We start from the raw sequence: 55,103 nt of genomic DNA, 5'->3' as shown, positions 1-55,103 counted from the left end.
AATCCAAGTTTATTATTTTAAAAGGCTAACTGATCATTAGAAAACCCTTTTGCATGTTAGCACAGCTGAAAACTGTTGTGGTGATTAAAGAAGCAATAAAACTGGCCTTCTTTATTTCAGAAAGCAGGTTTAGTGAAAACCTTGAGTTAGTTGACTAAGTGTTGATGGAATCTCTGGGTTCACAGTTTCAAAGAGCTAGTTCAGCGTTTCTCTGAGTCAGTTACTATGGCAAAATACTCTGTGAAGCTAAACTGCTCACTAGCAGGTTTTATCCAACTAACCCTGAGTTTTCCTTTCTCTTTAACTGAAACCTGCCATCTGAATGTGTCAGACAGGGCTTGAAGCAGAAATACTCAGCAGAAATCTGTCGGGAGAGAGTGACCAGACCCCGCTTGGATGTTTTATCGTTCCCTAATAATTATCTGTTTGAGCATGACTGTTATTTTGCACAATCGATCATTTATCTGAACAATATTCTCAGCCCTCATATCGTTCTTATGATACATCGTGGACATGCTCTCAGTTGGAAACAAATTCTTTGTGTTCCAGTTTTCTGTATAACATTGGTGACGCTGAGCATATGTTTAAGGCAACCGTCTCTGTTGGGCTATCAGAGATATGACTGTTGCAATGATTTCTGTACACTGTTGTAGTTTTCCCAAATCACAGACCCACAACAACCATCAAAAAATGTGTTCACAGAACTGCAGGTATCAGTCTAAGCAGTAATTAGTTTATTTAGTATGAAGCTTTGAGACTTGAAGCACTAATCAGTTAATACTTTAGGGTTTCCAGGGGTGATTGGCTGCATAGATGACACTTATCACAGCTTTCAGTAAATGAAGGAGATTATATGAATAGGAAGTTTTTCCACAGCATTAATGTGCAGGAAGGCCAACAAAGAATTGTACTTTTTTGAGAAATGTACTTATTTTTTGCTTAGAATATTTCACCTTCTATTTAAATATATGTTGAATGTGGCCACTGAAAGTTGTTTAATTAGTTAGGGGAGGCTAAACAGCATCACAATTGCTTGTACTGATATTGTACTATTTCTGTTTGAAGTATATTTTTGTATTTCATCTTCAGTTGCTGCCAAGTAGGGTAACGTCAGGTTGAGTGGGACACTTAAGCTTATGGGTGGTATGAAGGGTTAATTTTGTAAGCCAGTCACAGCAGTTGTTATTGTGTTGTTGTTGTATGTCTACTGTATACGAAACAGATGATGTGACTGATGAGACATCACAGAAGAGGTCAAATTGTTATTTTTCAAATTGCTTGACTCACAGAACCTCAAGATATGCCACCCGACAAGTGAAAATACATTTTAGAATAATAAGGATGATAATTCTGTCACTTATTATGTAACAATAAAATACTGGCTTTTAAATACATTTATACTATCAGTATATTACAAATGAATAACAATGAGCATGAAACTGAATCAAAATCTTATGAAATATAGTTTTGTCCCACTCAACCTGACAGGCTATTACTAGCAAGCTCAGTGCAGCCATTTCATTAAAACATACACATTTTAAGTTATTATCAAGAATTACAGGTCATGGTCATAAAATTAGAATATCATCAAAAAGTTGATTTATTTCAGTAATTCCATTCAAAAAGTGAAACTTGTATATTATATTCATTCATTACACACAGACTGATATATTTCTGTTTATTTCTTTTAATTATGATGATTATAACTGACTCACTGGCTCACCACCCAAAGGAGGGACCATAAGGGGCCGGTGCGAAGAGGATCGGGCGGCAGTCGAAGGCAGGGGCCTAGACAACCCGATCTCTGGACACGGAAACTAGCTCTAGGGACGTGGAATGTCACCTCGCTGGCGGGGAAGGAGCCTGAGCTAGTGCGTGAGGTTGAGAGGTTCCGATTAGAGGTAGTCGGGATCACCTCTACGCACGGCTTGGGCTCTGGAACCACACTCCTTGAGAGAGGATGGACTCTTCACCACTCTGGAGTTGCCCATGGTGAGAGGCGGCGGGCTGGTGTGGGTTTGCTTATAGCTCCCCAGCTCTGCCGCCATGTGTTGGAGTTTACCCCGGTGAACGAGAGGGTCGTTTCCCTGCGCCTACGGGTCGGGGATAGGTCTCTCACTGTTGTTTGTGCGTACGGGCCGAACGGCAGTGCAGAGTACCCGACCTTCTTGGAGTCTCTGGGAGGGGTGCTGGAAAGTGCTCCGACTGGGGACTCTATTGTTCTACTGGGGGACTTCAACGCCCACGTGGGCAACGACAGTGACACCTGGAGGGGCGTGATTGGGAGGAACGGCCCCCCTGATCTGAACCCGAGTGGTGTTCAGTTATTGGACTTCTGTGCTAGTCACAGTTTGTCCATAACGAACACCATGTTCAAGCATAAGGGTGTCCATCAGTGCACGTGGCACCAGGACACCCTAGGCCGCAGGTCGATGATCGACTTTGTTGTCGTCTCATCTGACCTGCGGCCGTATGTCTTGGACACTCGGGTGAAGAGAGGGGCGGAGCTGTCAACTGATCACCACCTGGTGGTGAGTTGGATCCGATGGCGGGGGAGAAAGCTGGACAGACTCGGCAGGCCCAAGCGTACTGTAAGGGTCTGCTGGGAACGTCTGGCCGAGTCTCCTGTCAGAGAGATCTTTAACTCCCACCTCCGGCAGAGCTTCGACTGGATCCCGAGGGAGGTTGGAGATATTGAGTCCGAGTGGACCATGTTCTCCACCGCCATTGTCGAAGCGGCCGCTCGGAGCTGTGGCCGTAAGGTCTCCGGTGCCTGTCGAGGCGGCAATCCCCGAACCCGGTGGTGGACACCGGAAGTAAGGGATGCCGTCAAGCTGAAGAAGGAGTCCTATCAGGCCTGGTTGGCTTGTGGGACTCCTGACGCAGCTGACGGGTACCGACAGGCCAAGCGGGCTGCAGCCCGGGTGGTTGTGGAGGCAAAAACTCGGGCCTGGGAGGAGTTCGGTGAGGCCATGGAGAAGGACTATCGGCTGGCCTCGAAGAGATTCTGGCAAACCATCCGGCGCCTCAGGAGAGGGAAACAGTGCCCTACCAACGCTGTTTACAGTAGAGGTGGGCAGCTGTTGACCTCAACTGAGGATGTCGTCGGGCGGTGGAAGGAATACTTCGAGGATCTCCTCAATCCCGCCGTCACGTCTTCCATTGAGGAAGCAGAGGATGAGGGCTCAGAGGTGGACTCGTCCATCACCCGGGCTGAAGTCACCGAGGTGGTTAAGAAACTCCTCGGTGGCAAGGCACCGGGGGTGGATGAGATCCGCCCTGAGTACCTCAAGTCTCTGGATGTTGTGGGGCTGTCTTGGCTGACACGCCTGTGCAACATCGCGTGGCAGTCGGGGACAGTGCCTCTGGGATGGCAGACCGGGGTGGTGGTCCCTCTTTATAAGAAGGGGGACCGGAGGGTGTGTTCCAACTATAGGGGGATCACACTTCTCAGCCTCCCCGGGAAAGTCTATGCCAGGGTTCTGGAGAGGAGAATACGGCCGATAGTAGAACCTCGGATTCAGGAGGAACAGTGTGGTTTTCGTCCAGGCCGCGGAACACTGGACCAGCTCTATACCCTCTACAGGGTGATGGAGGGTTCATGGGAGTTTGCCCAACCAGTCCACATGTGTTTTGTGGATTTGGAGAAGGCATTCGACTGTGTCCCTCGTGGCATCCTGTGGAGGGTGCTTCGGGAATATGGGGTCCTGGGTCCTTTGCTAAGGGCTGTCAGGTCCCTGTACGACCGAAGCAGGAGCTTGGTCCGCATTGCCGGCAGTAAGTCAGACTTGTTCCCTGTGCATGTTGGACTCCGGCAGGGCTGCCCTTTGTCACCGTTTCTGTTCGTAATTTTTATGGACAGAATTTCTAGGCGCAGCCAGGGGCCGGAGGGTGTCAGGTTTGGGGACCACACGATTTCGTCTCTGCTCTTTGCGGATGATGTTGTCGTGTTGGCCCCTTCAAGCCAGGACCTTCAGCATGCACTTGGACGGTTTGCAGCCGAGTGTGAAGCGGTGGGGATGAAAATCAGTACCTCCAAATCCGAGGCCATGGTCATCAGTCGGAAAAGGGTGGCTTGCCCACTTCAGGTTGGTGGAGAGTGCCTGCCTCAAGTGGAGGAGTTTAAGTATCTAGGGGTCTTGTTCACGAGTGAGGGAAGGATGGAACGGGAGATTGACAGACGGATCGGTGCAGCTTCTGCAGTAATGCGGTCGATGTATCGGTCTGTCGTGGTGAAGAAAGAGCTGAGCCGTAAGGCGAAGCTCTCGATTTACCGGTCAATCTACGTTCCTACTCTCACCTATGGTCATGAGCTTTGGGTCATGACCGAAAGGACAAGATCCCGGATACAGGCGGCCGAAATGAGCTTTCTCCGCAGGGTGGCTGGGCGATCCCTTAGAGATAGGGTGAGAAGCTCGGTCACCCAGGAGGAGCTCAGAGTAGAGCCGCTGCTCCTCCACATCGAGAGGGGTCAGCTGAGGTGGCTTGGGCATCTGTTTCGGATGCCTCCGGGACGCCTTCCTGGGAAGGTGTTCCGGTCCCGTCCCACCGGGAAGAGACCCCGGGGAAGACCTAGGACACGCTGGAGGGACTATGTCTCCCGGCTGGCCTGGGAACGCCTCGGTGTCCCCCCGGAAGAGCTGGAGGAAGTGTCTGGGGAGAGGGAAGTCTGGGCATCCCTGCTTAGACTGCTGCCCCCGCGACCCGGCCCCGGATTAAGCGGAAGATGATGCGATGCGATGCGATTATAACTGACAACTAATGAAAATCCCAAATTCAGTATCTCAGAAAATTAGAATATTACTTAAGACCAATACAAAAAAAATATTTTTAGAAATGTTGGCCAACTGAAAAGTATGAACATGAAAAGTATGAGCATGTACAGCACTCAATACTTAATTGGGGCTCCTTTTGCCTTAATTACTGCAGCAATGCGGTAAAGGTCCTTAAACCAGGTAGTGGTAGCTTTGGCACTGTGTGCAGGTGCCAAGTCCTGTTGGAAAATGAAATCTGCATCTCCATAAAGTTGGTCAGCAGCAGGAAGCATGAAGTGCTCTAAAACTTCCTGGTATACGGCTGCCTTGACCTTGGACCTCAGAAAACACAGTGGACCAACACCAGCAGATGACATGGCACCCCAAACCATCACTGACTGTGGAAACTTTTAACTGGACTTCAAGCAACATGGATTCTGTGCCTCTCCTCTCTTCCTCCAGACTCTGGGACCTTGATTTCCAAAGGAAATGCAAAATGTACTTTCATCACAGAACATGACTCAACAGCAGTCCAGTCGTTTTTGTCTTTAGCCTAGACGAGATGCTTCTGACGCTGTGTCTTGTTCTAGAGTGGCTTGACACAAGGAATGTGACAGCTGAAACCCATGCTTTGTATATGTCTGTGCGTGGTGGTTCTTGAAGCATTGACTCCAGCTGCAGTCCACTCTTTGTGAATCTCCCCCACATTTTTGAATGGATTTTTTTTCACAATCCTCTCCAGGGTGCGGTTATCCCTATTGCTTGTACACTTATTTCTACCACATCTTTTCCTTCCCTTTGCCTCTCTATTAATGTGCTTGGACACAGCTCGGTGAACAGCCAGCCTCTTTAGCTATGACCTTTTGTGTCTTGCCCTCCTTGTGCAAGGTGTCAATGGTCGTCTTTTGGACAGCTGTCAAGTCAGCAGTCTTCCCCATGATTGTGTTGCCTACAGAACTCGACTGAGAGACCATTTAAAGGCCTTAGCAGGTGTTTTGGGTTAATTAGCTGATTACAATGTGGCACCAGGTGTCTTCAATATTGAACCTTTTCACAATATTCACATTTTCTGAGATACTGAATTTGGGGTTTTCATTAGTTGTCAGTTATAAAATCATCAAAATTAAAAGAAATAAACACTTGAAATATATCAGTCTGTGTGGAATGAATGTATACATTATCTAAGTTTCACTTTTTGAATGGAATTACTGAAATAAATCAACTTTTTGATATTCTAATTTTATGACCAGCACCTGCATGTTTGAATATAAAATTTGAGGTTGGTAATTTCTTGAATGCATTCCACAATTTATAATATTCAATTCTACCCATATTGTTCATATTTCCCATCCTTCACTCTTTAAAATTTCTGCTATTTTTCATATCTATGCATATTATTACTATATTTTTGCATTATATATTTCTTAATTCTTACTACATAGATGTGTGCAATGTTACAAGAAAGTCCCTGTTCAGAATGATGCTGTTTTATTTGGTGCATTTGATAAATGACCTCTGAACTTGATATTACACCCACACACACATTATATAAATGTTTAATGAGTGGAAGACTCGAGATGTGACTTTTCTTTTTTTTCCAGTTAATACTCACACATTGTCTCAGTCAGCACTTTTCTTCCACACTAGCTCACATACTTTTGTTGCTGCATTGCTTTTTTCTTGAATATATACTCATATTCTGCATGTGCATTCATTAATATATCTACTCCACTGGGGAGAAGTACAGAGTCTGAGACCGTTTTCCCCTTTTTGCCATGATGAATCATGTTATCTGCGTTCCATTGATGTGGGCTTTGTATCTCCACGTGCACTTGCAATACTCAGGGTTAATTTAACTCACTGACACTGACTGAACTAAGTTTGACAGCTCAGAGTCAGTCAACCTAGAGTTGTGGTTTCAACTCAGAGTATGTTAACCCCCATCTTTCTGAAATACCCCAATAATCTTTACATTTAGTAAATTGGTCTCCTTTGTGGCGGAAAGTGCAAAGGGTCAACAATATCTCAGCAGCGCCCCCTGGTTGCAGACATAGCCCATGGCTACTGTATATCACTACGGTCAGATTTCTGAAATTGTTCTAAGACTGAAATGAATCCAAGATCAGCACTGCTTTGATGAGACAATATTAAGATTGGCCCTGGTTTTCATTGCAACATAAGGATATCTTCATAGTGCTAAATAAAAGCACATAGTGCAAATATTGTGGGAGGTTTATTTTGAAACGTTCCTCCAAAAGTGTTTCTAACAGGCTCCTACAAATGTGTTGTTCAATTGACATATAGGCAATTTCAATAAAATGACTGGGCACATCAGATTACAATGAGTGAAATACAAAATTACAAAATGGTAGCAATTGAAAAAAACAGAGAAGTAAATCGTCACGCTTTAACTTTAAATCAATATAGTTAAAGCAAAGTTTCAAATGAAACCACTTATCAGTTATGTATAGGGTTTTTGCACAATTATTTAGCACTATGAAAAGAAATTCTGTATTTTAGTTGCAATATACTAGTCAAAATGTGACTGCACTAATTAAAAGTTTTAAGACATGATCTTTACATTTCAAACATTAACATCATATGACACAGTTACAGAACTTCTTGCAAATCTCTGTTAAGGCATAGACAATTTTTTGGTGGACATTGTCAGTGACAAACATGATAACATGAACAAATGACAAAAATTTCACAAATACAGTGAACACTGGGGGTTGGCCAAGTTTAAGACAGTGAACAGGTATGTTTTAAATCGCCCTGCAACTTGGGTGGGAGATTTCACTTTAGGCCCAATGGTCTAAAACAAAGTAACTCAGGTAACAAGCGATGCAAAACAAACTTGCCCATCATCATTACATACATTTTAATTGGTCCTTGGTGCAGTTAGCAACCCTCACATTTAAGGGTTTTGGTAAATGTGTCCCACTGTGTCACATAACACAATTTTTACAGTGAATGAGCATTAACATTGTATCTCAAAGAAACCAAATGTATATGCAAAATTAAGAACTTAAAAGTTTCTTGAACAGTAAAAACATTCAAAAATGACTTTGTTTTTATCCACAACTCTTAAAGTGCAAAGAAATTATTTCACAGGAAATAATATAATACTTTTGAAAATACCATAAACGCAATGCCAAGCAGTTAACTGCATTGCTGTGTCAGTAATGAAACCTGGGATTTGTTCATTAGGGACCAAAATGGAAGATTATAAAATATTTTACCTAATGAACAAGACACTGGTAACATTACATTACAGTTGCTTCATATCAGTGTAACTTTAATGGAGTAACGTAAGTATTATGATTACATACAGCTCCGCAGCATTCGCCACTGTTCACACTTTAGCCAAGCTAATATTAATTCTTCATAAAAATAGTACTATCCCTACAGGCCTCCAATGGCTTATGGATCTGGCAGGCCAATTACTTGACACTAGACTACTCCAGGGCCTGAATTTACAAAACACTTCTAAAGAAAATATCAAACAATCAAAGAAAAAAACTGTCTATCAGATAGTTCATTGGGTGCCAATATTCGTAAGACTTTTCTAACGAACCATTCAGATATATTCCTGTGAAGGTTTGTAAAACAGTGCCCAGTCCTTCTTAATCTGATGCCAATGCAATGTAGTTGGTGAATGACAAGACCACTTAGATGGACAGGTCGGTCTCCATGTCTGACGTGATTCTAGGACTGGCGGGGCCAGTCTCCTCTGGGATACTGCGTGAGGAATCCCCGTTCACACTGGCATGGAGACACGGCACTGCAGGGCCTGTAAGGATAACACCAATGGGATACCATGCTCATGTTTAGTAGAAGCAAACTGGAGAAAAAGTGTTTTGCAACATCTCAGTTATTAACTTTGTCAGTAATAAGCCAGGGTTTTTGTTTTCAGGTCCAATTAACTTTGCTACTAACCACCGGACATACAGATGCAGGTCATAAAATTAGAATATCATCAAAAAGTTGATTTATTTCAGTAATTCCATTCAAAAAGTGAAACTTGTATAATGTATACATTCAATCCACACAGACTGATATATTTCAAGTGTTTATTTCTTTTAATTGTGATGATTATAACTGACAACTAATGAAAAAAACAAATTCAGTATCTCAGAAAATTTGAATATTGTGAAAAGGTTCAATATTGGAATACACCTGGTGCCACACTCTAATCAAGACACAGCTTCAGAAGCATCTAGCCTGGGCTAAAGACAAAAAGGACTGGAATGCTGCTGAGTTTTGTTCTCTGATTTAAGTACATTTTGCATTTCCTTTGGAAATCAAGGTCCCAGAGTCTGGAGGAAGAGAGGAGAGGCACAGAATCCACATTGCTTGAAGTCCAGTGTAAAGTTTCCACAGTCACTGATGGTTTGGGGTGCCATGTCATCTGTTGGTGTTGGTCCACTGTGTTTTCTGAGGTCCAAGCACTTCATGCTTCCTGCTGCTGACCAACTTTATGGAGATGCAGATTTAATTTTCCAACAGGACTTGGCACCTGCACACAGTGCCAAAGCTACCAGTACCTGGTTTAAGGACCATGGTATCCCTGTTCTTAATTGGCCAGCACTCGCCTGACCTTAACCCTATAGAAAATCTATAGGGTATTGTGAAGAGGAAGATGCGATACGCCAGACCCAACAATGCAGAAGAGCTGAAGGCCACTATCAGAGCAACCTGGGCTCTCGTAACACCTGAGCAGTGCCACAGACTGATCTAATCCATGCCACGCCGCATTGCTGCAGTAATTCTGGTAAAAGGAGCCCCAACTAAGTATTGAGTGCTTTTCATTAGTTGTCAGTTATAATAATCATAATTAAAAGAAATAAACATTAGAAATATATCAGTCTGTGTGTAATGAATGAATATCATATACAAGTTTCACTTTTTGAATGGAATTACTGAAATAAATCAACTTTTTGATGATACTCTAATTTTATGACCAGCACCTGCATATCACTAAGTTTACCTTTAACACTAGAACTGCCAGGCCTTTCAGACCAACAGTATCAGCCAGAGCTGAATGCCGTTTCTCGTCATTAGCATACAAATCGTTCCTATAAGCATACACATTCTCCTCCCCAGAATCACCACCCAGCCAGAGGATCAGTTCATCTACTGGGTCGTCATATACAGTACAATAGTTAAAAAAATTATGAATTACAGAATGTGTTTGTATTGAAGGTCTTATCATACGAAAAAAGGTTAAGAAAAGAAAACAAAGAATGATTATTTCTAGGAACACAGGCTATAGTATTTTCATTAGTTTATTAGGCCCTACAAATGTACAAAATAGAAATTACACAATCTATAGGTGACACGAATAAGTTATGGAAAAATTGAGAGGAGTCCATTTCTCCAAATAAATAGGCTATGTGAATCGCAGGTCTTTGCAGGTCTGTTCCAGCGGTTCTCGTGGGGCAATCAAGTTACTTTCAATGCCTATGCATAGCTCTAGTCTCCTAGATTACTGACAAAGTTTGCATATAGGTTACTTGAATAAGTAATTGAAAAACCGATCAAGTTATTAGAAAAGACAAGGTCCATTTCTCCAAATAAATAGGCTACAAAAACAGGACTCCCAGGGGGGTTCTAGTGGGGCTATAGAGTTGTCAAATTGACAAGTTGCCTGTATCGTTTGTATTATGTATCAGTAAAAGACTAATGAATTTAATAATATATACAAATTAATTGTATTTCATTTGTAAGTTCATTCAAATTCAATCAAGACTATCATTTATCTGGGAGTATCGCCCCTTTCATCCACTGACACCATGCATTCAGTCAGGGGTGATTAGCGCCTGCGTAAAATTAGCAGCTGCCTGGGTACCAACGCAAAGTGGTGTGTGTTTGGGCGGATAATGTCGGAAAACTGGGTAAAAAAAACAGGTAAATAGTCTCTAAATAGATTTCCTTTTGTGAGTTGAGAATTCTGACAACGCAACAATCTAATATACGCCTATTTAGGAAAAGCCATCGAAGGAGGAGGGTGTAGCTTTCAAAATGGCAGTTTTATTTTAATTAACTCAAATGCCAACGGGTGTAGGCATTTGTCAGTTCTAGTGTTAAGTGGACCTATGTATGCAAAAATAATAATAATAAACGTTTTACTACTGGTGTGGTTGAGGGGAACTGTGTATTTAGGTGTGAGGGTGTGAGAATCTCTTACGATCCATCTCATTAACAAAGCCGTCACTGTGAGCCTCTGTGTCCGAACAAGTTCGTGTTCGCCTCTGGATGGATCTCTGACCTGATGACATACAATCCTTTGGCAGGAGGCCAGACCTTGAAATGACAAGCAATGCATTTAGAAACATGGCTTTGGATTGGAAGGTTTCCCTACCTAGATACAGATCAAGGTCCAGCTTCCAATGCCTAAACCTTAAACATCAGTAAGCATGTCAGTAAAGATCTGTATTCAAAAAACTATGATTTGCTTCTAAAAGAAAATGTCCCCTAAACTAAGAAGAACACTAATATTGACAAAGACCTTGGTGTGTATTCATGATTTTGGTAAGCAAGAATACCTGTCAAAATTGTAGCTGCCCGGGTGACTAATGGACCGCTTCATCTGCGTATGAAAGAAGAAAATGGACCATGTCAGTACATGGGCCTACAGCCAAGTAGCAAGGTAAATAGCAAAGAATAAGTAACATAAAAAACTAAAACACAATTTGTCTGTATACCTCAATGAATAAAAAGGCAATTGAGCATGTAGATAAAAAAAATAATTAAAAAACAACAAATGATATAAAAAGTATTTACCTGGGACCAACCACAAATAATTAATGTAGCTTGACAAGCATAACAGTTTTAGGGCAACATGGGTGTATGGAGGTAAACAGAAGAGATACAGTGGGGGGAACAAGAACTTGATAAACTGCCAATTTTCAGGTTTTCCCACTAACAAAGCATGTAGAGGTCTGTAATTATTATCATAGGTACACTTCAACTGTGAGAGACGGAATCTAAAACAAAAATCCAGAAAATCAATTTGTATGATTTTTAAATAATGAATTAGCATTTTATTGCATGACATACGTACTTGATCACCTACCAACCAGTAAGAATTCCGGCTCTCACAGACCTGTTAGTTTTTCTTTAAGAAGCCCTCCTGTTCTTCATTCATTACCTGTATTAACTGTTTGAACTCGTTACCTGTATAAAAGACCCCTGTCCACACACTCAATCAAACAGACTCCAACCTCTCCACAATGTCTAAGACCAGAGAGCTGTGTAAAGACATCAGGGATAAAATTGTAAACCTGCACAAGGCTGGGATAGGCTACAGGACAATAGGCAAACAGCTTGCTGGCGCAATTCTTAGAAATGTTCAAGATGACGGTCAATCTCCCTCGGTCTTGGGCTCCATGCAAGATCTCAACTCGTGGGGCATCAATTATCATGAGGAAGGTGAGGGATCAGCCCAGAACGACACAGCAGGACCTGGTCAATGACCTGAAGAGAGCTGGGACCACAGTCTCAAAGAAAACCATTAGTAACACACTATGCCATCATGGATTAAAATCCTGCAGCGCACGCAATGTCCCCCTGCTCAAGCCAGCGCATGTCCAGGCCCATCTGAAGTTTGCCAATGACCATCTGGATGATCCAGAGGAGGAATGGGAAAAGGTCATGTGGTCTGATGAGACAAAAATAGAGCTTTTTGGTCTAAACACCACTTGCCGTGTTTGCAGGAAGAAGAAGGATGGGTACAACCCCAAGAACACCATCCCAACCGTGAAGCATGGAGGTGGAAACATCATTCTTTGGGGGATGCTTTTCTGCAAAGGGGACAGGACTACTGCACCGTATTGAGGGGAGGATGGATGGGGCCACGTACAGTGAGATCTTGGCCAACAACCTCCTTCCCTCAGTAAGAGCATTCAAGAACTACAGGAAACATATGATCTCTGTAATTGCAAACAAAGGTTTCTGTACCAAATATTAAGTTCTGCTTTTCTGATGTATCAAATACTTATGTCATGCAATAAAATGCAAATTAATCACTTAAAAATCATTCAATGCGATTTTCTGGATTTTTGTTTTAGATTCCGTCAAACACAGTTGAAGTGTACCTATGATAAAAATGACAGACTTCTACATGCTTTGTAAGGGGGAAAACCAGCAGTGTATCAAATACTTGTTCTCCCCACTGTAAAAGGACCAGGCTAATGTTCATTATGCACCAAATAGAGTAACACTGACTGGAGCAAAATGGGCATTGACCAATAGATGATGTTGTTGGTGGCAAACTCTTGTAATGAAACCAAAAAGATTATGGTGAAGTTGCCCGTAGACACTGATCTTGAGTCAGTATTGCATTTTGCCCCACTGACAGGACTGAAGGACAGGAATCTGATCCTTGATCTGTAGCTAAGGGAAAACAGGAATTTGGAGCAAAATAGTGCATTGACTTGGCATCCTACCCGGGCCATCTGTACTGGAGACGGAGAAACCGGGGACGTCATCATGTCGTCCGGTGGGTTCACCAACACTGGGTCCGTCTTGAACTTCGAGTTTGCGATCTTCATACATTCTTCCAGTGTTTTGATGAAGGTGTTACATGTGGCACTCAGCAAAGAGGAGGCCTCATTCAGACTCTGCAGTAACAGAAAAAACAAGAATAGGTAAAACAGTAATCTACAATCTACACAATATTAGATAGAATGAATCCCTGATCCGAGAAGGTATTAAATATGGTTTAGCAGGAGCGCGTCAGGTATTCTCAAATAATAAATCACCACAGGCACAGAGAGGAGATGATGGATGAAAAACAGTGTAAACGTTACACTGGATAGCATAAAACATTTGATTCAAGGCACTCATGTGGATTTGAAGTACAACTTTAACATAAAAAGTTAGTTAACTTTAACATTAACTTTAAATCCACATGTAAAAAGTATGTTATTACAGGTATACAATATGCTGATGTTACCTTGAACAAGGCACTCAAACCAAATTGCTCCTGTCAGTCGCTCTGGATAAGAGCAACTGCTTAAACACTTTTGTGTCATTGAGTGGCAAAACATAGCCTTCTTCCTCTGGGGACCACTTGGGTAAAATAAAAAACGAAAGTACATTGCTTTTCTTAAAAAAAATAAAAATCATTTACATTTCTAGGGTATTAACAATATTAACAACACATTGAATTGTTTTATAATAGTAATAACACCAAGAATTATTTGTATTTTTTTAACAATGGTGCCATTTTGCAAACAAGCAAGCTGAAGCCATGCAGGTGTGGTTACCTCTGAATTGGAATCTCCATCCTGGTCCTCATGGTCCACAGACTCCTGTATCGTGTGGACTTGCTGCATTAGCAAATCACAGTAGAGGCGCAGTTCCGACATCTTAGTTTTCAAAGATTCTGTCGTCTCTGTTATTTCTTCCAGTAAACCAAAACAGTAAACATGTCATTGAGACTTTATTGAGAATGTGGTGAGTGTAAATTCTATCATGGTCAATGGTCCAAGATATGATGATCTTGCCCACTGAGTTGTTGGCAACAGAAGATAAAGAGATTGGCTTCACAACTGAAGTAACACATCATTAATAATCTAAAAGATAAAGGCATGTGTAAGGTTAATGACCAATATAAACCCTAAGCTGGGTCTGTACCTTTTTCTTTCTTGGCCCTTGTGTCTGCAAGGCCAGCTTTGGAACTTCCAAGAGCCACAAGCCACATCTGTCGTTCGGCAGCATTGACGGCTTTGACGTAAAAATGCTGCTCTCCTGGTATGATCAGTTCCAGTCTCGTATTGTCTGTCGGATGAACTAACAGGAAAGATACCAACACAGCTCTTAAACACAAAGATAGTTACACTGCAGAAGACTTAATTTGAGGTTCAATAGCAAAAACATCCAGTACTGAAAGTGGAGTAGTTAAAATGTGCAATCAGGAATTCAAAGAACAAAACAGAAGACACCAGACAATGTTTTGATAAGCAGCTGAGGGATGGGATTGGCAAATGTCACATTCAAATTCTTAGGATCAGCTGAACAATGAGGGCCTTTCAGCAACAAATCTTACCTTTGATTTCACAGACGGACATCTTAATACTTCCTTTGCTCCCTTTGCATACATCATCTTGAGAGTCATAGTAAGAAAGGATTCCATCATCTAAAACAAACCAGCGCGGCTGCCACCCTGCAATCATATCCGAACAATATGATTATTTAAAAGACAAGTTCAGTTGAATAGGGTATATAATTAGCTACACTATCTTCCCTGTTCATGTATATGATAAAACTGCTTAGGTACACACTATCACGAACAATAAAATTATTGCAGATAGCCTGCCTGTGCAGAGTTAACATTACAGTTAGCTTACTAGCCTATAGACGAACTACAGTATATCTGAACTAGCTAATGTTAAACCTAGATTAAGTGTTTACTGAGATACAGTAGCTAGCTAGACAAATGACAGCTATACTAACGAGATTTAGCTAGCTAGCTAGCTAAACTATGCACAAGGTTACATTGATATGGACATTAATTAAATAGCGTTACCTGTCATGTAGTTTGTCCACTTGTAGAGAACTCCTTCCATAGCTATTGTGCTTGCAGAAATTACGTTACTACACGACCTACTTACAACTTACCAAAGCTGCTAGCAAGCCATTTAGCTTGCCAACTTCATGATGCTAGCTAGATAAAACCAAACAAAAAATGTATGTTAGTCCTACAGTATATAATGCCATTCCGTGTCAGACAACATACACCTACATTTATCTAATCTTTCTATCTTGTTATTGAATTAGATTTGAATATGCGAATGCAAGTCGTTCGCTTCCTACTGTAGCTACATTATTTACTTCCGTCAACAAGACCAAAGAATGACTTCCAGGTTACAGAATGTTTACATTTTTTTTAGTAGCGTTATACTGGCAACATAACAGATTCCGTAGACTTCCGGTTTTCAGTTGTCTTCAAAATAAAGGTCTGCGGTAAAACGCCATATTAATAATATTAAATAACACTATTTTTGCCGCTTTGCTTAGTGTATTTTGTAAAGATAATAAAAGGAATATCTAAATAATAATAATAAAAAGAAAATAAATAAACATGCTGTTTAAATAGTTCTTCACAAAGGATGAATGATATTCTAAGGTGGAGTTCATTGAGAAATGGAGATTGTGTAAACTATTGTTGCAAAAATGTCATATTTTAAAAAGGAGTTGATTCATTCTTGATAATGTTATTCTTATTAATTTGCTATGGGCTTGCTGAGCGAAATCCAGCAACACTATACTTTCCACTTCCTCCCCCATTGCAACAGATTAGAATATAATGTAAATGGGATACATATTGCGTCATAGAGCAAAAACTATTTCATATGCCACAATTAATGTATTGTAGGAAATTTTAAGAAGAGTCTCTACTAACCAAATAAAATTAGTTTTGCATGGGAACTGTGTGCTACACCCACATCTACATCTTCTTCCGCTTCATCCGGGGCCGGATGAAGCGATTGCAAATACACAGTGCCCCTTGATTTTCCAACAAATTTCGAATCTACTCTTTCCTGACCATTTCCTACATTACACACACTGCGGTGTATAGTTTTTTTCTGTTTGAGACAATATGTATCCCATGAACAGTATATTTTAGAGATTTGCCTAGAGCTGAAGAGGGTGTGGAAAATATTGTGTTGCTGAATATCACACACAGTGCCCATCCAAACCTCCTTTTCTGTGGTTAGTAGAGACTTCTGAAAATGTCCTACAATACATTCACTGTGGCGTATAGAATAGCTTTTGCACTATGATGCAATATGCATCCCATACAGTATATTATGTTTTGCAATGGGGGAGGAGGTGGAAAGTACAGTGTTGCTGGATTTAGCGAAGAGCCCATATAAAACTAATGCATAGCATAGCATAGCATAGCATCATCATCTTACGCTTATCCGGGGCCGGGTCGCGGGGGCAGCAGTCTAAGCAGGGATGCCCAGACTTCCCTCTCCCCAGACACTTCCTCCAGCTCTTCCGGGGGGACACCGAGGCGTTCCCAGGCCAGCCGGGAGACATAGTCCCTCCAGCGTGTCCTAGGTCTTCCCCGGGGTCTCCTCCCGGTGGGACGGGACCAGAACACCTTCCCAGGAAAGCGTTCCGGAGGCATCCGAAACAGATGCCCAAGCCACCTCAGCTGACCCCTCTCGATGTGGAGGAGCAGCGGCTCTACTCTGAGCTCCTCCGGGGTGACCGAGCTTCTCACCCTATCTCTAAGGGATCGCCCAGCCACCCTGCGGAGAAAGCTCATTTCGGCCGCCTGTATCCAGGTATTTTGTCCTTTCGGTCATGACCCAAAGCTCATGACCATAGGTGAGAGTAGGAACGTAGATTGACCGGTAAATCGAGAGCTTCGCCTTGCGGCTCAGCTGTTTCTTCAACACGACAGACCGATACATCGACCGCATTACTGCAGAAGCTGCACCGATCCCTCTGTCAATCTCCCGTTCCATCCTTCCCTCACTCGTGAACAAGACCCCTAGATACTTAAACTTAAACTTGAGGCAGGCACTCTCCACCAACCTGAAGTGGGCAAGCCACCCTTTTACGACTGAGGACCATGGCCTCGGATTTGGAGGTACTGATTCTCATCCCCACCGCTTCACACTCGGCTGCAATCCGTCCCAGTGCATGCTGAAGGTCCTGGTTTGAAGGGGCCAACACGACATCATCCGCAAAGAGCAGAGACGAAATTGTGTGGTCCCCAAATCTGACACCCTCCGGCCCCTGGCTGCGCCTAGAATCTCTGTCCATAAAAATTATGAACAGAACCGGTGACAAAGGGCAGCCCTGCCGAAATCCATCATGCACTGGGAACAAGTCTGACTTACTGCCGGCAATGCGGACCAAGCTCCTGCTTCGGTCGTACAGGGACCTGACAGCCCTTAGCAAAGGACCCAGGAACCCATATTCCCGAAGCACCCTCCACAGGATGCCGTGAGGGACACAGTGCCTTCTCCAAATCCACAAAACAAATGTGGACTGGTTGGGCAAACTCCCATGAACCCTCCAGTACCCCGTAGAGGGTACAGAGCTGGTCCAGTGTTCCACGGCCCGGACGAAAACCACACTGTTCCTCCTGAATCCGAGGTTCTACTATCAGCCGTATTCTCCTCTCCAGTACCCTGGCATAGACTTTCCCTGGGAGGCTGAGAAGTGTGATCCCCCTGTAGTTGGAACACACCCTCCGGTCCCCCTTCTTAAAAAGAGGGACCACCACCCCGGTCTGCCATCCCAGAGGCACTGTCCCCAACCGCCACTGTGCTACACCCAGAAACACAAAATGTTCCACTCCCTCTTCAGCCACCAAGGCAAAACCCTTTAATATACTGTACATGGGATACATATTGCCTCACACAGAAAAAAAACATTCTATACACCGCAATGAATGTATTGTAGGAAATGTTCAACAGAGTCTGTATATTCAAAGTATGCTGGAAAATCAAGGTCCAAGGTCAACATTATATGGAATACATATTGAACGTGTTTTAATACCCAGTTTTAATTTCAATTACTCTTAAGTATGATAAAATATGAATTGTTGTCAATGTTTTGAGAGGTACATTTTCTTAAACAATGAATTAAATAAATGTATATCAGTTTTTATTTTAAAATGTTAATCATTTATGTGACCCGGAAGTGTTTTTTAATGTTGCTCATAAGACACTGATAATTTAGTGGTTTAATGAAGTTCTTCACACGTAGAGTAATGGTGTCAATAGAAATGAAAAAATTTCCAGATGCCAAAAAATAAATCTGGTGTAAACATCTAGCTGCAGAGCAAAATATATTTGTTTAATAATACAGGTTATGAACTGATTAGCCTTACGTGTGCATGCAAATAAAAATAAAACCTCAGATCCATTATGGATGTTAAATGGAAATACCAACTTAAACTTGAATCTACAGTGGATATCAACACATGCTTACTGAAAATGCATTTTGTTCATGTAAAGGCTGACATAATGACATATTTTCAAATTTTATAAGATCAGGTAACACACAATATCTAAGTGAAAAATAAATTGATAAAAAAAAAGAACAATGCCTTTTTGTCCAGGTGTGCACACCTTTTGATTGTATTATGGTCCTAGGTCTGTTTGATTAGGTATTTATCAACCTAGCACACTTGGTTACAGAACTGTTTAAGCTCAGTTAAATTGAGATGAGCTCCTGTACACAGCCCTCTTTAGGTCAGTCCACATATTTTCTATAGATTCTTTAGGTGGTTCAGATGTTGTTATATTGAATGATTCAATTCTTCTTTAAATTTAGTTTTCTGGCAGACAGCATTTGTGTTAATGTCAAAATATCTTGATATTTCGAGCTTCTCATTGTCCCACTGTAGAAAACCAGACCCATATCATGATGATGCCACCACTATGCTTAGCAGTGACAATTATTTTTTAGAATAAGGTCCAAATGGTTCTACCATGGTATCATTACATCATAACAGGTTTTCCCACATGGTTTGGGGAGAATTCATGTGTCTCTGGCTAAATGTAATTGGGCTTGAAGTTTCTTTTTGTGAGAAATAGCTTCCATGTACCACAGTACCCTACAGCTCAGACATGAGAAGTGGTTCTTTCCAGACATTCCTGCAGCTCTATTAGGTTTGTGTAAGGCATCTTTGTAGCCTCCCAGATGAGCTTTCGCCATGCCCAGTCATCAGTTTAGGAGGGATGTCCAGATCTCCTGGTGATGTCCTGGTGGTGTCATCTTGCCCTAGTTTCTTATTGGTGGTCCATGATACATGAAACACCTTTGAAATTCATTCATATTCCACTTCTGATGTGTACATTTCAACAGTATTCCCAAAAATATTTTACTAGCTCCTTGTGGATCAAGGCTATCTCTGCAGCAGGCTAGTAAAAAATCTTCAAGGAAATTCTATAGAAACCGATTATTTTATTGAGGGCTATCATTAGAAACTGATGTCAAGTGACAGCACATTAACTTTGTACAAGATTTGTAATGATTGATTAAATGTGAACACAGTTAAAACCCCTATTATAAAGGGTTTGCACACGAATTCAACTTAGACAGTTTTTATTGATCCATTTGTTGTCACTGAAATATTGTTGGTTACATATTATTAAAAGTGAAAAGGTCTTACATGATTTTTCTTGATTTCAGCCTTTACATAAATGAAAGCTATTATTTCAAAAACGGTGTACAGAGTTGCTTGTAGACGACGTGGGTGTGGCCATCGACCTCCACTGGCCAATCCTGAGCGGCTCACCGCCCTATATAGTCTTTCAGTTTGTGTTTAGTTAGGTTAGCTTACCATCTTTTGGGGGGGGGGGGGGGGGGGGGGGGTTGTCATTCTATTAGTGTTAGTTAGGTTAGACTACCGTTTCTGTGAGTGAAAGAGGCATAATTTGTGTTAGTACTGGTGTTATATGTAAACCTTATCCTCTTATCCTAGATGTCAGGTTCAAAATCACTATTCAGAGATTGTAAGTACTATTCCTCCAATCTAAACCACCCTCAAAAAGCGAATACTATTACGTCCTCTGTTTGTGTGGGAAGGGAAGTTCAGGGTCTTTTTGTATTGTTTCTTTGATTTGACAGACTGCAGGCATTGCCCTACTCCTAACCCTTTAAATTGCTGCCCTCTTTTCCTTGTTTAGCCGTGTTGTCAGTAGCGTCATTAATCTATTGTACAGGTCTCGTTCGGTAAGGGGAGACAAGTCGTGCCATTGTTTTAAAAATTCTGTCTAGAATATGTACAATAAGAGGCAGGATTCTAAACAGAGTATTATTTTGGAAGCACTGAAGTTTTACTTTAGTACACTACATAGTATTACAATAACAATACCTATGTGTAATAGAAAAGACCCACTTATTTTATACTTAACATACTTATAATAAATTATTGGAAATGTTATATTTCAAATAAATTCAAAGATTTTAGGAGTACTGAGATGCTATTTTCAATCATGTATTTTTTTTTACCTGAACATGTGCAATAAAAGGTGTGATAGACTAATTTTACATTTTAATGAAGCAAAACCTAAAATTGTCACAAGAAACCAGTCCTAGCTCAGATGTTTTTTTTTCTGTCTATGGAGGTGGTCCTCCTAAAATTATGTTGGCAGCACCAGGTTGATACACATTATAAATGACTTACTGGATTACAAATGAATTATATCCACTTTGTTGTGTGTCTAAAAACAACTGGAATTAAAAATCCTTACTTACTAGTGCAAAGAAAAATTAGTCATGTAAAAATAACTTTTGTGAAACCCTATGACAATCTTTCATTGGAAAGAATGGGGGGGTTACTTACCCCAAGGAATGGGGAGTCAACTCAGCAAAATGTCACTTTCCAAAAATAACTCTTTTAATGACATAAAAAAATCGTTCACATATATCCATTTTCCTTTATAGTTAGTTACCCAAAAGCATGACCACCTCCATATACATATTCAGCAATTAGACTTTTATCTCGGGGGGCCATCATGTTATCCTACTGGTTGTAGCAATGCTGAGGTACATGACTGCTCAATAGTAGCGGTAGAGTCTTCTCGTTTGCAGAGTTTATTGTACAAACATACAAAACTTAAATTACAAAACATTGGTTTAAATCTATAAACTTAGTTCTCTGAAGGAAAAATATGCCACAAATGGGGACTTGCATATGTCAAGAATGTCCGGGACTACAAATAGAATCACGTACAATCACATAGAGGCACACACATCAGGAGGTCCAAGGGGAAACCAGAGTTACACAGAGGGACACACAGACACATGCATTGGCCAAACCATGGCTCAGATCATAGACAGGATGCAGCCTATGCACATGCACAATGTGCTCACTCCCTCTTCACTCACTCATCCAATATTAACCAACACAAAGCCCAAAATGAATGAAATAGGGAAATGGACTCGTCCAACAAACACTGTCAGGCTCAAGTAGAAGCAACCAAGACAACCAGAAGGACCGTAAAAAAAATGTACGCCCACATTTTCTGGTAGCTGTAAAAGCCCCAAAGGAGAAGATAAAGTCAGCCGAAGCAGATCCCCACCGAATGTAGTTGGTGGGGGTTAGCGAAGGGAATCTATCAGATCCACACTCCAGAAAGCCACTGGAGCTAGCCATAGGAATGGCAAAGGACTCAACTGAGAAGTCAGCCACTTGTTCAATTAGAGAAGCTTGCGTCGGTGACTATTCCAAGCCCAGCCAAGCCTCTATCCCCAAGATGGATAGTTGTTGAGAGCAGGAGGCATGTTAGGAAAACACTTTCATCCCAAAAAAGCTAGTAAAAACTGAAGTATGTGAAGAGCGGTAAATCAATGAATACAGGTGTAGTTAGGTATTTTATAGCACAGGAGGCAGGGCTGTTGGCTGCTACACACCTTTAGGGTCTTATTAGGCTTGATTGTATTTGTATTCAAGGATATTCCTGACACAGGCGTGTCACCTTTTTGGCACTGAAGTGACAGACTGAAAGAGAACCTATCCATGTTAACCTCTAACAAGTACCAGGCGTACATCTTAGCCTCACAGCTTGAGTTGAATCCATTCAAATATTAGGTTGCACAATTGTGACTTGTTAAAACGTGTTTCCAATTCATTGTACAGGGAACACATGTAATGGAAACACGTTTTAACAAGTCACAATTGTGGAACCTAATATTTGATTAGGTTAAAGTCCAATTGAACGGACCTACATTTACAAGCTTGGGAAATTTGATTTGCCTTGTGTGTATAAAGGCGGACTTTAAAAAAATCCATTAGAGAAATCCTGTCCGTTTTTTACTTTTCGCGCCAGCTCCCGTGTCTTCTTCAGTGACAGTTCATGAACAGAGACAACCGTCACGGAGACAACCCATTCATTTTTCAAGGGGCAGGGGCCCTCTGCTCTGCTTATTGTCTCCGCCCCGCAGGAGGTGTGCCCCAAATTGATTAATTTTTGTGGGTCATGTGGTCGGCTATGCGGCGGTAAACAAACCAGAATCGCTTCCGCTCAACCCGCCCGTCATAAAAACATAGCCAGTGAGATGTCTCGCTCTGGGTCACGGGGCAAAAAGTAGACTAGAACTAGGATAAAAAGAACAATGGGGCGTGTTTCTAGTGGTCAGTCTCGATTTCAGTACTGTCTCTGTCTTCCTTCCCTTTGTATACGGTTTGTGCACGTTCCAGTACGGTAAACGCTTCACGGAGGAGTACGAAGAGTCCTATACAGGGAGTTGCGGTCGGTGGTCATAGCCAATTTTATACGGCTAATATTTTTTTAGCTCAACACATCGTAACAAAACATGTCCGTTGGCATTGAGTCGGGATTTTCCAATGACGAGGTGCTGAATAGTCGTTTCCCTCTTCACCGGGCGTGCAGAGATGGAGACGTAGTTGCTTTGTGTTCTCTTCTTCAGTGCACCATAAGCCATGCAGACCTCATCGCGGAAGACTCCTTCTATGGATGGACACCCATTCATTGGGCAGCTCATTTTGGGAAGGTAGCCAGTAGTCTAAAATAAATTGGTATCTAATAAATCCAGTAACGTATTTAGTAGGAATCTATTTTCTTGTGATAATGCTCAAATGAACTGATATTTTATGAAACTAACATTGGCTCCCTGCATACGATATGTGACTTTTATAGCTATAAGGTATTACTGTAAATACACTGAATTGGTCTAGATAACTTTATAATATGTGTAGTTTGCTACATTTATATTAAAACTGCACTTCCATAATTTGTCAGAACACGTATGATGTCATGAGAATGTTCCATATAAGTATATAGCAATAACTAACATTTACTACTGCCAGGTTTTTGTACATCATTTCGTCGTGAAATTAAATATTTTACCCAAAAATCTTCCGTGTTTCACACGCGCGAGCATATGAAGGTACATCATTGTGTATGTTAAAATGTTACGTACCTACAGTATAACGTAAAGCCAGGACCTATCGTCAAAGCTAGTCGCTTGTTTATTTACTATCCGTAGGCTAATGTTCTACTGTTATGGTCAGTATTTAAGTTGTGCCATAGAACGAATGTTAGGCAAAGTAGCTTAACTACAGTAGCCTTGTATTTTTACAAGTTTCAGTAACCATGCTTCGTGGTTTTCTATTGGCTGTATATTAGCCAATAACAAACATCCCGCCAAAAACAGTTGAAAGGTATGGTATACACTCGAACAATTGTATTTATTGTTTACTTTATACATCCATTAAGCCCGTTTCTAGAACAAAATTATATCGTATTTGACAAACGCTAAGACGTATTGCCTAAGACTAAAATACTTGAACATTGTGTTATTTGAGCAGGCCTAGGGATCCCGGATTCCTGATGCAATGTTCCATAAACAAGTTTTACAGACAACACTTTTGCATTGTGTGCAACTTTGCTCTCATTTGCTCCACAGTTGCAAAGATGTGGATAAGTTGGGTGTGACATAAAAATGTAATCTTAGCATGTTATGCTTTCTCTATCTTGTTCCCTTTCAAGTGATAAGCCAATCCTTTATAGTTGAAGTCTTTATTGTATGAGATTGCCTTGGCACAGATATTACTCTTGGATGCACAACAAGCAAAAAGTATTCTTACATGTCAGATTTATGATAGTTACTAAACTACTTTGGGGAGGTGTCAAAAAGCCAAATGTTGACTGCTTTTCTGATCCCTGGGATGAATAGCAGGATGGTTCCTGGACATGCTATTACAAAGTCATGTTTAAAAAATAATGGGGAAAACTGCATCTTCTGCGGAGTAATGTCTGTAGCTGCATGGATGTTGATGACGGTAACTAGTGACGGTGTGTATTGACATTGGCAAGTATCCCTAGGGTTTTGTCTGGAGAAAGTTCCACAGATGTTGTAAAATGGGAGAATGAACAAGGCAGAGAAGGAGGATTTATTAGTGTAATTCCCATTTTTATCTATCAAAGAAAGTTGACTTTAGAGGAAATTTCAGTCAAGTCACACTTCATTATCTACTGCACTTGACCAACCCCTGCTTTACCTGTTTTCAAGTTTATTACAATTTCATCTATGAATCATCTCTGGTCTTTGAGGCTGAGCCATTAAGTTGCAGGTTCTTAAAGACAACATTATTTGATATGGCTTGGTTAATGTCTTTGTTTTCCAGGGAAGCATTAGTCTCCCGCCAAAATAGCTTAGGCTGGATACTGGGTGTGCCCACTCTTCCCACTTAGAAACTAGTCAGAACATGAATCCAGTTAAAGTATTTATAATCATATTTATTTATTTATTCAGGGAGACGCATATGGGCTTAGGAGTTTTGTTTGGTAATTAAGCTACTTTGTGGTTAGTGTAGCCTTGTTAGTGATCCTTACCTCAAACCATCTATTCCTTGCTGTGACCTGGTCTGTGTAGTGATAGTGATATTCTGACTTTTTTATTTTTCTGAACAACTGTGTGCACGTTTTGTCAATCATGAACTAAAGTAAACCAACAGGAGCTCTCCTCTCAGTGGCACTGCTTTGTGATTGGTCTTTTTGAATCCATGTTTCTCTGCAGTTGGAGTGTGTTGTGCGCCTAATGCAGGCGGGCTGTGAGGTAAACACCATGACAACAAGGTTTGCCCAAACGCCTGCACACATCGCGGCTTTTGGAGGCCACCCGGAGTGTGTGCTGTGGCTGCTACAGGCTGGGGCAGACATTAACAGACAGGTGGGTCCAAGTAGAACATCCTAAACATTTTACAGGTTACATGGTTTTCCTTTCTGGTTACATGGCATTGGCACCCATTGCTGGTAAAGACAAGAGGCTACATGAGCTGCAATATTTGCAGGCATATTTCTTTCAGCATTTTCTTCTGGCTCTGTGTAGTGTAGTTGGTATAATGTCACCCTTGTGACAGCAGGGTTGTGAATTTGATTCCCATGTGAGGCCAGTACAAAAAAAGTGTGGTCATGTATGCCCTCATACCCCTTAGGAGTTCAAAAATTAATGTTGGTTTTTTTTTTTGTGATCGGGGCACGAACCGTTTCCATTCATGAATTTGGACAATGCTTATAGCGCAAATTACAGAATGGGACAGAGCTGGATTGTTTGAAATTTGCATACATTAGGCTTGTTCCTTTAAAATATATAGTTTGGTCCGGAAATAATTGGACACAATTGATGTTAAGTTGTTATTTTGCCTGTTTGCAAAAATATATTAGAGTTACAGTTAATGTTTGCTCACATTCAGCGAAGTTGATTGGATGGCACTTCACTTTACAGGTGGACAGTGAGCCAAATTATAATGTGAAAGCAACCCAAGGGTGGCCTTTTATTGTGGCAATGATCATGCTTGATATGCCACACCTGTGTGGTGGATGGATGATCTCGGCAAGAAGTGCTCACTAACACAGATTTAGACAGATTTGTGAACAGTATTTGAGAGAAATAGGCCTTTTGTGTACATAGAGAGTCTTGGATCTTTGAGTTCAGCTCACAGTAAATGGGGGCAAAAACAAAAATGTTTGCGTTTATAATTTTGTTGAGTGTATTTGGCTTTAGTTCATGTTTTATAGTGTGGTGTGTGCCTGTGTGCCTGTGTGTGCGTGTGTGCGTGTGTGTGTGTGTGTGGCTATGTCTTTGTCACATTAGACTGTTTGCCTAATCTTGGAGACTGGCACATGCCTGGCCTCAGAGTCACGACAAAGCTAATTGGCAGGCCGGCAGCCAGGCTGCCACGTCACTCCCAAGGTTCATATTGGGCTGCCTGGTCTCTTTGACTACAGTTCTAAATGAACATAGAGGAAGTGGCCAGGGAAGCTCTGCTCAGAAAATCAGATTAGGAGGTCACCATGGTATAAGTCCTCGCACGTTCTGTCCTCATCCTTCGAATGTTACCGCTGTCATGATTAGAGGTTGCAATGTTTTATGCCAATCAATGTACAGTTGGTTAAAATTGCTACTCAAAGGTGATGTAACTGTTGACATCCAGCAAGGGACACTTGGTTCTAAATTAATTTGATGGACTGTGGGAATTATCAGGCAAGTTCAGCACTGTTCCTCTATAATGGAGAGGGTAAGGGGGCGATTTAAAGGGATATTGTGACGTCGCTGAACAACAGAGGGAGTATCACCACACATCAAACACCTCCCTTGAATCTGTTTACTGACAGTAAAATTCTGCCGCCTGACCTACATTCTGACTGTGCGCAGCACAACAGCACATTAGCCGAAGGGAGGATCTGCTGGCAAGAGCGTCAGTGTGTCAGTTCTCAGAGGGCTCCAGTAGACAGGGTGAGAAGTTGAAGAGGTCAGTGGCATAACCAATGGCCTGTTGTCTCCATTGGTAGAAAACACATCCACCTTTCTCAAATCATTACGTTTGAGGGCCAAATATACCCACTCCTAAATTGGAAAGGCTTGTTATTTGTTCATTGTACTGGAACTAATGCTGCTCATTATATTCTGCATTCCTTTGTTTCATGACAGATCTGCAGTATTGTTTATGTTAAAGTAAACCGTCTAGATGAGGAGCTGGGTTCCAGACTAGGACCAAAACAGTTGCATTTGTAGTGGTTTTATTTTTTAATTGAGTATGGAACCAAAATAATTTCGGATATAAGCTACATTTGTGCAATTGAATATAACTGGGTACTATCAGTGATCACCAGAGTTATTACTATTTATTTTTGCCACACTGGAAGAGGTATTTTCAGTTTTGTGGAAGAGGACGTTAGATGTTTGTGTTTATAGCGGTGCGTCTTGGTTATTTTAGCTGACCAATACGCCCATGCCAATCTGCTGCCCTAGTCGGCCTCTTAATCTTGCTTGATGGGCAAGCCTGCCCTGGCTGTTGTAGTAAATGGTTTCAATTATTAAATAATGGGCCAGTGTCCAAAAATCACTGTCAATGTAACATTAATTCTTGAATGTCTTGATCCAGTGTATGTTGGGCAGAATGTTCTGGCTACAGTGGTCTCGATCACTTTGTATAGTGAGTTATTTTTTCTCTTATTTCAGGACTATGTAGGTGAGACCCCTATCCACAAGGCCGCACGGGCTGGTAGTATGGAGTGTGTCAATGCCCTGTTGATACAGGGTGCTAAACCGGAGTAAGTCCACTACTGCACTGTGCCCATTTACACCTAACTACTAGCTATAGCAAAATGTTTGTTACCACGGCAACACCATTATTGTTGTTAAAGAGGAACTCCACCAGATGGCCTCATCGCTGTATTTGGCCACTTCTGTAAGAGAAAATGTACTTTAGTGAATTTAGCCCCCCCTATATTGCTTGTAGTTCATGTGCCACCACATTTGTGCTCGATTGTGTAGTTAAAAATGTATGTTTTGGTGTTTCCTAACACCATACATGCTTAAACAAATATATTTTATGAACTACATCTGTCATTTGGAACAAAAGCCATGAAGAGGCTGATTTGTCTGGAGTGCTTCATCACCAAATGTTTTTTTTTTATGAGGATTTGGCTGTTTGGTTGGGCCATAAGCCTATCCAAATCCTCTTAGTACACATAAGATGCCTTCTGTCAAAGCTCCTTTCCATATAGAGGTTGATGAGAATGTAATTTGCTTCTGTGTCATTTATTTACACTATTTTTCTCAGGTTGATTTAACATGGAATACAATCCCTCTTGGTTCACTCTGTCGTTACCATATGCCTTCCAATTCATCCACTCTTAATGATGGCCTTGAATTTAAAACTGCTACCCCAACCACCCTCTCCAACTTAAGGCCAAACTATACCAACACTTTACAGTAACGTAAGCCTCAGTTAACCTCACTGTTACCTTCCAGACATGCTTTACAACATGCAAAAGAATCACACCTGAGAAGCTAGGCTTGTTTAAAGCAGCATAGTTTTATGCTGCAAGTCTGTTTCCCTCAACAATAATAGTTACAGTTGCAGAGACTTAGGTGCACAAACATAATTAATTAAAACATAATATTAAATATATTTTAGGCTTGTATATAAAATGTGTACTCCTACAATGTATTCATATTTTTTGATCACTTAAAATGTGCCGTTTCTGGACTCAAGAATAGCATACCGTTGTTACATGAAGACTTTTTTTATCAAAATCTGTCCCAATTTCGTTCTGCAACCAAAAAATACCCCACATAATTTTGGTTTTATTCTAGGTCTGTTTCTGTCCCAGTTGGTATGTTACACAGCTTTTTGAGATTGTTCTTGGTGGAGTTCCTCTTCAATAAGCCTGCTGTTGTGGTGGCTGTTTTACAATGCTTCTGTTGATGTGTCATAGGTATTATATTATTGCTGAGCAATGTTAAAATTAGTTGAATTTAAATTGATATTTTACCCAACAACTGTTTTAGCATTGTGATCATAAATCCACTGAGAGTGCAATCCCCAAAAAGTGTCCATGACTATTTTCAAGGGAGCAGTTAAATACAGAGGGGAAATATTTGAAATAATGCCTCAAAATGTGAGATGTAGCTATCTGCACAATTACTCTTGCAAATTTGACTTCTGAAATGCATACTTATTCAGGATTGCATTATCATTAGACTAATAAAAATTTTTTTTGGGTAACATGTCTCTTTAATGTAATATTCATTTTCCAAAAAGACTGACTGTTTAGTATTTGATAGCAAGACGTGGGTCAAATGCACATTTCTTTTTGGTCTACACAATCGGTATTTCTCCCCATCCATGCTAGCGCAACATAAGCATAGACTCAACCATTTATGGTTGTATACAATTAATTCTGTCAGCTTGATAACAATTATAGTCTGCCGCTTAATTGATTTGACTGCACTTTGTGGCCAGGGTTTCACAGCTTTTAGTCACAATCATTATTTCACTTTAAATGGTTATGTTCTGCCACATTCATAGATATTTTTACTAGGAGTTTTTCACAAAGTTACGATTTAAAATGATAAAATGTGCATTTGGTCAATGTTTCCTTCATCAATGAAAATTGTTAGTGTTTGGTATACTAGAAAGTCATTATTTTAAAGTCTTAGGAGTCTGCATTTGTATATTTAAGGGCGTTATGTATTGCTTATGTTTTTTTTTTTAATGCCTTGCTTTTACAGCTATCAAGATCTATTATTTTATTCCTTGTGTGTGCAATGTTTAGGTAAAACGTGTAGTGATTGTAATAAAGCAAGGGAAGCTCATGTATTGTAGACTTTTATTTTGCAGTCACTCAAGTATATTACAGAATCAGACACTCGTATATCCTCTCACCATTAATACAATAACAGTTAACATGAAAAGGAAGGAATCACAAAAATGTCAATACTAATCAATACTGTTTCTCATAGGCTTACATCGACTCTTAATGTGTCAGTTTTATTTAACTTTAAAGGTTTAATATCTGAAACATATAACACAATTACATATCAATTCCTTACCTCATTTAGTAGTCTATGTACAAGACATGACATGCTTTGCTGTACTATCCATGTCCTTGGACGTATATTCACATTTTCATGCATTTTGCTCAAATCATTTCCAGTTTACATTTTAGTAACTTAGCCGACACTATCCAGAGCAACAATACATTTTTAATCAGTCCATACGTTGAGATATGAAGCATGGTAAATGCTAATATTGGTCACATTAATTGCACGTGATAAATCATTAGCATTTGGAGATATTTCCAGGAAAACTAAAGTAAGCATGAATTGCTGTCATTATTTGTCTTAGTTCCTTAGGCTGCTTACCAGGTTAAGGAAAACCATATGCCATTTTGTAGTTTAGGTGATATATCCCCAAGGTTTCCCAAATCACTCCCCAGGACTCATCAGCAATTTTTCTTAAATTAAACTGTCACACTTTATTCAATGAATAAAATGTTTGGTGACTAGGTAACTTTTAATCAGATGTGCCAGTTTATGGTTAAAATCAAAATGTGAAACATCTGTGGAAGCCTGAGGAGAGGTTGGGGAAACCCTGCTTTAAATCAGTGTGAAATACCTCATCTAGCAATTTACAATATAGCAATTACATAGAGAGATAAGTACTTAACATTCTCGTAGATTTCAAGTCAGGCAAAACCACATTTAATTTCCGTTGCATGGATCTGTACAAATTTTAATCAAAGCCTCTAGTCTTTAGAGAGTTTTATAAGCCAACTGATCAAAGTCACTGGATAAACTGCAGCTTCCATGACCAACAGAATGTTTTTACTTCAGAGATGATATTGACTCCAACTTTGGCACAATAAGAGTTGAGGTTTTAAAATGATATCTTGTGTATCCTTCCTTACCCCACATTAATTACAACTGTAGTGTCTTATGAAAGACCGCAACTTTTGATTTCTCTTGAATCACCCAAATTAAGTTCCTGCCCATAGCCATCATTAAATAATTTTCCTTGTGTTACACAATACTTCTTCACATTCAAAGCCTAGAAATTGCTTGGGGACAGATGTTTATTTCATTTGACATTCTGTGTCCCCAGAAGTAGACTGAAGACCAAAGATATTTCTTCATCTTTTTGGACTCTCAAATTTGTTATTTTTAACTTTGGACAAAACCACATGTTGAATCTACTTTTTGAATTATATCATACTGAACATATTCAACAGTCCTTACATTAAGTAATCCAAATAGACCACTTCCAAAAAAGTTGGGACAGTGTGTAAAATAATAATAAGAGAATGCAATGATGTCAAAATCATTTACGCCTATGTTTAATAAAGAATAGTACAAAGACAACATCAAATATTGAAACTAAGAAATGGTATTGTTTTTGGAAAAATACAAGCCCATTTTGAATTTGATGCCAGCAACATGTTTAAAAAAAATTGGGACAGGGGCATGTTTACCACTGTTGCATCACCTCTTTTAACATTACTCTGGACTGCAGGCACCCTTTTACTACGGAGCCATGCTGTTGTAATACATGCAGAATGTGGTTTGGCATTGTCTTGCTGAAATAAACAAGGCTTTCCCTGAAGCATATGATGCTCCAAAACCTGTATATGTTGTTCAGCATTAATGGTGCCTTCACAGATGTGTAAGTCACCCATGCCATGTGCACTAATGCACCCCCATACAACCACGGATGCTGGCTTTTGAATTGTGCGCTGATAAGAAGCCGGATGGTCCCTCTTCTATTTAGGCCGGAGGACGCGGCATCAATGATTCCCAAAAATAATTGCACATTTATTCGTCAGACCACATGTTAGATTTCCACTAAGCCTCAGTCCATCTTAAATGAGCTTGGGCCCAGAGAAGGCGTCAGCGTTTCTGGATCTTGTTTATATCTTGCATACAGAGATTTCTCTGGATTCTCTGAATCTTTTAATGATATTATGTACCCGCAGATGATGAGATCCCCCAAAACATTGTCTATGCAATCTTTCACAGCTCCCCATTTTTCTCATCCTCTCTGGGATGAAAGACTCATCCTCCCTGGGATGCTCTTTTTATACCCAATCATGTTACTGACCTCTTGCCAATTGACCTAATTATTTGTGTGATATTCCACCAGGTTTAGATTTTTTGCGTTACACAACTTTTCCAGTCTTTTGTTGCCTCTGTCCCAATGTTTTTGAAACGTGCAGCTTGCATCAAATTCAAAGTGTGAATACATTTTTCAAGAAACAATAATGTGAATTTCAACATTTGATATGTTGTCTTTGTATTATTTTCTTAAAAAAATAGGGTTCAAACAATTTGCAGATCATTGCGTTCTGTTTTTATTTACATGTTACGCAGCCTCCCCTACTTTTATCGTAAAGGGGTTGTAAATTATAACTGTCTCAACCATACCTGGAAAATAACTTTCTATCCATATTTGTGTTTAGTCCCACCTTGAGTTTTTGAACTCGCTAATTTATATTGATACTTTTGTGTGTTTTCATTAACTTAAACATTTGAAAACCTGAGACTTGAAAATGTTCTGAAGACAAGCTTTGCTCAGAATTATACCACATTGGATTAATTAAAATATGGTCAATTTCTGCAATGACTTGGAACTTGGAAACAACTGGCTTATTTTCATCTGCCCTGCAAAGCAAATTCCTGTCTAGCAAGGAAACATTACTTGGAAGAATGCTGTATCAATTTCAACCCACAATCTTGGATACCAGCCTGAGCCATCCCTGAAGCTTTCAGGCTAATGAAATAGGGGCTTTCCTTTTTATCAAACTTCAGACCATATGTTATTTACATTGTTTCTGTACATACCTCTTAAGCAAATCATGCTTGTAGCTTGCTAAAATGGACATTCATATGACACAGACATATGTCATACAGACTGCAACGCTCTTATCTTATCATTTAAAGTTTTGAAGACTACTTTCAGAATGTCAAACGTGAAGGGTGTACAAAGAATACAATCTGAATGTGTTTTGGGTTTGACTTAATTCCCAAAGATGCTTTTGGGCACAGGTGTTAAACCAGTTCAGCGGAGGTCCTATGGTATGTTTGTTTAGATTTTTCCTTTCAAACCAGGTGAAGGTAGAGCCTAACTAATTATTGACCTAATTAATCAATGAAGTACAAGGTAAAAGCAAAAACCTGCAGACACTCAACTCTCTGTGGAACTCATTTGACACCTGTGTCTATTAGGGATTCACAGACGGCGCTACTGGGACACAGGCTAAGCTGAGCAAAGGTTACCAGCGGTTTGGAAACTTTGTCTTAGATATGTCTTAGGATGAAAATAGGTTGTCTCTTGGATTCTTTGGTATGCCTTTCACACTGATGCCAACTTCTCCTCAGGTCTCTACATTATTCCATATTCTTGCATGTACTCTTCAGAGATCAACTTGTATACATGCCAATGCCTTGATCACCAGGCGGCAGGTAGCCTGGCGTGGATGGAGCGTTGGACCAGTGACCAAAGGGTCACCAGAAAATGTGTTTTATCAACAGTTTTTACTTTTGTCTTTTTGTTTTCTACCATCTGATTCTCCTGGACAAGGAGCAGTTGTTTTATTTTGTAATTTCTCAATGTATTAATGCTTCAAGCATCACTATTACCCGATTTATACTAAACCTTTCACTTTCAGAAATGAAATAATTACTAATTAATTTAAAGATGATTCAAGAGAAATCAAAAGCATAGTTTTTAATTTATACATACACAGTGACTGCTTTATAAAAATGTATAATTCATGAGCTTTCAGTTTCCAGAATTTGGTGCAACATTTAGTCAAGGGATTTAAATAGAAATAGATATCTTAGGACAGCAGTTTCCCAGTAACAGTTTGTAGGTTGCTTATTAATCACAGGATTATAATAATTCCTTAATGTCTCCATGTATGTGTAGGATTGATTTACTGTTTTACATGTTGCAATATATATGTATATGGTTTAGATATGTATTGAAATAATTTCCTAAATGGCCATCTCTAAGAATTGAATGCAAAAGAAATTGTACTGTCACAAAACAAATCCCCTACACATTTCGATGTTTTGCAGCTATTGAATTTGAGCTTGAATTTCTCAAGTAATCCCAGAAAGGGGGAGCATTCCAAATAGGCACTGCAGAATCTGCCACAAGTGCGTCAGCGAACATCTTACAGTTGTGGCATTGAGTGTTGTCACTATCGCTTGGTTTCTACACACTGGCAATCTGTCGAGGTATTTCTTGCAGTGATTGGTTTTTATGCTAGGAGAGCAGTCATGATAGTCATGTCTAGACCTGCATGCTTTGCTTATACCTAACTGTTAATCAGATACATGCTAAATAACCATAAGATTATTGGCCAATGTCTGGGCCCATTGTTTTTTAAAAAGCTATATATGTGTGTGTATCTGAATTTTGGCTTTTGGCTAGGGTTAAATGCATAGTAATATATAGTATATGATGGGATTTCCCATTCAACTCGATTATTTGTCTGTTCATTGTCTATTTTAATGCATTTATTCTTATCCATTTGGCCAAAATCAGATCTGATTACTAGGGAAAATTGTACCTTGGATTTTACAAACCAGAAAATAGTGCAGACTACTGTCCCATTAAATCATTAGTATGCATTTAGTCATATTTCAGGGTGAGGAGAAAGCCAGGTTAAAAAAAAGTGTGTAATGTTTTTTATGACATTAGAAGCAAAGCATTTCAGGATGAAAAAAACCCCCAAAAAACAAAAAAAATGAAATGTTTCCTAAAACAAGATCTTTTGTTATTTCTAGCTATATGTGAATGTTTAGAACCCTATTAAACTCCTATTACATTTTGTCATCACATTTAAAACTTGTTACAAGTCTTACTCTCAATGCCAGATGAAAATTAGGCTTAATTTGTACTGTCTTAACAGGGTATAAATGATTACAATAAAAATTACATTTTTCTACAGGAACCAGTGCTCGAAAAGCACTTTTAAATTTGATAAATTATGCTAAAGTGTTACCAGAGTAGCCACTGGCTTACAATTTGAGGCTAAATGCACCAGGCCCTAGTTCATTTTCCAATATTATATACAGACTCACTCTATTAAAAGCAAATACTGTTTGCTGCTGTTAGGGTTTTAAAGGTGGATGTTAGCAGTTTAAGGCCAACAGCACTAGGCCTATTCATTCCACACAGAGAAAGTTAGTTACAACATTCCCCATTCCACTAATCACAAACTTCCATTTGAGACCGGCTTTGCTTTACACTGGTTGGGTTTGGGTGTTAGGCAGGTTGCCTGGTATTGAGAGAGACTGTCCCTTGGGTGACTCTAGAATAAAAATGTATAGACAGTTTATTTGTTATTTCCATTGGATCATTTTTGAAAACATTTCATTTTTAAGTAGGGGATAGCTGAGAAATACTGGGGGAATAGATGTATTTGAAAATAAATCTGTTAATTTATGATTATGTACTATGTATGTATATGTATCTATTTTGCATTTTGCTGCTTAGTTTAGTATACATTGTTTAAGTTTGTTACAAAAGATATGGGGAATAAGATATCAGTTTTTCCTATATTTTATTTGTCTGAATTCATAAATGATCAATCTATTTGTAATTACAAAGTTAATGTCACATAAGTCGTGTAGGGCCTATTGCTAGGACCATTGACCAGCGAACTAAAACAAGGGTAGCATCTTGTCAAACCATCAGTACGCACCAAAATGATCCACACATTTTAGCTCTATTTCTATCGTCATTGGCCACTGACTTTGCCTAAAGCCCTATACGGACAGGATTTGTTGTACTTCAGAAGATCGGGTAATGAAATTATGTGCACAAGCAACACACCACTTCTGTAGTTTTTGCCCAGTCTGACTCTACAATGTCAAGAATATTTAAATGCCTGGGGGGTTATTATTCATGACATGGTCCAATATCCAACTTTTTACTTCTGAAGGATACTGAATTTAACAAGGGTTGCACACAGTTTGGATAAAAACATTTCAGCACAGGTGAATTTTCTGTTTTTTCATCAGCTCTCCCAGTTCATTCAGTGGTAACAGTGTTCCATGTGAACTTCCACGTATATTGCACAAGTTGGTGATGCAACCAAATTTGTTTAAGGCTATTTAGACTCTAATCTCTTTGACATTGATATTACTTGCTATAAATAGCAGTCCTGTGCATTTGAGTGTTGCTGGTATTTTAATGTTCCATACATTTACTATATTAGCAGAAGCAGTATCATGGCAGTATCATGTTCCCACTTGAGGTAATGTTCTATCCACTGAAACTATGTTTCCGTTGGCACTGGAAGTTTGGTTGGTCTTTTTGGCCTAGCTTGAAATGCGTTTTCTCTGCCTCCAGAAATGTTAGCTTCATTCCTAGCTTGCTTATCATGACATTAGCTTGCTAGCTCACTACACAACATAGATGTCAGCTTATGTAGCATGTAGCTAGCTAACTACTTTTACTAACTGGCTAACTTTAGTCAAAATCCCTGCTAGCAATTAAACATTTTATAGCCTGACTCTTTAACTGGGTAGGCTGCACCTAATTTTTGTATTTTATGTATAAAATTATTACAATGCTTTTTATTTATACAGTAGCTATGGTAAACATTTTATATAAAGTAAAAACAAATATTTCACCGCTCATAACTATAGACAAATGATGGTCTTGGTCTGCATATTTATAAAAAATTCACCATTAAGTGCAGTGATTCACCAAGAGAAAGTTGTAATGTTTATATTCTATGACATTATTTAGAACATTTTAATGTTCAGTGCTATAAATCCACCTAGGATCATCAAATAAAGAGGAAACCAATTTTGTTGCATTTGCAACCTTGCGAGCAGGTTGCGAGGTTCACAGACAGAGGAAAACCATCTTTTTTGTGCGTAGGTCAGATCATTTTACTTGTAATTCTCTAGACAAATATGTTATCAGTTTTCAGGTACTGTACTGCAGTTGAAAACAGTGGCATAGCCATTTGAAGCAGACAACAAGACATTTCGCTAAGTAATGTTGCACCATTCATAAAATGCTGTGAACACAATTTTTTATTACGTACACTTATTTTATCGTGTAATTAAAATTATATCTGAAAATCTTCATGCAGGAGTGTCAAAATAATGTTGCATACCGTCTTTAATGAGACCGAATTAGCTTTCATTGTGGTGATTATTAGTCAGTGTGGTAGAACTGAGATCTAGGACTCGAGTCTTATTGGTGGCTAGGTGAAAAACTGCCTATGCATTGTAGGATTTTAAACAGTGTGTGGACAGTTCTATAACATGACCAGGCTGGGTTGTATTTACGTATACTTTTTTTCTGCTGAACAGACATTTTCAGTTGCTAAATAGATATGCTGTTGGGCATATTACATTTTAGTTTAGCAAAATAAATTAAATCCTCTGGTAAAGTAACTTAACCACTGCCAGAAGCCTGTATGTCAGCATTTGTTTGCACGAAAAATAAAGGGAAATATATAGTGAGCAATTTATTGACTAAATTCCTCTTGCCATTACACTATTAGAAAGTGTGAACAATTGTAATTATAGACCCAGCGATTTAGCCTTGAGCACAATGACCAGGACTTGAAATCCAGAACTCAAACTTTGGTTGTAGAGACTTGTGACTCATCTCGTGACTTGATATTTGTTTTCAAGACTTGGACTCAAGCACAGGGAACTTCGGACTCGACTAACTTGAATTACGATGACTCAACTACATTTGTTATTAACTAAACACAGTCAAACAGTGTTAAAGTGTATCAGTTATAACTTTAACAGAATTTGATTTGGATTCCATTTGAAACTCATTTGATTTTTCATTTACAGTGTCAGTTAACAGTTTGGACACGCACGCAATGGTTGTAACCAAATATCTCAAATTTGGACTCATCGGACTGTACAACAAATTTCCACCGGTCTAATGTCTGTTTCTTGTCTTTCTTGGCCCAAGGATGTCTCTTAATTGGTGTCCTTAAGTAGTGGTTCTTTGCAGTAGTTCGACCATAAAGGATTCTTGCAGTCTCCTCTGAACAGTTCATGTGTCTGTTACTTGAAATCTGTGAAGCATTTATTTGGGCTGCGTTATAAGGTGCAGTTAATTGCCAATTTCTAAGGCTGGTACATCTAAGAAAATTATCCCCTGCAGTCGTTTTCCTTTGGCAGTCCTCATGATAGCCAGTTTCATCATAGCACTTGATGTTTTTTGTGACTGCATTTAAAGAAACTGTCAAGGTAGTTGATTTAATTGACTTACCTTCATGTTTAAAAATGTTGTTCTCTTTGCTTATTTGAGCTGTTGCCATAATATGGACTACTATAGTACAGACAATGATGGTCTTCTGTATATGCATTCCAAGTGACTTACTCATGAAGCTGGTTGAGAGAATGCAAAGAGTGTCCAAAGCTGTCATCAAGGCAAAGGGAGGTGGCTACTTTGAAAAATCTACAATATGAAATGTATTTTGATCTGTTTAACTCAGTTATGATGTATTTAGCATTATTCTACAATGTGAAAAATAGTAAAAACCCTTGATTGAGTAGATGTGTCCAAACTTTATACATTTTTCATGTCAGAGCTGTTCAACTCAGGGTCCTGGTGGGCCAAACCTTTGCTGGTTTTGATACTCCCCTAATCAGGGACAAATGAAGTCCTTAGAGGACAGTCCCTTGGACTGGACTTGAATAGCCCTGGTCTGTATTTCTTTTTTACATTCTAGTCCTTTAGCAAATACTTATACAGATTGACTTGCATTTGTTGTGGTAAGGTTGTATATAATGTGTTTTACTCAAACTGAAGATGTTCGAAACTCCTGGGTATGACCCAGTGGCCCACTGGGCTTGCATTAATCAGTTTACTACAGTATCTCACAAAAGTGAGTACACCCCTCACATTTTTGTAAATATTTGATGTGACAGTACTGAAGAAATGACACTTTGCTACAATGTAAGATAGTAAAGGAGTGTACAGCTTGTATAACAGTGTAAATTTGCTGTCCCCTCAAAATAACACAACACACAGCCATTAATGTCTAAACCACTGGCAACAAAAGTGAGTACACCCCTATGTGAAAATGTCAAAATTGGGCCCTAAGTGTCAATATTTTGTGTGGCCACCATTATTTCCTTGCACTGCCTTAACCCTCTTGGACCTTGCGCTCCTCCACCTTCCATTTGAGGATGCCCCATAGATGCTCAATAGGGTTTAGGACATGCTTGGCTAGTCCATCACCATCATCTTTAGCAAGGCAGTGGTCGTCTTGGTGGTGTGTTTGGGGTCGTTATCATGTTGGAATACTGCCCTGCGGCCCAGTCTCCGAAGGGAGGGATCATGCTCTGCTTCAGTATGTCACAGTACATGTTGGCATTCATGGTTCCCTCAATGAAAAGTAGCTCTCCAGTACCGGCAGCACTCGTGCAGCCCCAGACCCTGACACTCCCACCACCATGCTTGACTGTAGGCAAGAGACACTTGTCTTTGTACTCCTCACCTGGTTGCCGCCAAACACGGTTGACACCATCTCAACCAATTAAGTTTATATTGGTCCCATCAGACCACAGGACATGGTTTCAGTAATCCATGTCCTTAGTCTGCTTGTCTTCAGCAAACTGTTTGCAGGCTTTCTTGTGCATCATCTTTAGAAGAGGCTAACTTCTGGGATGACAGCCACGCAGACCCATTTGATGCAGTGTGCGGCGTATGGTCTGAGCACTGACAGACTGACCCTTCAACCTCTGCAGCAATGCTGGCAGCACTCATATGTGCACTCATATGTTCATATTTCCCAAAAACAACCTCTGTATATGACGCTGAGCACGTGCACTCAACTTCTTTGTTCTGAGTGGAACCTGTCCTGTTAAACCGCTGTGTGGTCTTGGCCACCGTGCTGCAGCTCAGTTTCAGAGTCTTGACAATCTTCTTATAGTCTAGGCCATCTTTATGTAGAGCAACAATTATTTTTTTCAGATCCTCAGAGAGTTCTTTGCCATGAGGTGCCATGTTGAACTTCCAGTGACCAAACTTAACATACCTGCTCCCCATTCACACCTGAGACCTTGTAACACTACGAGTCACATGACACCAGGGAGGGAAAATGGCTAATTGGGCCCAATTTGGAAATTTTCACTTAGGGGTTTACAAAGTTTTGTTGCCAGTAGTTCAGACATTAGTGGCTGTGTGTTGTACAAGCTGTACAATCACTAATTTACATTGTAGCAAAGTGTCATTTCTTAAGTATTGTCACATGAAAAGATATAATCAAATATTTGCAAAAATGTGAGGGGTGTACTCACTTTTGTGAGATAATGTATGTGCTATTCGTGCTCCACGTCAGGTTGTCTGCACTTGGTGGCATGTAGCGTCTTGGAATTGTAATCAGGTTAAAGTCAGAAAGCTCCATTTGATTGATATGAGTTTTGGAGAGTCACAGCTCACAACTGACTTCACTTCAGGAGAAAGGTATCCCCCAACAGTGGGTATGTTACTGGTCTTGAATTTCTGACCTTGAATGTTCTGTAAGGGTAATACTTTTAAAACAGATGTTAATAAGGACTGAATCCACAACCGACTACTGAACATTGGTATTGCCATCATAGTGGAACTGAGCAAATATCTGGAGGGTGGTGGTTTCTAAACCAGAGGACCATCACGAGCCAAATGTTGGTGCTGAAAGAAGGCATTCATTCAGAACATGGCTGTTATAGGTTACTGTTCAAATGCTCCTGTAAATATTTCCCAGTGTTGCGCTCAGATGTTGTAGGTATCATGATTCCAGTGTCCCTTCCTCATCGGGAATGACTTTTGTGACATACCCTAAGGTCTCCAGCTTTTAAATATACTGATTGTCAATTTCTGCCCATCTTGGGTTCTTTGACAACAGATGCACAGTGCCTTCACTGCTTGTGGATCAGAATATAGTGGTAGGCTCTTGGAGGATGTGTAGCGGTGTTGCATAAATGTATCTTTGGAGTGAATCCACAATGATCTTTTAGAATGAGATTCAAGGCCCACTGGTTTTGTATAAATCATGTGACGTTTATATTTTCATACAGTCTCAGACTTGCCACCCTGCACAGTCAACCCAACCTGGGTATGGATGGCAAGAGTCCGTCTTGATACAGCTGGAATACTTAATACATCTGGATCACCATCCAACACAAGGCAGTAAGCAGCAGCAGTGAGAATAATGGAACATTCATTGCAGCCACAAAGATTGGCATACTGTGTTTATCTTTATATCTAATTTATGACAATGCAGGACAACTCTTGATTACCTCTCTCAATACTGGTCTTTGTCGGTTAGGTTGGTCAGTGTATGTGGGGGACCCTGTCTCTGCTTTGTCACAGCTGACCATTTGAACACTGTTGTGCTTTTAAAGTATAATTTCCTGTAGCAGTAAGGTGTAACTCTTTGCTGGGTTTAATAATTTTTGATCCTGGAGGTCTGGGAGTTTTTCTACCTAGACCTCCAGCAGTAGCCTTAAGATCCACATCCTTGGTCTTTCCCTTGAGAGCTGCTGTAAATCAAGACATGAGCCTAGGTAATTCTATTTGCCTTCAGATTTAGAACAATATCATTTAAACTTGGGGTTGTTCTTGTTTGGTTGTTGCTTACCTTCGGGAAAGTTGCAGTGTCTACGTTGCTCCAAACAACATCATGAATTGCGCCTGGTGTATCTTAGGCTTGTGGCATGCCTGTGTGCTGCCCTTATCCGTCCCAGCCTGTGGAACTACAATCGCCGTCTGAGCACATCCACCCTTGTTAGGCGAGTCACATTTTTGCATGGGCTCAAGTCTGACATGGGCATCCTTGCTTTCCCCTGATTACGGAAAAGTTATGTTTTAGGTTTTTCAGAAACAGATGCCTCACAGGTTCTCCACTTGCAAAACATCAGTCACAATGTCAACAACGAAAAGGCGACTCCGGGAAGCTGCCCCCCCACCTCTCACCATTGCTAAGTGTAAGGCCTGGGGGAACTGTTTAGATCTTGAAACTGCGATTTGCTCTTGCATCCTCTCTGGCAGAAATGGAGGTTGTGCTTCCTGCTGTAAGCCCCTCTTCTTCAAGATGTTAAAACAGTTCACAGGGTCAGACTCAACCCTTTGTTCTTGCTCTGGATTATCATTCACAATTGTGCTGAGTTTCTTTCTTAAATTGGAACCTTCTCTTGGCTTCGTCTTCCTAGCTGTCAGGCTATTGTTTTACCTCTTATCCTTGCTTTGTTTGGGTGTCCCAGCAGCAACAATGCTTGTCAGCTTGAGTGTCTTTACATCTGGCATCGGCCCTCATCTTAGGAGCTCCATGGTCTTCCTTAGAGCAGCAGCTTGTGAGTCACCCAAGGCCTCCAATGGAACTAATCTGTTCTTCCTTTGTGAGGCGTCTTCTAGAAAATTGTGAAATGATATGCCTTTAGGGCCTCCAAAGGCTCGAAAGGAGTTGTTCTTCATTCATGAATGTTCTGGCAAAAACACCTGTATTTCTTGTAATTGCTTCAGGTAATGCAAGTGTTTGTGCTATCTGTGATCGTTTTGTTTTGTCTATTTTGTGTAATTTCTTAATCTTTGCACCTGAAATACGTAAACATGTATATGCAGGGCCCAGCTGTAGAGATGTTGGCCTCAGTCTGTGTTTTCTTGTTGAAATAAAGGTATAATAATAAAATAATCACCCTCCATATCCGTCTCAAAAGGACCATTTTATGGCAGGATGTTTTCTTCGTTTATACAGAGTGAGGTTGGTGGTACTAGGTTCAGTTTAGACAGGTTTGTGCTTTTTTTCCATTTCATATCCATTATTATTTTTTTTTTTACTTCGCTAAAAATAATAAGCAGAAAAAAAGAAATATATATATATATATATATAGTATAAACATAGTATTATTTGCACTGAAATTTTTCATGAACAGAATATGATTATAATGTTTCATACATCAACCATTATTTGATCAACCCATTTTCAAGGTAGTCAGTGAAGTCATGATCCTCAGTTCTTAAACTGTAGTCCTTTCCAAACCATGTGACTACATAGTCCCAATGCATATCTACACATTTCTATAAATTAAATATATGGCAACTTCTACCATCAATAAACAACAGTGAACGGTTCACTTAGATTAGAGTCAAACGGTTAAAATGCAGTTTGACTCTAATCTAATTGAAATACAAATGCTGAAAATGTTTTGGGCTACTCACATTAGTTATTGGATGCACAGTTTACAGAAATTAAAGGACAAAAGGCTGGACTTCATAACTGCAAGAATTGTTTGGAATTGAACTAAAAGACAAAGGATATCAGGTATTTAAGAAGTAACATGCACTTTATTAAATGGTTTCTCATATTAATATTTTTGTGAAGCCTGCTTAACCATTCCAGGAAGTGTAGAACAGGAAATCTCTTCAAGGGCTTTGTTCATTTATGAATTCAGACCAGGATTAGTGCACACTACAGTAAGAGATGGTCAAAGTTGAAGGTGAGCATGCTACATTTCTAATGTGACAATTCTCAGGCTGTTCATATACAGGCAACCCAAATCTGATCATTTGTGCAGGTATTTGCAAAATCTCTTTCAAACAGTTAGAATTGCCAACACAGTCCATTTCTTGCACATGATCCATTCAGGATTCAGGAATACATGCTACAGTTCCTTAACTTCACCTTGCCTTTTGGGACTCAAGGAGTTGTACAATCAACCTTACAGTTACTGGCCAAACGCTTTAACCACTTGGCTATATGTTGCCCCCATCAAGTCTTTTTAGCTTATAAAAATTCTAAGCCTAATCAGTGCCTGAAATATCTTTTGGGATCATGGCTTTTATACCAATTCAAATTCAGGCATGTTCATACTTATTTATACTGACAATTCATACCTACTTGAACATACTCCTGTCCATATCTAAGAAGCTTTAAAATCTTTGCTTCTCCTTAATGCCTGTATTGAAGGGAGAAATGTTTTCACTTTCTTGATGAATCCCACTCAGCAAATTATCTTCTGTCATCCACAAGAGGATTTTGAAACTTTAGCTGGTAGTTCAGTCACCTAGCACCAACAGGACGTGGCATTGCATTATATTTTGAAGACTCTGCTTATAAGGATATTCTCACGATTTACCTTAATTCTTCAAGTTCTTAAAGTTCATGAGTGATCTAACTACAGCAATCATCTGCTTGAGAAGTTTTCAAAGCAGAGATGCCAAATCATTGAATTCTTCCAGACCACTAAAATAGTCTGTCTTCATGGTGTGACTTGGAGTGAAGGGATTACTTTGTAATCCAGAAGATATGGATGCAGAATTCCTTGATATGATAAAGAAATGAATGGATTCGGGAGAATTGAAGATTGCAGCAAGCCTTCCTCATGGGCATCCAGGCCAAACCATTCTGTTTCGTTGCACTCTGCTTATCGAACCATGATACAAAATTAACATAGTTATTTCAACTCAAGGTTTCACCATGTTTTTACATTTTGGGACTCTATTGTCTAACCTGAACTACAAACATACTTGACTTAGTACTCTACTGAACTAATCAAACACCAAATTATAACACCCTGATTATGTTTTATGCCACCAGTATATGAACGTTAATCATCTCTTACTGCAGTTGGCCTCTACATTTCTTCCTCTTGATTTTTTTTGTTCTTTCAGAATATATTTGGGTCAGTTTAAGTGTGATAGTCAGTGGGGGAGATGATATGTAAGATGATATCAGAAGTAGAGCAGACTGCATAGAACAGTGTGAATTATCTTGTGCTTGCTTTAGCATGCAGCCACTGCTAACTTCGGCCCTCTCTCACTGTGCAGCTTAAGGAACGCTAATGGTCTGACGGCAGCAGACCTGGCTCACACACAGGGCTTCCAAGAGTGTGCCCAGCTGCTCTCCAATGCGCAAAACCACCTCAACCAGCTCAACGGTTTCCATACCAACAGTGTGTTAAATGGCACCCACTCCCTCAGTCAAAGCCGGAGTCTACTCAATGGGCTGGCCAATAGAAAGCGGCTATTGGAAGGCACAGAGCCCAATCACATTAAGAAGGCCAGAACAGAAGGTAAGGGCCTTTTTAGTTTGTTGCACCGCCTGTGAAATGTTCAAATGTACAGGTTTCAGTTTTCCCACATGGCATTTCCAAAATAATCAGTTATGACTCTGTTATGAATCTGTTCTAGATTCTTTAGTAATGCAGCTCCCTGTCCATCATCCCTCAGGTGTTGACTTGCCTGCTTGGATGCAGCCAGGCTGTGAGAATGAGCTGGAAAGCATGCACATGGACTCCGCAGCCCTGGATGCCGTCTCAGGTGGGACTGGGCCCGTAATTTGCGGGCCCATGGGCACCAGAGCCCAGCGGGGCTGGGAGTCTAAGGAGAGCCCCTCCACAGCTCCCAAAGAGCTGAATATCACTACGGTGGCATCAATGCAGATCCCATGCCGCTGTACTAACTCCTATGCTTATTTGTAGTGGCCAAAAGGGGGGAAAAAAGGCATTTACAAGCTCTGAAGTAATGTGTGAATATAAGCTTAGTTGTCACAGGGTAGACTTTAACATATTGTCAAGATGAAGGCATCTATTCAAAATGTTCAAAGGTTAAGAAATGTATTAAGCTTCTTGTAATGTCAATGTTCTTTTCTCTGTCTCTACCTTTCTCAGAGCAGTTCATCATACACCTGCATTTCTGGCACGTTCATGTTCAAGATATATGAATGCACACAAATCCAGACATGCATATTTTATGCATGGAATTATTTAATACATTTTCCCAATCCGCCTGTTTATAAATGCTCATGAGCATGTCTCCTTAATATTTGAATGATTCCCCTTGACTCCCCTCCACAACATGGTACTTGTGTATATTAACTGTAACAAACTGGCCAATCTGTTCCAGCCTTGGTTATGTCACTGTCAAATCCTGTACATATAATACAACTATACCAACATGTCTGAACGCCATTTATCATTGGGGATAAACCCAATGGCAAAAGTCCTACCTGGACAAAAACTGTTAAGTCTTAATAAATGTCTTCAGTAGATTAAGGTTTTCTTTAAAGAAGGCATTTATGAAAGTAATTTTTGACTGATTGCATGGCATAAGTGGCATTGAGTGACATTCCAGATTTAAAATAAACAAAAGACATGGTGTCATTTGATCACTTTGAAGTTTGCAGCTCTACATATTCCCTTCTTTCATTACAGTGTTTGGACAAAAGTAAATGAATCACCAGATACAAGATGGTCCATGTTTGTCCTGTGTTTAAGTAAGAATAGGAAGGCTTCTTACACCTGTGACTATGATTTTAAATTCACAAGGGAAGCAATGAATAATTAACTTGTTTGTACTGTTAATTTGGCCCTTTGGAAATGTTCAATATAACAATATGGATTGAATTGTTACCCATTTCTCTATCATAATAGGCCATTTAATTAAGCATTTGTGCTGTGCCACTGTATTTATCAATGCTTGGCCAATAACTGCTTCTCCGTTTCACATATATGGTATGGTGCTGATAAATCTGAGACAATATCTATTTCAACTGTACTTTTCAGAACAAATTACAAATGTTTATAGCACGTGTAGTATTTTTCTGATTCTGAAAGTTTAATTCAATGTTTTTTTTTTTTTTACAGTGTATCCATTAAATTATTCAACATGTTATGTACCAATCTAGCTTGGCTTGGGGTATGTATTTTTGGTAGATTGTCATGTGTGCATGTGTGTTTAAAAGGCACAGCAGAAGACAATGTCTACACCTAGGAATACACTTTAAGTAATCTATTTGATGACCAGCATGTGTTGACATTGCCTAAGCATTTAATTACATTGAAATCACCTGTCTGGTCAATTTTTTGGGTCAAATTCTTATGATCAAATGTGTGGATTGGTTTTAATCCTTGTGCCATCACCCTCTAGTGGCCATAGAGAAGATTGACTTGATCACTGCCCCATAGCCTAAAAATGTAACAAACTTATTCTGTTCTCCACTAGAATCTGTTTGTCCTTATTCATTCTATAAACAAAAAGGCAAATGCAGCTGTTTTAGGAAAATAAATATTGAAAGAATGATGCCTCAGTGTGAGCAGACATAAAATGGTAAACGTGTTATTGGAATCAGGCGGGGATGTGTTTGCAAACATATTGGGAGCCTTACTCTAAAATCCTGTTCATGAACCTGCCAAATGTGCTCCGTTGACTGCCATGTCTCCTTTCATGTTCCATCCAAAATCAAATATGACCAACCATGTCTTGTTTTTAATGGCAGATGACCCTAAAGCCACCATGGGTCAGATGAACGGCAACACTGGGCCACAGAATGGCGCCATCTCCACCAAAAGTCACTGTAGCATGCTGCCGCGCCTAAATGAGGCCAACGCTGCCATTCAATCAAATGGCTTCTCACCGTGGGGACTGCCGGCCTTAGCGCCTTCCACTGAGAATGGGCAGTCGTCGCCACTGCTTGTCAATCAGGAGCCAGAGGAGATTCAGCAGCGCTTGGCCCATGAGATGTGCGGCTCACTCCACCTGACAGGAAGCCCCAGCAGCTGCGTGTCCCACCGGCCTTCCTGGGAGGCCATGACAAGTGACCCAGGAGACAGCCTGCACTACGGACACTACCACGGCTTTGGCGACACGGCCGAGGACCTGGCCGAGGAGCACAGCAGCTCAGTGCGCGTGGAGCAGTGTTACAACCAGGCCCTGCTTGGAGCCATGCACTTCTATCACGACTCCTAAGTAGGGACATTGGCCCTGCCCAAGAAAGTGGTTCATGCATCCGCATGCCACAGTTAGGGCACAAGGGTTCCCACAGCCGCCTGCCTGCCTTAATGATGACAGTGACACTGCTGTTGTACTGAGGAGACGGAGAGAAGACAAATATTGTAGCCCATCTACCAAAGGGAGAGAAATAACTTTTTTCCTATTTGATATCTGAAATCCTTATTATTTAGGACTTGGGACAGAACCTTGAAAAAAAAAATTGGGGTCAGTCATGAAAATAGAAGTTCTGAAAACATTTTTATTTATGGAGAATAAGCTATGAAGAACAGCTGTCTGTCTGGTGCAGGTACAGCAAACTAGCCCAAAAAGAAAGTTTATTGATAAGATATTGTGGAAATTACTTGCTATGGTGTAAAAAAAAAACTATTGCGACATGTTACTATTGGTATACTCCCTCAGACTATATTCCCACTAATATTACAGTGTCTGTATACAGGAAGAGATGTGATTGTGGTAACCTGATTCTAGTTTGTCTTGTGATGATTTTGGCTTGTTTGTTTTTTAATGGTGATTATTAAAATAAAGGTGATAAGACCATAATACCTGACTTTTGTGTTTGACCAAAAGGGTAAATTACTTGATTGGAATGCAGGATTTCTGCCAACGCTTGTTATATCTTTTATGGCACAGAAAATATTAATTGTTTATTATTTCATATTTTTTACTGTACTCAGAGCAGTACAAATGAACTGACACCAGCTGTAAAAGAGTGTTTCTAATGGAGATTCTGTAAACTGACCCATCACAGTTCTTTTTAACATACATTTTTTCTGAATTCTTTTTTTTTTAGATTGCATACTTGACCATGTTGTTTTCATTTGCTTCTATGACACTGCATATATCTAATGGCTTTATAAACTAAGCTAGACTTAGGCCAGACTGGGTATGGTATAGAGCCAATGTACCACAGTTAAGGGCGCTTCTTAGGCACTAATAGCAAAATTAACCCTGTTTGCATTCTAAATGATGATTGGCTGATAATTCTATTGCATATTAGACCACCAGTTGACACGCAGCACTCAACATTTTATTGTTCTAATTACACTGGTAACATCAGTTTAGCTATCTAGGGATGTGGTATACACTGATCAGTCATAACATTATGACCACCTGCCTAATATTGTATAGGTTCCCCTTTTGCCCCTAAAATAGCCCTGACCAATTGAGGCATGTACTCCAATAGACCTGTGAAAGTGTGCTGTGGTATGTGGTACCAAGATGTTTGCAGCAGATCCTTAAAGTCCTTTAATTTGCGAGGATGGGCCTCCATGGATCAGACTTGTTTGTCCAGCACATCCCACAGATGCTCGATTGGATTGAGATCTGGGTAATTTGGAGGCCAAGTCAACACCTTGAACTTGTGTTCCTCAAACCATTCCTGAACTATTTTTGCTTTGTGGCAGGTCGCATTATCCTGCTGAAAGAGTCCAATGCCTTCAGGGAATACCGTTGCCATGAAAGGGTGCACATGGTCTGCAACAATGCTTAGTTAGGTGGTATGTGTCAAATTAACATCCACATGAATGGCAGGACCCAAGGTTTCCCAGCAGAACATTGCCCATAGCATCACACTGCCTCCACCAGCTTGCCTTCTTCCCATAGTGCATCCTGGTGCCATGTGTTTTTCAGGTAAGAAACGCACAATCACCCGGCCATTCACGTGATGTAAAAGAAAACGGGATTCATCAGAACAGGCCACCTTCTTCCATTGCTCCGTGGTCCAGTTCTCATGCTCATGTGCCCATTGTAGGCGCTTTCGGCAGTGGACGGATCAGCATGGGCACCCTGACTGGCCAGCAGCTACACAGCCCCATATACAACAAACTGCGATGCAGGGCCGGATTGGGACTAATTTTCAGCCCTGGAGTTTCATGCCTTAGACCGGCCCACTTTAGTTCACTACTGACTATATTAAAATAATGTAATTAAAACCTCAGAATATAAGTCTGCAATAGGCGCACTGTTCTCTACAGCCTTGTAATTCATTGTATTTTTGAAAAATATTTCCAATTCAGTGCAAAAACAGTAGCCTAAGTTTTGCTTCACAGTGAAGATTTATTAGAACAGTAAATAACAGGACAGTATCAGAATCTATTTTCTTTAAGAATTTGTATTCATAAATATCCAAACATTGAAATGAATAATAAAATCTAACAAAAACATATATAAAACAAAATAAAAAATAAAGATTAAAATAAAATGTATTGCACTAATGACAGTAGCATCTCTTTTTCAAGGAAACAGCTGCTTTACACCTTCAAATATTTTTCACAAATATGAGAACATTAGTTAAAGAATTAAACAAGTATTGTACTGTTATCTGACTTTTTTTCACAGTATAACTTTCTAATGATTGTTTCATCTCTTTTTCCTCTGCATAAGTTTAGCTTCAAGGAAACATGGACAACCCTAAAACATTAATAAACAACTGAGCAGAGCACTTGTCTCTGCAACTTTATCTATCACAGTGTCATTGTCCAAAGACAAGACTTAAATTCTTATGCCATTTCACTTGTCTAGTAAACGTACCTTGAATTACGAATATTTAGATATTTGAACTGGAAACAAGTAAGATACTAAGTAAGAAATGCATTTTTTCAGTGATGTTTGCTTATTCACACACTATGGTACAACAGCAGCTTACCTGTGTCTTTCACAGTGAGAGCAGTAGTCTCTTTACAACTGGGTCCTGGCTCGGTTTCTGACACTAAATGAATTTTTTACATTTATTTCTCACCACAAATATCCCGTTTTTACAAAGCTTTCAAATCAAGTCAAGTCAGTTTCATTAACGTATTGCTGAATCGTCAGGTATCATTAATTATCTCAGGGCATTTTTCATTGAGCAGGGCTCTTCATTACTATTCTTCTGAATGACAATCCTACCTGTACCTGCCCATTCTGGTGTGTTGGGCTCATGACTGCTTGGTAACGTTACTGGGCCAGGGCCTTGAGGCGGCTGCTGCTGAAGAGCTACAAGAAAACGTTTGATACATGAACGGTGGTTTGCAGACAACGTTGTTTTACACGGTCGCTAGCATCTTGCACTGCTCCTAACTACCTTAACGTTAGCTTACTTACCGGCCTCGTCGTATTCATAAGTTATTTTTAGAAAAAATGTGCTCAGCTTAGGACATTCGGCCGCATCAGTTTCCAAAGCTTTCTTTTTTTTTATTCTTGCCTTTTCAGCGCCGCCTTTGCGCTTCCTGTCCATTTTTATCTGACTTTTTTATTGTGAGCAACTTGCAAGGTGCCGTGTCGGGGGCGGGGCCAGGGAGTCAAAAGATAATCACGTCATCATTAACTGCAGGCTGCAGTCTGCGAGAAAATATTAAATAAAAAAGAGTGGGGCTGCGGTAAAATAATAAATAAAAAGAGTGGGGCTGCTGTAAAATAATAAATAAAAAGAGTGGGGCTGCTGTAAAATATATTCAACCCATATATTTCAACCATAGACTGTAAAAACAATGGACGACGCCCTTTCGCTCTTTTCCATTGGTGAAAACTGAAGCCACCAGTGTCCCGATACGGCGCTGACATCTTGGACTTGCGTCTGCGCAGATAGCGATCTTGGGACCAGTTCTGCGCAGTAGTTATGCGCAGTAGCGAGCAGGAAGTAAAGCCGTAAAGCCGCGAAATCAACGGCCCCACCCCTGTGCCCCGCCCTCACTCTTCCTCGCAGAATGCGGCCATACCGTAATCAATCGCAAGTCCAAGTACAGTACAGCCTTTGCTTGTTAAACCTAGACGATATGTTATAGCCTAACTTACATCATGTTTAACCTTAATTTAGAATAGGCCTAATACAAAAATAATTGGTAACTTCTAGCTAACGATCACCTGCTAGCTATTAACATGGCTATTAACGAGGCTTGTTGTCTTTAGCTAACGTTAGCTAGCCCATTTATTTACTAATTAAATAGCTTATAAATTTAACTTACCGAAAAAAATTCAAAGATCGATTGGAAATGCCAGATCAGTTAGCACAATGTACTGCAGAACAACCCATTATGTCCGTGTGAAATTATATCCATTTTAGAAATTTAGAGATTAAATGTAAAGCTCCTCAGTCCTCCGAAGATCGCGAAAAAAGCCTGATGTCGCTTCAGTGGCTCCTTGGCTCAGATAGCTGTCAATCACAGCTGTGAATCACAACGTCACACCACCGTTTTTAGAGCATTAAATAACTAACTAAAAACCAACTTATTTTAAAAACAAAATCTTGAATTTACATTAGCGTGATACAAACTACAGTAAATGACAGAAACCAGCTTCGGAAAAAAGATATTTGAAAGGTAATTTAATTGTTTAGTTGGTCTCGCGTCCCATTGAATAACATGGGGAGGGCGGGGTTTATGACCTATACTGGGACACTCACCAGGGGGCGATCGAGACGTTTTGGCTTTACTTATCAGGGCTTGTGCGGGCACGCTTGATTTTAACCCAGTGCCATGACAACAACGGCCCTCACGGCCCAAAAAAACAGACCGGCCCACCGGGAATTTTCCCGGTGCTCCCGATTAGCCAATCCGGGCCTGCTGCGATGCATTATGTGCTCTGACACCTTTTTATCAGTACCAGCAATACAGTAGCTCATCTGTTGTATCAGACCACCCTACAGTAGCTCATCTGTTATATCGAACCACACAGGCCACCCTTCGCTCTCCACATGCATTAATGAGCCAGTCGCTGGTTCACTGCTTTTCCTTTTTTGGACCACTTTATAGGTACTAATCACTTCAGACCGGGAATACCCCACAAAAGCTGGAGTTTTGAAAATGCTCTTACCCAGTTATCTAGCCATCACAATTTGACCCTTGTCAGATTTGCTCAGATCCTTATGCTTTGCCATTTTTTCTGCTTTTAACAACTTTGAAGACAAAATGTTCACTTGCTGCCTAATATATCCCACCCACTGATAGGTGCCATGATAACGACATTACCAGTGTTATTCACTTCACCTGTTAGTGGTCATAATGTTATGGCGGATCGGTTTATAGCCAATATACTACAGCAAATAGCTGTATCCAAGCATGTGCCTAAAAATAGCTCTCAGCCATGGAACACTGGCTATATTTACCATGTAAATGCCTTATTGTTTAATTAGCAAAGCAGATTTTATAGGCATTATAGCAGTATGTTGAACATAATAGGTAGGTCAAAGACATACAATTAGGTCCGGAGATATTTAGACACTGACACAGTTTTCATAATTTTGGCTCTATACACCACCACAATGGATTTTAAATGAAACAACCAAGATGTTGAAGTGCAGATTTTCAGCATTAACTCAACGGGTTGAACTAAAATATTGTATGAAACATTTAGGAATTGCAACCATTTTCATACATAGTCCCCTTATTTCAGGGGCTCAAATGTAATTGAACAAATTCTCATCTTCATCTGCTTATCCGTATCGGGTCGCGGGGGCAGCAGCTCCAGCAGGGGACCCCAAACTTCCCTTTCCCGAGCCACACTTGCCAGCTCTGACTGGGGGATCCAGAGGCGTTCCCAGGCCAGTGTCGAAATATAATCTCTCCACCTAGTCCTGGGCCTACCCCGAGGTCTCCTCCCAGCTGGACGTGCCTGGAACACCTCCCTAGGGAGACGTCCTGGGGCATCCTTACCAGATGCCCAAACCATCTCAACTGACTCTTTTCGATGCAAAGGAGCAGCGGCTTTACTCCGAGTCCCTCACGGATGGCTGAGCTATCCCTAAGGGAGAAGCCAGCCACCCTTCTGAGAAAACCTATTTCAGCCGCTTGTACTCGCAATCTTGTTCTTTCGGTCATGACCCAGCCTTCATGACCATAGGTGAGGGTAGGAAGGAAAATTGACCGGTATATCGAGAGCTTTGCCTTCCGGCTCACAACGGTGTGGTAAAGCAAATGCAATACCGCCCCCGCTGCTCTGATTCTCCGTACAATCTCCCGCTCCATTGTCCCCTCACTCGTGAACAAGACCCAGAGATACTTGAACTCCTTTACTTGGGGTAACGCCTCATTGCCTACCCGGAGGAGGCACTCCATCGGCTTCCTGCTGAGAACCATGGCCTCAGATTTAGAGGTGTTAATCCTCATCCTAACCGCTTCGCACTCGGCTGCGAACCGGTCCAGTGAGTGCTGAAGGTCACAGACCGTTGATGCCATCAGGACCACATCATCCGCAAAAAGCAGCGATGAGATCCCCAGCCCACTGAACTGCAACCCCTCCCCACCCCGACTACGCCTTGATATCCTGTCCATAAAAGTTACAAACAGGATTGGTGACAAAGCGCAGCCCTGGCGGAGGCCAACCCCCACCTGGAACGAGTCCGACTTACTACCGAGAACCCGAACACAGCTCTCACTTTGGACATACAGGGATTGGATAGCCCTCAGAAGGGACCTCCTCACCCCATACTCCCGCAGCACCTCCCACAGTATCTCCCGGGGGACCCGGTCATACGCCTTCTCCAGATCCACAAAACACATGTAGACAGGATGGGCATATTCCCAGGCCCCCTCCAGGATCCTTGCAAGAGTAAAGAGCTGGTCGGTTGTTCCGCGACCAGGAAGGAATCCGCATTGTTCCTCAACTATCTGCCAAACCCTCCTTTCCAGTACCTTTGAGTAGACTTTCCCAGGGAGGCTGAGAAGTGTGATACCCCTGTAATTGGCACACACCCTCTGGTCCCCCTTTTTGAACAGGGGAACCACCACCCCGGTCAGCCACTCCCACGCAATGTTGAAGAGGCGTGTCATCCAAGACATCCCCTCCACACCCAAAGCTTTCAACATTTCTGGACGGATCTCGTCAATCCCCGGAGCTTTGCCACTGTGGAGATGTTTGACTACCACATGGAGATTGATGATGCTTCGCCATCAGCCTCCAACTCTGCCACTACTATAGAGGGCGTGTTAGTGGGATTTAGGAGTTCCTCAAAGTGTTCTTTCCATCACCCAATTTCCTCCTCAGTTGAGGTCAACAGTGTTCCATCCTTACTGTACACAGCTTGGATAGATCCCCGTTTCCCCCTCCTGAGGTGGTGGACGGTTTTCCAGAAACACCTTGGTGGCCGACCGAAAAGTCCTTCTCCATGGCCTTCCCCAAACTCCTCCCACACCCGCTGTTTTGCCTCTTTCACAGCCGAGGTCGCAGCCCTTTGGGTCTGTCGGTACACTGCAACCGTCTCCGGAGTCCTCCGGGATAACATATCCCGGAAGGCCTCCTTCTTCAGTCGGACGGCTTCCCTGACCACCGGTGTCCACCAGGGTGTTCAAGGGTTACCGTCCCTTGATGCA

At 40.6% G+C, this 55,103-nt stretch overlaps 2 protein-coding genes across 2 annotated transcripts; one reads left to right on the top strand and one right to left on the bottom strand.

Moving 5' to 3' along the window:
- Positions 1-6,970: 6,970 nt before the first annotated feature.
- plekha3 (pleckstrin homology domain containing, family A (phosphoinositide binding specific) member 3) lies at positions 6,971-15,607 on the bottom strand. Its single transcript, XM_010866811.4, has 8 exons — positions 15,289-15,607; positions 14,809-14,925; positions 14,397-14,552; positions 14,027-14,163; positions 13,205-13,378; positions 11,303-11,346; positions 10,945-11,060; positions 6,971-8,547 (listed from the first exon to the last, which is right to left on the bottom strand). Exons 1-8 carry the CDS (start codon positions 15,326-15,328, stop codon positions 8,426-8,428), a joined length of 906 nt encoding a protein of 301 aa, XP_010865113.2. The 5' UTR covers positions 15,329-15,607; the 3' UTR covers positions 6,971-8,425.
- A 7,191-nt stretch (positions 15,608-22,798) lies between these two features.
- ankrd10a (ankyrin repeat domain 10a) lies at positions 22,799-48,360 on the top strand. The gene is made up of 6 exons (XM_010866810.4): positions 22,799-23,252; positions 25,281-25,433; positions 27,726-27,817; positions 44,857-45,101; positions 45,259-45,348; positions 47,306-48,360. Exons 1-6 carry the CDS (start codon positions 23,055-23,057, stop codon positions 47,773-47,775), a joined length of 1,248 nt encoding a protein of 415 aa, XP_010865112.1. The 5' UTR covers positions 22,799-23,054; the 3' UTR covers positions 47,776-48,360.
- The last annotated feature ends 6,743 nt before the right edge of the window (positions 48,361-55,103 follow it).

This window comes from Esox lucius, chromosome 22 (assembly GCF_011004845.1).
Source record: "Esox lucius isolate fEsoLuc1 chromosome 22, fEsoLuc1.pri, whole genome shotgun sequence".
Classification (NCBI taxonomy): domain Eukaryota; kingdom Metazoa; phylum Chordata; class Actinopteri; order Esociformes; family Esocidae; genus Esox; species Esox lucius.
The sequence above is the reverse complement of the archived record's forward strand: the minus strand, read 5'-3'. Positions and strand labels throughout refer to the sequence as shown.

Coding starts and splice junctions, on each gene's coding strand:
- plekha3 (XM_010866811.4), bottom strand. CDS start 15,328: ATGGAAGGAGTTCTCTACAAGTGGACAAACTACATGACAG. Junction 13,379..14,026: donor ATGGAGATTCCAATTCAGAG/GTAACCACACCT, acceptor CTGTTACTGCAG/AGTCTGAATGAGGCCTCCTC. Junction 11,061..11,302: donor GGCAGCTACAATTTTGACAG/GTATTCTTGCTT, acceptor TGTCATTTCAAG/GTCTGGCCTCCTGCCAAAGG.
- ankrd10a (XM_010866810.4), top strand. CDS start 23,055: ATGTCCGTTGGCATTGAGTCGGGATTTTCCAATGACGAGGTGCTGAAT. Junction 23,253..25,280: donor GGGCAGCTCATTTTGGGAAG/GTAGCCAGTAGT, acceptor GTTTCTCTGCAG/TTGGAGTGTGTTGTGCGCCT. Junction 45,349..47,305: donor AGCCCTGGATGCCGTCTCAG/GTGGGACTGGGC, acceptor TTTTAATGGCAG/ATGACCCTAAAGCCACCATG.